Source organism: Paramisgurnus dabryanus, chromosome 20 (assembly GCF_030506205.2).
Source record: "Paramisgurnus dabryanus chromosome 20, PD_genome_1.1, whole genome shotgun sequence".
In the NCBI taxonomy this organism is placed as follows: Eukaryota; Metazoa; Chordata; class Actinopteri; order Cypriniformes; family Cobitidae; genus Paramisgurnus; species Paramisgurnus dabryanus.
The window spans coordinates 32077430-32149518 of NC_133356.1; the positions used below are offsets into that span (position 1 = coordinate 32077430).

The 72089-nt window shown below is 37.0% G+C and overlaps 2 protein-coding genes and 1 long non-coding RNA gene across 3 annotated transcripts; all 3 read left to right on the plus strand.

Annotated features, from left to right (window-relative positions):
• The first annotated feature begins 3474 nt into the window (after window positions 1–3474).
• Window positions 3475–10551, plus strand: LOC141281309 (uncharacterized). Its single transcript, XM_073812833.1, has 5 exons — window positions 3475–3649; window positions 5593–5763; window positions 6166–6269; window positions 8222–9827; window positions 9948–10551. The coding sequence occupies exons 1-4, from the start codon at window positions 3475–3477 to the stop codon at window positions 9380–9382; spliced, it is 1611 nt and encodes a 536-aa protein (XP_073668934.1). The 3' UTR covers window positions 9383–9827; window positions 9948–10551.
• LOC141281310 (serine/threonine-protein kinase pim-2-like) lies at window positions 9384–14529 on the plus strand. Its single transcript, XM_073812834.1, has 7 exons — window positions 9384–9419; window positions 9531–9599; window positions 9777–9827; window positions 9948–10329; window positions 10416–10592; window positions 12181–12310; window positions 14454–14529. The coding sequence occupies exons 1-7, from the start codon at window positions 9384–9386 to the stop codon at window positions 14527–14529; spliced, it is 921 nt and encodes a 306-aa protein (XP_073668935.1).
• Window positions 14530–26631: 12102 nt separating this feature from the next.
• LOC135730434 (uncharacterized) lies at window positions 26632–33148 on the plus strand. Its single transcript, XR_010525970.2, has 4 exons — window positions 26632–26692; window positions 31799–31981; window positions 32090–32285; window positions 32431–33148. It is a non-coding gene; the product is annotated as an uncharacterized lncRNA (long non-coding RNA).
• Window positions 33149–72089: the final 38941 nt, after the last annotated feature.

A 72089-nucleotide genomic window follows, 5' to 3' on the forward strand; every position in this document is an offset into this window, starting at 1 on the left:
AAGAACGCGCTCTCACGCAGGATCATTTGACGAGAGAGAGAGACAGAGAGAGACACAGAGAGAGAGAGAGGTAAGAATGGTGCCCACGTCGAGAAAACTTCATAGAAGACTAGAAACGTGTAAAGGATTAAAGTATGTATGTCACTCATCTAATTACATTATGTTAAGGATAACACTGGATATAACTATTGTATAGTTGAATAAAATAATGTATTTTGATTACACAAGTCAAACCTAACTATATGATTGTTTTAGCTGCTGACCAGCATAGGGAATCTCTATGGCTAATTTCTAAGACATGTTGCTGATACAGTACTGTGTGTTTTACCTCTTCTTGTTAATTGAGTCTTTTGGGGTAGCCTATCTTATGCCTAGAATTATTCAAGGAGGTTGATTCTTTTAACTTCCTTTAAAGTTTGATCAGTTGTGCATAATGACATGTGCAACAAATGGATATAGGGTGTCAAACTCATAGATTTGCATCATTTAAAATTCAGAAGCTCTTTTTAAAATATTTTGGTTCAACCTCTGGCACAGCTTTAAAGCTGAAACTTATCAAATCCTATAGAGGTCCAGAATGTCATTGAAACACACCAGTGGCTTTGCTATCATCAGTATTAAACATGTTACCCCTTGAAGTACCCCTCCCCGCAGAGCCCCCCCACATAACAAATCCCAATTTAACCCCTGGATACGATCAGATTTTCTCCAGAGGTTAGATATAAACATCTCCATTGTGAATCGTTGACTGCAGATTACTTTTTTGTTGTTGAGAGTGTGAGAGCCAGAGATGCATCGACTAGTAAAGGTGCTGTTTAGATACAGTAAGTTGTAAAAGTTTGTTTTGTTATGTTGTTCATGTATTTACAGTTTTTTTTGTTTCATATTGTTTTTGATTATAAAAATAACAGTGAAGATGACTAATGTTAAGGCACGAGTTTTATATGGGTTCACTTTGCTATGACATCATGTTATGTAAATGCATATATATGAATCTGATGCATTAAATATTTAAAAACAAGAAAATAAGATATGCGGGGGAAAATATGAGTATTACCGGCAATGCTGAGCATCATAAGCATAAGTTATCTAGTAGGATAAAGCGTTTGTCTGTCCAATATTCAGGTCCCATTATGGTTTAAAAAAATAACTAGAGTGTAATTTTCAGAGTGTTGGTTTGGTTTTGTCAACTCAATGCTAATGCTGTAACTTTGAGATTGTTTAACTGTCTTATGCCCCAGGTACAGTAAATATACAATAGACATCCATAACCCTGCCGAACAGACTTAAGCTGGCTGGCTGGTTTTAACTGGTCTCCCGGGCGGTTTGAGCTGGTGTAGCAGGCTGGATTTTAAGGGGGTTTGGACACTTTTCTAGCTGGTCAGGGGGGAAGACCAACTGATCCATTAACTTGACCAGTCAGTAAAACCAGATGTATGCAGCTTTGCCAGGCGTGCCGTGGAGCACCAGCGTAAACCAGCTAAGACCACTCTTCTAAGCTTTCAGCCTGGTAAAGCTGGTTTTTCGATCTGAACAGCTAAAAGTGGACTCTAAAAACTCTCTAAAACCAGCCTGCTACACCAGCTAAAACCAAACTGGGAGACCAGGTCAACTTAGGTTGGTTTTAGCTGTTTTTCAGTAGGGAATGTTCATCTCTATACCAAAGTTATCATCATTGTGATATGTCTTTGAATAATCTCTTATTATTATCACACAGGTCCACGTGCTCATCTCTACTCAAACTTTTGCAGAGAAATGAAACAGTGACTGCATGTTTGATCTACAGTCGCCACCTGGTGGTGATAAAAATGAATGGCATTAATAGAAAGTTTGACTTCAACATATTTTTGGTGGTATGGTACAGTGCTTTATATAGATTAATGGTATATGGTACAGTCTTCTTTAGCTTAAAGGTAAATATAACAGTGAATGAAGATAATTCTTTAACTGTGTTTAGATGTAGTTCAATAAAGTTCAGAGTATTAGTGAAGCAAGTTTGAGAGATTTCTACATAAAATCTATAATGTAAAAAATATAATCTTGATATCTTTAATAAGGTAAATTTTTTTAATGAGGTCTATCTATATTTATAGTTGTATTATGCCACATTTAACCTCCAAGACCTGGATGTCACGTATGTGGACATCAATGTTTTTGTTGTTTGCACCATAATACTTAATTCTGTGTAACTGGAACCTCTTATACACAAACATAGACAAATACACTGCTTCATGTTCAAAGAAAAATATTTGGTTATTATATTTATTGGATCCCCAAAATAGCTGGTAGAAATCTGAAAAAAAAGACAAACCAAAGCTCGGTCTTAGGAGGTTAATTTAGGCTTCATTTTATCTAACCAAAAATAGGAGATTGTTGCATAAAATTGGTTTGGGGCAGAAAAAATTATTTTGGTAGTGGAAATTTTTTTTAAGATCTTTTCCTCTCATCTCATTCAGTATTTTGTCCAACACCATGACCCTTTAGTCTCTGTGGTGGTTCTTCATGAGTCAACATGTCAAATGTCCTTTAATGTTTTTGGGAATTATAGTGTTTAGTGAATTTAACCCTGCAGTAAACCCAGCAATATGTAACTCTGTTGATGCTTTAACTGCTGTAAGGGATGAGGGATTATAATCTAACTTAATGTCTGTTTTTGACTGACTGCCAGTGTTAAACTATTTGATATGCGTGAAGGATTTTGAGCAATGAAAAAACCTTTTGTATGTATCATGCATTAAAATATATGACCTCTGATGCTTTTGATGATTTAAATAAAATCTCCATACAATCTGAGCTTGTCTGTGTTTTGCTCGACTAATACTCTTTTTCTTTTAACATTACTGGTAATTAACATAGTGCCATCTAGTGGTTGTAAATGAATAACACAATAGGTCTAAATATATTAATACAAAATAGCATCTATACATACTGTAAAATACATTTTAAAAAAGTAGTAATAAGCATAAAGTAAGACATATTAAAGAGTTTTGATGGGATATTCATATATATGGTAAATGGTGTATAATGTAGTAAAATATATCTACAATAAAAAGTCCAAAAGTTGTAAATTTTTTTATTTAAACAACACAAGGGACATACAAATATATATATATAAAAAACTCATCACAGTTGAACCGTAAACAGAACAGAGTCATTAAACTCCATGACAACCATACTGTAGAACGCGTCGTTGTCATGGAACCATTATGACATCACACTCGGTGCCTATAAAATGCTGAACCAGAAGAAACCGGTATCATTTGACTGATCTGAACGCTACTGTACAGATTACCAAGTGAATTTGCAGACTTTCAAAAAGTTCGCAACTTTAAACTGCTTGACGCACTGTGTACGGAGGACAGTTTACTTAGATTTCAACCCTCTGTGAACCGAGTCTAAGCACAGTTAAGTCTGCAGTTATTTTCTGACATCATGTTTCGTCCTGTAACACCGGAAAGAACAGATGTCGAGAACATGGATTTTTTTTTGCCGAATGCTGTGCCGAACTTTGACTATGTCCTTGATATCGGACTTTCGTCAAAATTCGGGCGCGCTGCCGGTGGTTTAAATCCATGTGGAGGAGAGGAGGATGATGAGGAGGAGATGGTGGATGTTTATCCAACACGTACTGAGGCGAAACGCCAAAGAGGTAAGATGCAAGTTAAATCAAAAAGTCTGTTGATAAGTTTACATACAGTTATTGTGTTGTTAATGCACGTGTACATGTAGACACACCAGGTGGTGCTCGTGAACTTGACATTTCACCCGCCGTTTTTCTTGACCGGCAGAATACGCAGACAAATTCTGACTCCATTAATTAAAAAGCGACCAAAATTAATAATACATCCCCGCAATTTAAGATAAGAATTACGCCGTATGAGGCCTTGTTTTTTAATATCCCTCACGAAAAAAGTGTAGTAACCATGTTTATTGGTGTATTGAGTACTATTAGCAAAAGAAAACCATGGTTATGTTGTGGTAACAATGGTTTTACTACAGTACCGTAAACCATGTTTTGTTAGATGTAACTGTAGTAAAACCATGTTTAATTTTCATAAGTGATGTATAACATAATAAATACTTAGCAGTGCATACGACTGTTGTTATTCAGACTGCAAATGTTTTGTTCATTTACGGAAGCCGAGGTTGTACTATTTTTATTTTGGCTTGCTTGTTTTCTCATGATCACAATTTAATTTCTCGTTATCTCAAGTTAACAAAAGTTTTATTGTTTGTATATATATATATATATATATATATATATATATATATATATATATATATATATATATATATATATATATATATATATGAACGGGTTGTATTGTTTGAAGACAGCAGAGGTATATTTTGGTAAATAAGGGGATGAACAAATTACTTTTTACTTGGATCAGGGATTCGCTTAAGATGAAATTGATTCGTCAGTATGTAGCTGGGAAATTGATAGTGGTGAATTTAGGGACCGTCTGTAAAGTTACTCCTTAATATACACGTTTCTACTTTTTATAGCATTTAAATGAAATGACTTTTAGTCAACAAACAGTTACAAACCCAACTGTGTTCATATGGTTTTCAGCTATAATGTACACTTTTAGTTTTTTTATTAATATAAACTGTCAAATACAATTGAAAATAGAAACGTTAACGTTATTACATTAAAGATGGTCCCTAAGTTCACGCACATTATGGGGTGGTTTCCCGGGAAAAGATTGTCTTAAACTAGGACTAGGCCTTAATTTATTTAGGAAAATAACTAGTTTTAACAAACATGCCTTACTAAAAACATTACTTGTGTGCATTTATAGGCAAAACAAAGGGCACTTATGTATTTTAAGATATGTCAGTGCAAGTTCTTATCAGTTTGGACAGCTTTTAAATTAATTTAAATCTCAGACTAGTCTAATCCCTGTCCAGGAAACCGCCCCAATCGTTATTTATTTATTAGTCTATATGAAATTATTAGCTACACCAGCCCAGTCTCCTGAAGATGCGTATAAATAGCACGAAGTGTAAAACTCGTGCAATACATATGCCAAATTCCACTTTGGCGTGCATATGATAAGCCAGTCCTTCCCATTCACCTAAACGGTGCATCTTTTTTGTCGTTTTATTTATTGGTTTCTAAAATGTTTTGCTATTTTTTACCATTTTCGCTTTATCTTATGTTTAGTATGCTAAAACAGCTTTGTTAATGTTATTGTCTCATCTGATTTACAATAACACAATACACAACATCATGTCATTGTTTGCATCCCTGTATGTTACTGTGTGATGTTTATCGTTTCTGCTGTCGAAGATATTTTCTGTATTTTGAAAATGCAAAAGTACTTAACTAAAAATCAGATTTTAAATACATGTATCTAAAATGCCCTGACAACAGCTTCATAACAAGACATTAACATAAATTGTCCCCAAATTAAAAATAAGAATTGCCACCGTATGAGGTCTTATATATATCAGCATGATTGCAAATGTGGTATTTATTTTCTACAGTTGAATAAATAATACATTTAAATAAGTGACAAGTTTTAGACACATATTGATCACTTCAGTTAAAGCATTCATTTCATAACATTATTTATTGAATTGCAGTGTTGGGATGGAAATGTGATGATGGTGGAATGGATTTTGTGCTTCCGAGTGCCGTCCCTGACAATGTCCCAAACAACGGACATTTGTTAGACAGACATGCCGGGAGTTCACATCCACGAGGAGGAGTAAAGGAGTTTACTCCTGCATTTGAGGAGGCGAACAGCCCCACAGGTCAGATGGAAATTTTGTGTTCTTGACAATCTTTAAATCTGTATCATGTTTGTTCCTCAATAGTTTTGTTGGCCCTTGCAGATACTGATATCTTATTACATTAAACTCAGTAAAATAAAGCATCTTACAATAAGAAATTAAGTTTAGACCATTTTTCTAGTGTGTTTTAAACTCATATTTTAACAGCATTATTAATGCAATAATCATTGCTGTATTTTTAGGAATTTATTATAAAGAATTAGATACTAAATTACATATACATGTTTGATAAAATAGTATCTGGGTGGACAGTTTGTTAAATGTGTTTATTAAGTATTATTACTGACAACGTTTCTTTGTCATTTTCTTTTGTCATAATGAATTTTCTAATAGTTTATCATTTGTTTTTGTTTTTTGGTGTAGAAAAATGCAAGAATACATTCTTTAAATCATTAAAGAAGGCATGGGAGAATGTAAAGCACCCATTCCTGAATAATGATAAAGTTGAAACACTGATTCCTTCAGAGGTTTGTTACATCATTACATTTACTACAACTATCTGTCCATTTATAAACATGTTTCCATCCAGGTTTTGTTATTGACCAAGTGAAAATGCGTAAAAAAGGTTTTCTATTCAAATGGAGCTAAAATGGTGTCTGTGGTGATGTCACGAATGATGAAAGCGAATTGTCACCTAAATTGTATTGCAAAAAATCTCACCATGAGCAAATAATCTACCTAATTTCTCTAATGCTCTTACAATGAAAGCTTAGCCAGGTCGAGTCTGATGTTTGTGGTCTCGGTAATTTAGGTAGGTAGTTTTTTATTGTCTCCCTTGGGAGAAATTTGTCTCAGACAAGAGAACCGCTGCAGCGTACTCACAACACAATAACAAACAGACATCACAATATAACAATAAATTATCTAAAAACAAAATAGGTAAAAGAAAGAAGCCAGTTGTACCAGCAACTGCATAGTTTGGCGTCATAGCAAAAGCTTCCAGTTCACACACAGGTTAACAACCGGCCTGTAGCTATATTCCTGGTAAGAACCCGGTGGTTCACATATTATCAACCAGCATATGTGGCTATACTCATTACATAAACTCATTAATTCCTAAGAACCCATTCTATTGCAGTTGCTTATTAATCAATTTGACTGACAGTGGGACAAATGAATGTTTGTATCGATTATGCCTGCACAATGGGACCCTATATCTCCGGCCAGAGTTCATCAATGTATATTCTGAGTGCAAGACATGTAAAGGGTCCTGTAGAATCCTATTAGCGCACTGGACCGTACAAATCTCAAACATTTCTGGTAATTTAAAATAAATTTGCTTTCACCAAAGGGACCCGATTATGAGGAGAAAAAATTTAATATTTTTATGAAGTGAGAGCGGTTTAAGTTTAAGTTCAGTGCAGCTTGCCTCTGTGTATAGGGAGGATCGACTCTGCAAATCAAAACAGAAAGTCTCAGGCTGCAATAAGAGCGCCTATTGTTTTCTGTCATGCCCTTCAGAGGTTGCGTGTGATGAAGATCTATCATGTGACATCACATTTATTTGCGTTAAAGCTATTATTTGACAAAGGGGCTGTTTACACTTGGTTTTAAGATGTGTTTTCATCGATCGGATCACAAGTGGACGAGAGAGACACATTACGTTTACACCTGGTATTTAAATCCGTCTCTTTTGTCCACTTTCGACCGCATCTGTCTGTGAATATTGTGAGGGGGTGGTCTGTGAGACGGTGGGCGAGTCTCTCTGCTGTCATTCAAACGCGAGCGGGAGTAATGATGAGTTTATATGGACGCAAACTAATATTATGTCGGAGTCCGCTGCTTGCTTAGCAAGTATACATGCTGCACAGTGTTTTGTACGTGTGTATGTTAGAGCTTTCTCTGAATTTTCAGCGCAATTAATGAAATAGGATCGCGCAACTTTCACGCTTTCAAAACAAAACTACAGAGAACACCCGCAGTAGTTTTATCAATGAAAGGCTAAAAATAGCGCTGTTCACCGTATGTTCACGCCAGAAGTCAGAAAAGACGTAAAACTTGTGATTAATACCTCAGATTAGATAAATGAGCGGAGAGAAGGCGGTCGCGTGTGGCTGTTCGAACACATTCAACCACATTTGCGTTCCGCAACTCCAAAGCGATCCGATCGAAAGTGGTTTCGACTACCTCTGGATGTGGTTGAAAGTGGTCGAAAGTGGACGCGTTCAAAACGTTTACCTGGCATTAACGTCGTCCACTTGTGATCCGATCAACGAAAACGCATGTTAATGCCAAGTGTAAACAGCCTCAAAGTGTTTCCAAAAATTTTTTTTTTGAGGTATTGACATTGCGTTTATGCACTAAAGCATTTTTTGCTAAAAAGCCTTGGATGGAAACATGGCTTCTAAACATGGCTGGAAACATTTATCTGTCTGTCTGTCTGTCTGTCTGTCTGACCCACCTCTGGTCTTCCTCACAGCTTAATGCTGATTCAGCAAATCCTAATCTAAAGGATGATGCTGTTCTGGCCAGCTCTGAATTAAACACTAAGATCAAACCGGACAAACGAATGGCATTCTTTGACTGTCTCTGGAGGGGCAAGGTGGAGTCAGTGCCGACTCCACAGCTTAAAGCGGATCCAGCTATCCCTGATGTTAGGGAAGTTGTTGATCTTGCATCACAGTCAAAGACAAATGTTGGTCCGAAGAAACAGAAACAAAAGGCTTCAAAGAGCCGCAAATCTAACCTCCAGGGAGAAAAAGTGACTGTTGTGCCAACTCAACAGCCCAAGGCCATTTCAGATATTCCTGTTGGCATGGATGTTCCTGATCTGGCCTGCCCCCAATCAAAACCAAAGATTCGTCCGGATAAACGCAAGACATTGAAGCAACGCTTCCTTGGATGCTTCCGGAGGGGCAAAGTGGAGTCAATGCCGACTTCACAGATTGAGGCCGATACAGCTATCCCTGATGCCAGGGAAGTTGTTGATCTGGCAGATTGTCAATCGAAGAGTGTTGGCTTAAAGAAACACAAACAAAAGGCATCAAAGAGCCGCTCATTTCACAACCCTTGGAGAAAAAAAGGGAAGAGTAAAGTGAAAAAAGATGCAGATGCAGCTATTCCTGATGCCATGGATGGTGCTGATCTGGCCAGTTTTGGTGGCATCACTGCAGCTAATGGGAGGCTACAGAAGATAGGTGCCATTCCAGAGAATATTGGGTTAAAAGGTGGCGGAAATCCCGACCCAAATAAAGCTAAAAATCCTGGGTCAAAAGATGATGGAAATCCTGAGGCAAAAGGTGGTAAAAATCCCAGGCCAAAAGCTTTTAGAAATCTCAGACTTCCTTGGTTTTTTAAAGCAAAAATAACTAAAATTCCTGGACCAAAAGAAGAAGGAGATCCTGGGGCAAAAGCCCTTGAAATTCCCTTGCCAGAAGATGATAAAGTTGTCAGCCCAAAAGCTTTTGAAAATCCAAGACATCCCTCGCCAGAAGATGATAAAGTTGTCAGGCCAAAAGTTATAAATGTTGTTCAACAAGCTTCTGAACCGTCAAGCGAGAAGAAACCAGCTGATCCCTCAGTGCCTAAAGGTGAGTGTACTGACTTCATTACTCCTATGGTGGGTTGCACCAATATGTGAAATGGTTTCTTCAACATATTCTTCTGTACCTGGAAATGTATGCTGTACCTTTCATCTGTGAGTATATGAGTGTTAACATGTACTGTCACCTCATCATTTTTCTGTGTGTTTTTCAGAGCCTTTATATTGTAAATATCAACTCTTGAAGGATGAAGTGCTTGGGTCCGGTGGCTGGGGCAAAGTGTACAAAGGGATCCGTAAATCGGATGGCAGTGAGGTAATGCACTCGTATTTATATCAAACACAATGTTTGCTGAAATTTGTATGTCCACTTGATCTAAACCATGTTTTAAAGTTTGTAGATTCTCAAACCTTAAAGTTATGTGTGCAGTGTCAGGTGAGCCGCTTCAGTCAGCTCAAGAGAAATTAACTTTTGTTGTTTTTCTCTTTACAGGTTGCCATCAAGCAAATAAGCAAACGAAAGAATGAAAGGACTCTTCAGATTGTAAGTTGTCATAAAATTTGATGAAGTGAACTAAACAGAAAATAGACAGTATAGCGATTACGCACCAATACAAGATATTTGTTTTATCTAATTGTAATTTGTTGACCATTTTTTCTCCAGCCTGGATCCCCCAAACCACTTATTACAGAAGTGGCGCTGATGCTTAAGTTAGGAGATGCGCCCTCATGCACCAATGTCATACAGATGTATGACTGGTACGAGACTAAATACTTTTGCACGCTCGTGTTGGAGTACCCACTGCACAGCGAATCCTTGTTGCATTTTGTTATAAATCATGGAAGACTAAGTGAAAATACAGCAAGACATCTCATGCGTCAGGCGGTACTGGCAGTGCAACACTGTCTGGATTGTGGAGTTTTCCATACTGACATCCATCCCGGAAACTTCTTGGTGCAGCAATCAACAATGAGCCTGAAGTTAATTGACTTTGGGGTTGGACATTATCTGACGCATGAGGCATATGATTCCCGTGACTTTATGGGTGAGCTGAATTTTTTGTCATATAGAGGAGTATTGAAACCTGCTGTTTCTTTTACAAAATGACTCAACATGATGTTTTGTGTACAGGAGCTCGATGTTGCACCCCGCCTGAGATCTACATGGTTGAGAAATTCCACGCCGTGCCAGCAAACGTCTGGGCCTTAGGTTCTGTGCTGTACTTCATGGTGCTTGCATCTTTCCCCAGTGCTTTATACGAATTGAATTCCAGGAATCTGAAGACAATTGAAAAGGATTTATCAAAGGGTGAGTGAAAATGACTGATCAACATGCACACACAAAGCCTCTGATCAAGTCCACAATAAATATTATCAGAGGATACGGTCTGTCTGGCAAGATGTTAGTTTGATTGTGTTTAGCTAAACAGTCATTTAGTGGCTCGCCAATTTATTACATCACTGTGCCATCATCTTAACCTGAGGTACTGTCTGTCTGTGACCAGGGTCCCTTTAGATCAGGGGTGTCAAACTCAATTTCATCCCGGGCCACATCAGCATTACGGTTAATCTCAAAGGGCCGGTTGTATTTGAATGACTATATGAATGTATCAACTCTTTTATTACTGTACATTGCATAGTTTTCTCTGCATTTGCTTACTATTGTTTTTTTTAAATACCTCAATTAATATCTAGCTTAGAAGCCCAGGCAAATAATGACAAAGTGTATAGAGTACAGAATAGATTATTTAAAAAATAATTGTGGTAACAAAAACACATGTAGTATGTATGTGAGTGCACTCAAAATGTTCTGTTATCCTTCATTGTGCAGGTAAGAAAATGAGTGGCATTTTAAGATACTAATAAAGAGTTTTACAATCTCCACCACAATAGGCCTATGCATTTATTAGACACATATACTCTGGCTTGTCATTTCTTGCCCTCTTTACAAAAAAGCTGTGATTTTGTACCTGGCTTTGAGTGTCTGACTGATTGACTGACGTCTCATGAGTTCAGTGTTGTAGGCTACAGATCAATAGTTTCAATCGTTTATTAAACGTAATCGGTTCAGATGAGTCATTAGTTCGCGTATTTAGCGGGAATAGACGCGTTGTAAACTAATCCCAGCTGGACATCGCGAAACATTTCTGTACACGAGACGGAACACATTTTCTCGCTGGATCCGCGTGAGGGTGCGCGAGAGAGGGAGAGAAAGAACGAGCAGATACTGTCCGTTTCCAAAGGCTGCAGCCTGCGGAGGTCGCATATGCAGCGTCATCAAGCCTGGTTTATTCAAGTTAACTCACCATTACATTCGCAAGTCATACGCATATTACAACAATTTACTATAAACAAAGAATAATATTTTACTTTATAATTGTTAATATTCTGAAACAAGACAGTCTTGATGACGTATGCAGCCTGGATATGCGACTTCCGGAGGCTGCAGCGTTCGCATTCAGACACGCCCACTCTAGTAGTGCGTGCGTGCGGGGCACTGCTCATTCTCTATCATGCAATCATCAACATTATCACTATAATTACATTACAAAAAGACTTTGACGGGACAAAAATTAGTTTTGGTGGCTGCTAATAAAATCAATGTAGGAAATAACCTGCAAAAAATAAAACTTATAATAACATTAAAATAATCTGTAAACTCTTGCGGGCCACATAATTAACATAATTTGTAAACTCTCGCGGGCCAGATGAAATGAGGGGGCGGGCCGGATTTGGCCCGCGGGCCTTGAGTTTGACACCCCTGCTTTAGATGATAGACAGACAGACTTTTTTTGCAGTATTATTAAATGACAACAAAAGCGTCTCTTTATGCCATGATCATTATTGCCATTTGTGTGTCATGATGACTAACCAGCTCTCTCCTAAAACTTGTACAGAAATCTGTGATCTGTTAAGTGGTTGCCTGGCCCTGAATCCAAGTGATCGTCCGACGCTCAAGCAGATCTTAGATCATGACTGGTTTAAAACTGAGTCTGACGAAGAAGAGCTACTCGTATACAAAATGAGGTAACAGACCAATTAGGAAACTACATTTTGCAGATTACATGCTTTTTATTTTGTGTAGTTAGTTGTATAGTAAGATTGTTTTAAATGTACATTTTCATCACTACAGGGCACTAACCACAGAAAATAAAAAGGATGAAGCTGAATGACTGAAGGAGAGGGGAATGATTGGAGATGTTGTTTTCATCATCCTGAGACATATGGAGTTTGCTAATTATGTTTACGGATAAATAAGGTAATAAATTAATACTTTATGGCATTATAATGAATAAGTTAACAGCCGTGTGTTAGATGTTGTTTAACCAACACTTCTGCATTTGTCCTCTTGTGTCTCTCTAGTTTCTATAACCATAAAGCGAGAATAGCACAGACATTAAAAGGGCCACAATTTCTCAGGAGTAACACATTTTTGCACACTTTCTGCATAATGTAAGTACACAACTGCATTTATCTTTGTATATTTTATTACAAAAATCATACATATTGTGCACTGGCGGCCGGTGACTTCTTTTTTCCGAAGGCTCTTGATGCATCACATGTATGGTCAAAATAAGTGCCTGCTGCAGACGCGTCTAAAGGGTTTATGATAAAAGAGACACTTGCCTCTGCCAGATACTCGCATAATCTCAAGCGTAATCAAAGTTTACTGTTAAAGGAGTGTCTTGGGTGTATTTTGTGAACGTTAGTTTTGAGGCGTGTGCAGCAGGCACTTATTTTGACAAACACGTGATGCACATGGTTCACATGACGCAACAAACAAATATTTTAAAAACGCAAGCAACACATATGACACTCCGAACACTTACTTTGAATTAGCGCCCCTCGGATGAGCAGTCACGAGCCGCCACTGATATTGTGGCTTTAACCCTAATAAGTCAATCTTAACCCCAAGCCACTTTTATTTAGTTAAAAAACATGGTTCCCTTCATCTCAGTGGAATAAGATTTTGTGACTTTTCCAGAATATCTGTCAAGATTCATATAAAAAAATTGGGCTTGATTCGGTCGTTCTAAAGAGGTGTAAAAAAAATCACCAAAAGACCCCAATTGAAATGAATGGGAAATGCAAAAAAAAAAAAATTTTTCTTGTTATTCATCAAATAAAATCAATGCATCCAGAATAAATCTGAACATTTTGACACAGAAAGGTAGGCCTGGTACTGGAGCACAAATGCAATATAGAAAAGACATGCTCAATCACACACAAACACACAAAGGTATGACTGCCACAGAGAGTATTTTTTACAGAATTTGTCAAAAAACAGCCACAGATGCAAAACAAAGATGTAAAATGCTCACACAGGTGTGTGCATGCCCACACACATACACACACACACACACACACACACACACACACACACACACACACACACACACACACACACACACAAAGACACAGTGAAACTTACACACACAAAAAGACAAAGTCACAAACACGCACGCGAGCACACAGGCACACACACAAACACACACACACGGACACACACACACACAGACAGACACACACACACACACACACAGACAAACACCCTTACATTTAGTCAAATTTCTGTGGCATTTTGTAAAAACACACATTTCAAAATGCATCAAAAACTACAAAAAATTCTACTTTTTGAAATAATATTTATTTTTAATGTCCTTTCTAATGTTTATATGGCCACACACAGTAAAATGAATGGGTCTCTATGGGCATCTGCTGGTTAAAATGATTTATTTCCTAAACTGTATAAAAGTGTTTTTTTCTCACATAACACATAACATCTAGATCAATATCTAAAAACAAACTTAATCAAATTTAGATCATAATTTATGTGAATTTTTCATAAAAATGTTATATTTTACAGGCAAGCTAATGGTATAGTTGAGGAATTGAGTGGTAAACAGGTACAAAAGTACTTCATATCTCCCAAAACACAGCATTAATGTATAGACTGGAAGTAAACATAAAAAATGATATATTATTTGTATCATAAAAAATGTATATATTTTTTGTAATCACGCTTTTAATCTCTGGGGTCATTTTTACCCCCACGGAACTCTAACGTATACAGGAAAATAGGGGCTTATGAGGGTTAAGGTTCTAGATATACTATAAATATGATGACTAAAAATTAAATGTTGACATTTCCTTTCTTTCTCATCTTCAGGTTTTATTTCAGCCTCAGTCGTCATGACCACAGACCGCTGGCTGAATGTCTGATGCAGATCCTGTCTCATCCTTGAACACATAAAAAAATGTTTTAATTCTTAATGTTTTTATATTTTAAAGTTGTATAATAAACTATCTAATATATAGTATGTCCTCTATAGCAGTGATTCCCAACCCCCGGTCCCCGGACCGGTGCCGGTCCGAGGACCCGTTAGGACCGGGCCTTGAAATATTCCCTGAATATTCCCAAAATTATATTTTTATAATAATAATAATTGTCTTTTTTAAATGCTATGACATGTAATGTTATTTAATCCAAAACATTTTGTGAACCGGTCTGAAAGTTTTAAAAGATTGGTATATTCATACAAGTGTTGCCACCTAGATCATTATATGCAATTAAATGATAGGCTGTTACTGTTTTTACGCAGTGATATGTTTCAAACGATGCATCTTAAAATAGAGGCATTCAAATTGACAACTGGTCCCTGGAATTTTTTTATGAATATGCTGGTCCCTGGCACAAAAAAGGTTGGGAACCCCTGCTCTATAGAATCAGCTATGTCTGGCTCATAGGGTTTTTCTCCTAGGGGTTTAGGGAGTCAGGTTTATTAATGTAAAGCTGCTTTGAAATAATTAAACAATTGTGAAAAGTGCTACAGTATATAAATAAAATTGAATTGAATATGGAAGACTTTTCTTTAGCAGATGTTTTAATTTGCTTTTTTTACTTTTTTATTTGATCAAACTGATTAACTTGGGTTACTTATGTACATGTTTTTCATATGCAATATCAAACCCTTGACCTTGGTATAAAATTCTGGGAGTTAACGTAGTAAATCACAATGTTAACAATGTTAAACCTGATGCTGTTTTAACCCAAATAAATACCTAAACCTTAACATATACCCTTCAGTACTCTGTGTTTTAGTTTAATTTGCATGATTTCTCTCAATCATCGAGACATTTTGATTAACTTATTTTATTTAAATCTGTGGATTTGAACATTTCACCAATCATGCATAAATTAAACTGCTACTCTGCAGCTATTTCTGTTATCACTGTTGGCTATTATTTTTGTTGTAAAGTTAAGAGCTGATTAAAAGTACATTACTTTAGGAAATACATGTAATATATACAGTCTTGTTCAAAATAATAGCAGTACAATGTGACTAACCAGAATAATCAAGGTTTTTAGTATATTTTTATTGCTACGTGGCAAACAAGTTACCAGTAGGTTTAGTAGATTCTCAGAAAACAAACAAGACCCAGCATTCATGATATGCACGCTCTTAAGGCTGTGCAAGGTACAGGTAACTCCAGACTGTCTTTGATCATCCTGGAGGTGATCATTGGCTGAGCCTTTGCCATTCTGGTTATTCTTCTATCCATTTTGATGGTTGTCTTCCGTTTTCTTCCACGTCTCTCTGGTTTTGCTCTCCATTTTAAGGCATTCGAGATCATTTTAGCTGAACAGCCTATCATTTTTTGCACCACTTTATAGGTTTTCCCCTCTCCAATCAACTTTTTAATCAAAGTACGCTGTTCTTCTGAACAATGTCTTGAACGACCCATTTTCCTCAGCTTTCAAATGCATGTTCAACAAGTGTTGGCTTCATCCTTAAATAGGGGCCACCTGATTCACACCTGTTTCTTCACAAAATTGATGACCTCAGTGATTGAATGCCACACTGCTATTTTTTTGAACACACCCCTTTCAACTAATTCAACTACTTGCCCAATTGCACAGCCTTAAGAGCGTGCATATCATGAATGCTGGGTCTCATTTGTTTTCTGAGAATCTACTGAACCTACTGGTAACTTGTTTGCCACCTTGATTATTCTGGTTAGTCACATTGTACTGCTATTATTTTGAACAAGACTGTACATTGTTAGCCATGATAATCTTTTATTAGATGAGGTTAAAGGCAACCTTGAAGAAACATTGTTAGAAAATCAGTTCTCTTTAAAAAGTACTAGCTGGTCCATGAAGCATATATTTCGCTTATTTAATTACATTTGCATGCCATAGATATTTTGTAGCAGCCTCTGAAACAGAGTTTAATGAATGCAGAACAGATGAAAATCTTTATTTTAATAAAGGGATGCTCGCTCCAATATTTTTGAATGAATATGATAATGATTTTTCCCAAATGAAGTCCTGTCAGATGGAGAAAAACATCCTGATGTTTGTTTCTACACTGATGACCTTCAGCCAAATCTCTCGCTGGTGTGATTAATTTTTATGATGTATTTAACATGTGAAAATGAATTGTTGCAGATTAGTTTTGCTGCTGATATTTTTACAGTCTCACATGTCTAAACAACTTGTGTTGTACATTGGATGTAAAGTTACAAAAGTACCCGACTGTAGTATTATTATGATCCATCTGTAAAAAAAATGAAAGTATACTTTTATGCTCTGTGTTGGCTTGCATACCAAATGTTTATAAATAAACAGCAATGGAACTGAAACTTGTTATTTATATTAAGATGAAAGTATACGATGTTTATTATTTTCAGTTTAGTTTAATGTAAATGGGTAAAGATGAAACACGTGTTTAAAGCTTTATATAATACATAAAAAAATTTATGATTTATATCCTATTTTCAGAAAGGCACTGAAAGGGATATTACACATCCATGACAATGTGTCGGAGTTTGTTTTTCTCTAAATACATCCACACAAAATTTAAGTTGCAAACACAGAAAGACACCTAGGCATTCAACCTTTTGACCTACCGACTAGAGATGTATTATGAAGCACATGTGACAGACGTTGCACTTGGCCATTGGGAGGAATTTCACCAGTCAAGATTCCTTTCTACAGAAAGTTATATTAAACTATCTAATATTTCTCTGGTATTTTTTAATGTAAGAATCATACTAAAATTATTTGAGGTGACTTTTGTTTTGATATGGCAATGAAAAGTTCTAACATTGACAAAGCATTAATAACATTAAATGTGTTTATTCATTTTTACAAAATAAACATGATAATACAAACAATAATGTCATCAAATAAGTTATAACATCTGTAAAGCAGAATGTTATTTTCTCTGGATATGGTGATGCTGTCCGATTCAACCCTTTATCACATGAAATACGTTCTGAGGAAACTATTTTGCAAATCGCAATTACGTTACATGCCAACATATAAGCAGTGCTATTGCGTTGGTCCTTAACCTAATATAGCCAATTTATTGCAGTGCTATTACGTTTGTCCTGAACATATACATCCAAAGCATAGATTAAATCGTACTATACCATACGATACTGTTCATCGCATTCAAGAAGCGTGACCCGTAGCCAGAAAAAACCTCTGGGTGTGCATCAGAAAATCTGTGTGTGTCACAGGCAGGCAAGATAACCAGCAATGCTGAGGAATTCAGGTGCTGCAAATCCGGTGGACAGGACTCATCTCGTGGGGGGAGAAGCAAGATGGCTCCTTGAACGCACGCGTTTTGATGAGCTCGCAATCCTAATCATTTAACAGACCCTTCGTAACGTTATTGCAAAGAAAATTTTGAAAGATAACTCACATTGATATTACGGTGATTCACCAAGACCACAATGGGTGGCTCAGACAAAAGGAAAAGTGCTGGAAAGAAAGCTGGAAAGTCCGAACCAACTGCACATGCTAACCTGGCTAAAAACAGCAGCTGTTTGCAGGCGACTGATAGTTCTGTGAAGATCTCTTCTAACGACTTAATTGAAGACAACTTGCACGATTATCTTAAACAGGGTAATGATCCAGATGATATTATGCTGGCAGAAGAGGAATTTCCGTGTCTCCCCGAAACTCCCTGTGAATCACCAGCCCCCAAACAACGCAGAATTGTGGATAAAGATACATCTGTCATCCTCTCGCAGATCTCAGACCTTTCTCGGCTGGTCCAAGTCAGATCAGACACTTTAGAGAAGTTGGTGGAAAAAAATTCTCAGGTAATTAATGAAATGAAAGCAGAAGTCAGTGTCAACACCAAACAAATCTCAGAGTTAAAGGAAACGATCGAGTTTATCTGCGCAGACGTCAATGCCATGAAACCTCGACTGAAGCAAGCTGAAAAGTCTGCCGAGGACCATGAAAAACGTCTAACGTTGTTGGAGGGCTATTCCCGTAGATGGAATTTAAGAATTCAGGGGATTCAAGAGAAAAATGGAGAGGATGTTCGTCACGAGGTCATCAAAATATGTCAATGTCTCTTGCCACAGCATAAAGACAAATTTCCCGACGTCGTGGATGTTGCTCATCGCCTCGGTCGTTTCAAAGCTGGAAGCAGCACTCCTAGAGCAATTATATTTCAGTTCACATCACGGTTTTTCAGGGATGCTGTCTGGCGTGCTGCCAAAGACGCAGACTTTCTAAAGAACAACCACCTGAGGATCTCCGAGGACCTGTCTCCCGCCGACAGAGAAACTAGACTGAAACTATGGCCTGCTGTAGAAAAAGCACGCAAGGAAAACAAGAAAGCTTTCTTCGTTGGTGGACGTGCTTTTGTAGACGGAGTTGAGATTCATCCACCCACTTAAACTACGAGGGATGCCCGACTGGTTTTAAGGTGAATAAATGGAAGAAAATATATGTTTATTGCCTCTTTCAGTGCAGAGGTACTCTACCTCATTCTCTCTTTTTTTCGTGAATGAGATGGAGTCCCCAGTTCATACGTTTTTTTTTTATATATATCATAAAAGAGGCAATTTAAAAAATAAAGACAAAGGGGAATAAAAACCTCACCGTTCTATAGGGAGGATATTCCTTATATTGTTTGAAGACTTGAATGAGACTGAGACTCCAGTTCAAATGTTTTTTATTTGTAAATTTATAAAAGAGGTAATAATACGTAAAACGTAGAAGAAAAGAAAAGGTAAAATGTGTGTATATATATATATATATAATTTTTTTTTCTCTTTGCACAAAAAGGGATTGTTCTCATCCTGGTATTTACTTGTTCTAACTGTTTAAGATTTGCTATAATTCTTTATAGGAATCTTCTGGATTAACATTCTATTTTCTATATTTTTTTGGTTTATGTCTTTATCTATTGTTTCTCTTAATGTTAGAGGGTTACGTAACATTGTTAAGAGGAAAGCTATTTTTTTGCATTTGAAGCGCTTTAATACAGATTTTTGTTTTATGCAAGAGTGCCATTCGGATATTCAAGATGTTAATTTCTGGAGGTCACAATGGGGACTAGATTTATGGTTCGCTCACGGCACTACTCACTCTGCTGGAGTCTGTATCTTGAAAAATCGTTTTAAAGGAAAAATATTGAGTTCTGAGTGTGATAAATCTGGTCACTACATTTTACTTGCCCTTGAAACGTTAAACTCAACCTGTATCCTTATTAATGTATATGGTTTCAACTCACAAAGAGAAAATACTGCATTTTTTGATAGATTAGGAGAACGGGTGACTCATATGTTAGCCATATATCCTAACTCTTATCTGATCTTTGGAGGTGATTTTAATGTCGCTCTGGACAACAGCTTAGATAGATGGCCTCCTCAGGCTGGAAAGCTAAGTCCTGATTATGTAATTACGTTTATGGAGAAATTTTCTTTAATTGATACATGGAGAAAATCTCACCCAACACAACAATGTTTTACTTGGAGTAATAATTCTTTATCTAGTCAGTCAAGAATTGATTATTGGATTACATCTAAGGATTTAGTTAATATTGTTACTGATATAATACCATCTCCATTTTCAGATCACAAGGCTATCTCAATAAGTATTCCCTTTAGTTCTTCTGCAAATTTAGTTCAAAAGTCTGGATATTGGAAATTAAATAATTCAGTACTTCAACATAAAGAAGTAATCACTGGCATAGAAAAAATTATATTGACTTTCTGGAATAAAGCAAAGATTGAAGAAAATTATTGTAGCAATTGGGAACTGCTCAAATTTGAAGTAGGTTCTTTTTTTAGGAAATACTGTAGTGAGTTTGCTAAAAAGAGGAAAGCTAATGAGGATGACATTTTACTTAAAATTTCTACTCTAGTTTCCAAAAGGGTAGAAGAATTATCAGAAGTCGATAAAGCAGAACTTACTGCACAGAAACTTAAGTTAGAAGAGATTTATAAACAAAAGGTTGAAGGAGCGTTTGTTAGGTCTCGAAGGAAGTGGCTTGAGGAGGGCGAAAAGAGTTCGGCTTATTTTTTTAGACTTGAACGGCAGCAAGCTAAAAATAATCACATTGAAAAATTGAGGATTAAAGGTAATATTGTAGAGGACCCTAAAATTATTGCTCATTTTTGTTCTGAATTTTATAGTAACTTGTATGCTTCTAACTTTTGTCAACAATCAGCTACTGAGTTTCTGGAGTCATTACATAATGTTAAGCAAATTAATAATGAAGAATTCAATATATGTGAAGCCCCTCTTAGTTTACAAGAAATTACTGATGCAATTAACTCGTTGAAAAATAATAAGTCTCCAGGAACAGACGGGCTAACTGCCGAGTTTTATAAAGCTTTTAGCAAACTTTTATCCCCTTTTTTGCTTGAAGTCTTCAAAGAGAGTATAGAGAGAGCCTTGCTTCCTCCAACTTTGTGTCAAGGACTTATAACGTTAATTTCAAAACCTAATAAAGACCCCTTGTTAATTGATAATTGGAGACCAATTACTTTGCTAAATAACGATTATAAAATTATTGCTTTGGTTTTATCAAAACGATTAAAATGTACTCTAAATAACTTAATTGATGAATGTCAGTCTGGGTTCTTACAAAAAAGGCACATCTTTAATAATATACGGCTGGTCTTAGACTTTCTAGATTATTCCGAATTTTTTTGTAAAGATAATTTTATTCTCTTCTTAGACTATTACAAAGCCTTTGATTCCCTAGAACATAAATTCTTGTTACAGACCCTTCACAAGGTGGGATTTGGTGACTTCTTTTGCAGATCTATTAAAATGCTCTATACTAACTGCAATAGCTCTATCAAACTTAGTAGTGGTACCTCTCCTAGATTTACTTTGAATCGGGGAGTCAGGCAGGGATGCCCAATCTCCCCATACCTATTTCTGATAGTTACTGAACTTCTAAATTTGCATATCAAAGAAAGCCCGGTAAAAGGAATAACTGTTGATGACACTGAAGTGGTAATAAGTCAGTTAGCGGATGACACCGTTTTGTTTTTAAAGGATGCATCCCAGGTTGCGATAGCATTAGAGACTCTTGAGCCCTTTTCTAAAGCCTCAGGCCTTCGCCTTAACATAAACAAATGTGAGTTACTCCCAGTTGGTAATTGTCTGGAATCCTCAATTTGCAATATTCCTGTAAGAGATAGTGTTAATTATTTGGGAATTAAAATAATCAAAGATGATAAAACTAGATGCCCCTCAAATTTTACACCAATTATCGAAAAGACACGTAAGGTATTGAACCATTGGTTGTTAAGAGATCTATCACTCAAAGGCAGAGTTCTGCTTACCAAAGCGGAGGGCATCTCCCGATTATCATATGTCGCTCAGTCAATATCTGTTGACAAACACACTTGTAAACTAATTGACGGTATGTTAACAAAATTCCTGTGGAAAAATAAAATTCATTATATAAAAAAATCAGTAATACTGAATTCATATGATAAAGGAGGATTGAATTTTATTGATTTTAGCTCTCTAAATAGTAACTTTAAAATAAATTGGTTAAGACAATACCTTAAAAACTCTTCATCTATTTGGAATATAATTCCTCGGTTTATCTTTTCTCGTGTAGGTGGCTTAGAATTTCTATTGATGTGTAATTATAAAATTGAAAAACTTCCAATCAAACTTTCTAAATTTCATCAACAAGTTCTTACTTCTTGGAGTCTTATTTATAAACACAACTTCTCCCCTCATAGCTTTCTTATTTGGAATAATGCCAATATTTTGAATAGAAATAAGTCTTTATTTTTTAATAATTGGTTTAGTAATGGGTTGTTATTAGTGAATCAGTTATTTAATAATGAAGGGAATTTATTTACATTTGCAGACTTTATCTCAAGATACAAAATACCTATTACATTGAAAGAATTCAAGATGCTTACTAAGGCAATACCTGCAGGTGTACAGATGCTGTTCAAAAGTAGTGTATATACACCCTCACTTTCTGTCTGTCCTCCTAGCCCTGAACATACCTCTATCGGCACCATATGTTTCTCTGGATTAAAGCCTAACAATTATAAAATTAGATCCTTGTTTTTAAGAGAGATTATTTCTACGCCTTATATTATTTTTTACTGGAACAGCTTTTTTAATGATGTAAATTGGAACCAAGTCTGGAAATTACCTCAAAAATTTTTCCTTACAAATAAGATTAAAGAAATCTCATATAAATTAATTCATAGAGTTTATCCCACAGTAGGTATTTCTACAAAAATTTAAAGTTGATACTGATTTGAAATGTTCTTTCTGTGAATGCCCCACTGAAACAATCTCTCATTTATTCTGGTCTTGTCAATATACCCAAAATTTTTGGAACAATGTGGAGTTTTTTATTGCTGATAATATTTTAAAAACCTTTTCGTTATCCTACAAACATGTGATCTTGGGCTATTTTATTAAGAATCACTCCTTAAAAGATGTTGAGTTCATTATAAATTTTATTTTATTTCTTTGTAAATTTCACATTCATAAATGCAAGTTTACAAAAGGCAAACCTATTTTTATGGTGCTTAAAAAGGAGATTAAATTATTTGTAGATGTGATGTCAACATCAAAAAATAATAAAGCAATCAAATTGTTTAATATATGCTCCTCCTTTAACATTTTCACATAATTTTAAAGGTAAAATTATAATAAATGGTGCTGACCTATAAGGTATATTTTCTGTATTCAATTACATTGTAATATCCTTTGGATTGTTATAATATAATTAATATCTTTCTCTAAAATGTAGGCCTATATCTAACTATGTACCCTCCTGTTGTGTTTTTTCTTTTTTTCTCTTTTTTTTCTCTTCCTTTTTATTCCTTCTTGTTGAGGCATGTGGATTTTTTTCTATTATATGATATATGGCACTGTACATGCTATCTGTTATTGTTAATAAAGCATTAAAAAAAAAAAAAAAACACAAAAAAAAAAAAAGGACTCATCTCGTTATAGATCAAGATAATTTATAAAGATCTTTAAACGAAGGGTCGGAATATCAGATAGTTGACATGTAAGCAAGTTAATATTTTTAATAAAAAAAAAAGTAAAAACGAAATAAGACGAATAGCATACATTATTGTTGTTGCGGTGTGTCACGTGACAATCATGACCCGTCGCCATGGACACAAGGGGTCGGATATTTAAAGTTAAATATTTTTAACTTATGCGTGAAATGGTTGATTTAAAAAATATATATATTCTAAGTAAACAACAGCCCAGGTTTAGTAAACATTTTTTTATTGAAACTATAAATAAATATTCTGCATCCATTTTAGGTGTGCCACTGTGGGTGGCTCCCGCACACCCGTGGCTACGCCCCTGCCGTGACCCAAATCTCGTTCGCACATCATCGCGATGTTTATCATCAATTTACAAACGTCGCCAGTCGCCACATCTTTGTGAGTATATCATTAAATTTCTGTTTGTTCGATATTAAATTCATTATATGTTTTTTATTAATCCAGATCGGCTTCTAAATGTTGTCTGAATTGTATTGGTCATCTATATTACATTCTTTTTGTTCAAAATAGTGATTAGCGCGTGATTAAAAGTCAAGTTATGTTAGTCACCATTAACATAACGTGACAGATCCTCGATCATTTTATTATATTCATATTTTTGGAATTAACTACCAATGTACTTCTACTGTGGTATTTTGTGTTTATAGTACACAAATCGTACCATGTTTCTACCGCAGTTAGTTTACTTCTACTGTGGTATTTTGTAGTACAGTAACAGCAAACCTTATGCTTTTACCACAGTAGTTCAGCCTTTTTATACATAGTAAAAACAGTAACAACAACACCATGCTTTTAATACATTTGATGTACAATTCAGAAATCTTTAGACATTCAGATCCTTCTTTTTTGGTCAGTTTTATTCTATTGCCGTTTTATTTAGCTTATTATATAGTCTTATGATAGTGGGCGGATCTTGGGGTTTGTTGTAAATAGTTATACACACAATGTTTAGTAAATAAAGAATTTAAAAAATATCCAAAGTTTGTAATTCACAATTTTTTTTGTCTTGCAGTTTCTTCACATACATCTCATACTGCTCCATCTACACGCTCCACAACATTTAAACCAACGGCTCTTTTAATAGCCATCACTTGCAAAAGCTCTCCAACTTACTCACTCACTCTCCAACTCACTCACTCACTCACTCACTCACTCACTCACTCACTCACTCACTCACTCACTCACCCACTCACTCACTCACCCACTCACCTTACTGACACACACATGGCACCTGGATCCAGAACACGCCATAGTGTTTGCTACAAAGAAATTGGCAGTGCCTCCAAAACCTACAAATACAGTGGAGTAAAGATTATACAAAAGAAAAAACTTGGAAGCCCCAAAAGTAAAATTTGATGATCACTGGGCAAAATTATGGGCTGGGCATAGATCAATTTAGATTTGAGTATTTAGGTATTGAATGTGATGCTGGAGATTGTATAATTATTTTTCACTTTTCCTCAGTATAAAGTGTTTTATCATTCACATTTTTGTGTTGAAATAGATTAGCCTATCCCCTGTATGTCATCGATGCGCTGCTTCAAAGATGTGAGGAAAAGAACATACACCTGCGAGTAGTCTGTTACATTGCCTGTGTTATTGCCTCACATTTGCAGGTAAGTACCCTTTTTTCTGTGTAAAACTGAATTATTGTTTTTAAGAAAAGACCTTTAACTTATTTATGTCATACTATGTTTAATCAGAAATCAGGGGAGGGCATACCACACAACATTGCCTTGCCCGTACCAGCATTTCATGTTGATGGACACAAATTGCCCTGCCAGGTAATTCATTGACTTTATAGGGATATCAGGACAATATAACACACATCATTCACTCCCTGTTTGGCCTTAATTTTTCCTGTCTATGCACTGCAAAGCTCAAATTAGCCAGAAATGCCTAAAATAATCTTTAATCTAAAATTTTTCCAACCTGACGTTTGTCTAAACTTGTTTCAGAGATGCAATGTGTAAGACAATCCAGTGGAAACCATTTATCTCAAATCTGTCTGGGTCAAACTAATCACTTTAAGCAGAGGATTGTTATAACCAAATTGGTTTCTTTTTATGCAGATTACCTAATTTGTATAATAATTACATTAATATAAAGTAATAAAAAGAATAGCTTTGCTAATTTTACAAATTAAAAGATAAAATAACATAAGATCACTATAAGCAGTAGGGTCATGCTTTGTGTACAGTATGTGATATTTTACCACTTTGCTTTAATCATAGATCAAGTACAGTACCAGATGGCTTGATGGGTTTGGGCTCACAGATGGGGAAGGAATGGAAAGGCTGTGGTCTTTCCTCCAAAGATTTGCCAGAGTCACAAAGGAGATGACTCCATCTCATCGCCTTGACTTACTGACTGATGCCCTTTTGCATTATGGACGGTGGAAATCAACTGACCTAGGTGTGTCTACTGCTGTATAACCTTTCGAAAATTCTGTGCTGGTGGTTCACTGTTTATACATTTTATATTTTCTGGAGTGAAGCCGATCACACACAAAATGGTAAGCATACTATAAGTAGATTAAACTGTCTTTTCAGAGGTGCAGCTCCTGCAAAGAGTAGACAAAGCAGAGAAAATATTGATTCTTGCTCAAGAAGATATCTCATGTCTTCAGAGAGGCACCAGGTAAACAATGCATATAAGAAGAAGGTAACAATTAGTTGTAGATGGGAGAATATTACATTCCATTTATAAGTGCATTTTGCACAAGAGTATTTAGGATTGATGGGTGTCTTGTTTTCTGTTATTGTTGTTGTATAGTGTTGATTTCTGAAGGAGACATGGCGAGATGGAAAAAAGCTAGCCCAACAGAAACCAATAAGTAAGGAACTGAAGTTAAAGTCTTAAATACCGTAAGAATGTCATGAATACTATTAACAAAGAATATTGCCAATGTAATACTTACCTTTCCGTGTACAGTAATAAAATATACTCATGTTAAGAAGTAACATGAAATGAATTACTTTATTAGAGTGGTAGTAATGTCGTCTTTTCTTCAGACACTGTCTGTAGATGGAAAAGGGACTACATCATCAGACTGATTCAGTTCTACAAGTTCAAGTAAGAGTTTAATGTTTTTATGTAAGACTATGGTAATTACAGACGTCTTTAAAGGAAAACACCACCGTTTTTCAATATTTTACTATGTTCTTAGCTCAACTTAGATGAATTAATACATACCTATCTTTATTCAATGCATGCACTTTTAGTCTTTGTTAAGCACTTCGTGAATGTGTTGGCATTTAGCCTACCTAGCCCCATTCATTCCTATGGCTTCAAACAAAAGTTTTATTTTGTGCCACCATACTTAATCGTCTAAATACTTGAAAGTGTTTGGTGACTTCTAAATTCATCCCTGTTTGGAGCCATATGAATGAATGGGGCTAGGCTAAACGCTAATACATTCACAAGGCACTGTACAAAGATTAAAAGTGCACGCATTGAAAAAAGATAGTTATGTATTAATTCTTATAAGTTGAGGTAAGAACATAGTTAAACAGGGCTATTCAAATCTTACACTGGAGAGTTTATGTACCATTAACCACCTGTGATTTTCTAGTGATCATGAAGACCTTGATTAGCTTGCTCAGGTGTGTTTGATCAGGGTTGGAGCTTAACTATGCAGTGCTCTGGCCCTCCAGGGTAAGATCTGAATAGCCCTGTAGTAAAATATTGAAAAACGGTGGTGTTTTCCTTTAAGTGCCTTGCTGATGTGCTTCAACGTGTGATTATAGTAATGGCATAGTTTTGAAGGAAACTGTCACCAGTGGTTATAAATTAAAGTATTGCAGCATTATTGCAAATCTTCATGTGGTGTAATTAGTAATCTATTACCACCAAGGCCTTATGTCACAAGGTGACGATCTTTTGGGCGGAACCAAAAGTCGGGAAACTTTGGTTCCGCCCGGATGTTTCCGCCCAGACCGAAAAACGGAAACACCGGACATCCGGCAGATTCACGGAGGCTGTAATCAGCCGATTGGGCGCAGCTGTGCCTAGTTAAAGAGATCGCCGGGCAATTGGATGACTGAAGTACAGAGAGGAGTATTTAAAGCACAGTTAAATGACAGTTCAGGAGTTCGGGCACGAGAGGGGGATTGACACGGGGAAAGCTCCTCTGCTTAGTGCAGAAGAGGTAACTACGTACCTTTTGAAGAGCCCGCAGGCTCTGTTGATCCGGGCTGCGCTTGAAGCGCGCGGAAAGAAGACAGGAGCTGCCTGGGGTGAAAGAAAGGCGATACGTGAGTGGAGAAAAGGAGCACCCCGAAGAGAGCATTGTGCTGTCAAGCCTGTGCGTAGTGTGTGCCGAGAAACGGAGCTGTGCTCATTGTTGGACGTGGTGGCTGTCTGTGTTTCCCTCTCTCTCTCTCTCTCGTCGTAGCCTTTATTGTGGACCTGCTGGAGTAAACAGGAAAATCCTATGGGTAAGAAGGAACTTTGTTCTAACCAATATTGAAGGAGTAAAGCAGGAAGAAAATTGACCTTCTGGTACAACGTAAACAAAGGCTATTCGCCGTGAGTAAACCCTTTTTGTGTGGAGTAACTTGCAAAAATTAACTTGTGTAACCATTGGAAACCTCCAGGAGAAGGAGGGCGGCCCTACCCCTACAATAGTGTGGTGGGCGAGCCGTTAGAAGTACAAATTCAAACAGCCACCGCAACGAGACTTATTGTGGTCGTATTTCCCATCGCCCTATCTTAGCCCAAGCGCAGTGGAGGACACCGGGCGCTTCCCTTGTTGTGGTGCACTTATAGTGTGGTGAGTGAGACTGTGTAATAAATCTTTTCACATTGGAGTGGTGCTGTGTATTTGCTGTGGGTTGCTGTGTGTCTTGTAGACGAAGCCCCGCATCATCCATTTTCTTCTACTGGGCAGAGGACGGAGAGGCCAACGACCTCAGAAATTACTGTTACTATACGTAGTGTGCTGTTTCGGAGTACGAAGGAACGCAGACCAAGAGCTGTCAGTGACTGAGTAAAATATTGGAAATATTTGTGGTGTAAATTTTACCTGTGTCTGTTTTGTCGCAGAGTCAGAGGCGAAAGGGTCCGCCACCCCCGCGGTCTCTACAAAGGGGCGCCCCCGTCCAGGATTCGATCGGCCTACGGGCAGTGGAGATAGGGCAGCGCTCGACCCGGTGAGGTGGTGTGTGACCTTCGCCCCTCTGCTGACCTACGGAGGAAAACCATACCTACCCAGAAAGCTGTAAACAGCAGAGCCGGTGAGAAATACTCGAAGTCTCAGTAACAGTGTCTTTGTGTCCCAGCGGCCACCTGTGGAGAGAGAGAGGAACGAGAGTGAATAATTGGAGAACAGACCGTGAACGTGATACCTACCCAGAAAGCTGTAAACAGCAGAGCCGGTGAGAAATACTCGAAGTCTCAGTAACAGTGTCTTTGTGTCCCAGCGGCCACCTGTGGAGAGAGAGAGGAACGAGAGTGAATAATTGGAGAGCAGACTGTGAACGTGATACCTACCCAGAGAGCTGTAAGCAGCAGAGCCGGTGAGAAATACTCGAAGTCCAAGGAACAGTGTCTTTGTGTCTTAGTGGCCGCCTGTGGAGAGAGAGGAAAACTAGAATGAACATGAGGAGAATGGGCCGTGCGAAGATACAGTGGTGGTGGAGGAGAGCCTAGAGTGGCCCTTATTTTAAGTTCCCCTTTTTCCCTTCCCTATTTAATATTTTTAAGTAATTTAATAAAGGATATTTTAATTTTATGCTTACCTTGTGTGTCTGGTCATTGGGGTGGCTTTGGGAATCTCCTCGAGGTGGAGAAAGGGGCGTGACCTTATTTACATCTGGGTCCACCCCTACCTGTGACAGATTTGGCGTAGTCGGCAGTCCACCTCGGGTTGAGACCAAAGTCCCCCAATGGCCTACCACGTTTTTTTAAAAAGAAAAGCTCCCATCAACACCCTATCAGTCCCTAAACAACGCGTTCTCGGGACGAGAACGGATTGGCGGGGGAGGATGTCACAAGGTGACGATCTTTTGGGCGGAACCAAAAGTCGGGAAACTTTGGTTCCGCCCGGATGTTTCCGCCCAGACCGAAAAACGGAAACACCGGACATCCGGCAGATTCACGGAGGCTGTAATCAGCCGATTGGGCACAGCTGTGCCTAGTTAAAGAGATCGCCGGGCAATTGGATGACTGAAGTACAGAGAGGAGTATTTAAAGCACAGTTAAATGACAGTTCAGGAGTTCGGGCACGAGAGGGGGATTGACACGGGGAAAGCTCCTCTGCTTAGTGCAGAAGAGGTAACTACGTACCTTTTGAAGAGCCCGCAGGCTCTGTTGATCCGGGCTGCGCTTGAAGCGCGCGGAAAGAAGACAGGAGCTGCCTGGGGTGAAAGAAAGGCGATACGTGAGTGGAGAAAAGGAGCACCCCGAAGAGAGCATTGTGCTGTCAAGCCTGTGCGTAGTGTGTGCCGAGAAACGGAGCTGTGCTCATTGTTGGACGTGGTGGCTGTCTGTGTTTCCCTCTCTCTCTCTCTCTCGTCGTAGCCTTTATTGTGGACCTGCTGGAGTAAACAGGAAAATCCTATGGGTAAGAAGGAACTTTGTTCTAACCAATATTGAAGGAGTAAAGCAGGAAGAAAATTGACCTTCTGGTACAACGTAAACAAAGGCTATTCGCCGTGAGTAAACCCTTTTTGTGTGGAGTAACTTGCAAAAATTAACTTGTGTAACCATTGGAAACCTCCAGGAGAAGGAGGGCGGCCCTACCCCTACAATAGTGTGGTGGGCGAGCCGTTAGAAGTACAAATTCAAACAGCCACCGCAACGAGACTTATTGTGGTCGTATTTCCCATCGCCCTATCTTAGCCCAAGCGCAGTGGAGGACACCGGGCGCTTCCCTTGTTGTGGTGCACTTATAGTGTGGTGAGTGAGACTGTGTAATAAATCTTTTCACATTGGAGTGGTGCTGTGTATTTGCTGTGGGTTGCTGTGTGTCTTGTAGACGAAGCCCCGCATCATCCATTTTCTTCTACTGGGCAGAGGACGGAGAGGCCAACGACCTCAGAAATTACTGTTACTATACGTAGTGTGCTGTTTCGGAGTACGAAGGAACGCAGACCAAGAGCTGTCAGTGACTGAGTAAAATATTGGAAATATTTGTGGTGTAAATTTTACCTGTGTCTGTTTTGTCGCAGAGTCAGAGGCGAAAGGGTCCGCCACCCCCGCGGTCTCTACAAAGGGGCGCCCCCGTCCAGGATTCGATCGGCCTACGGGCAGTGGAGATAGGGCAGCGCTCGACCCGGTGAGGTGGTGTGTGACCTTCGCCCCTCTGCTGACCTACGGAGGAAAACCATACCTACCCAGAAAGCTGTAAACAGCAGAGCCGGTGAGAAATACTCGAAGTCTCAGTAACAGTGTCTTTGTGTCCCAGCGGCCACCTGTGGAGAGAGAGAGGAACGAGAGTGAATAATTGGAGAACAGACCGTGAACGTGATACCTACCCAGAAAGCTGTAAACAGCAGAGCCGGTGAGAAATACTCGAAGTCTCAGTAACAGTGTCTTTGTGTCCCAGCGGCCACCTGTGGAGAGAGAGAGGAACGAGAGTGAATAATTGGAGAGCAGACTGTGAACGTGATACCTACCCAGAGAGCTGTAAGCAGCAGAGCCGGTGAGAAATACTCGAAGTCCAAGGAACAGTGTCTTTGTGTCTTAGTGGCCGCCTGTGGAGAGAGAGGAAAACTAGAATGAACATGAGGAGAATGGGCCGTGCGAAGATACAGTGGTGGTGGAGGAGAGCCTAGAGTGGCCCTTATTTTAAGTTCCCCTTTTTCCCTTCCCTATTTAATATTTTTAAGTAATTTAATAAAGGATATTTTAATTTTATGCTTACCTTGTGTGTCTGGTCATTGGGGTGGCTTTGGGAATCTCCTCGAGGTGGAGAAAGGGGCGTGACCTTATTTACATCTGGGTCCACCCCTACCTGTGACACTTACTGGTAACATATGTTTGGTCAGGTGTACCACGGTAATGCTTTCTGCTTGCTAGCTACTGAACTTCTGTGCTGTACTGGTAGATATGTGTAGATATGGGACTCGTGAGTCACACAAAAAGGGTGAAAGAGAGTAAGCAGTAATCTGTCTGTTACTGTTCTCTGATCAAGTGTGTACACAACGTTTAATACTAATTATTTGCTGACCATTGTAGAATTGAGGACTCTGCTGAACATTAAGGAAGAATACCGTATTGGGAGAAGATGGCAAGAGTCTGATTCAAACTTCCAGTCTACCCTTAAAGATGTGGACCGTGAGCTCAGAGTCCAACTGCAAGGCTAGAACTGAATCAAGGGAGAGAGAGCAGTCCTCCTCCACCTGAGAAGAATATATCCAGGTATAGTGCTATAAGTGGATAAGTAGATACAATATGACATTAGGTTTGAACTTAAAAGGACTATAATACAAACTAATACATTCATTTTTCTGCATGCGTGTTTCCTAGCTTTGCTTCAGATGGGCAGGACATTGCCATTAGACTCTCCAAGCAGGTAGCCAGCTCCAACAATAGACTGAGACAGGCAATATAAGAATACAACAGCATTCAATGGTCACCGCCGATGAGCTTCTTTCTTGCGACAATTGATTTTCAGGAATCATGTGATCCCTCTTGGCATGTCTACTTCTGCTTTGATGACACTGTAAGTATAGTTACTTAACCCTAGTAACCACACAGCAGTCACTCGTGTGTAGACTAGTAACCATCTGACAAACTAACTACCTGCAAATCATATTAGAAACCACCTGGTTACATAACATAGCATTTCGTTTTCTTTTGTCTTCTAGATTGAAGAAGATGATGTTTCGAGAAGTCTAAAAAGGCGAGGGATTGATGCCTTACATATGAAGACTCGGGCAGCTGAGGAAAGCACATGCTTTACCAAGAAATGAAAAGTCTAACTAAACACCCCATCAGGAGCAGGCCTCTAACATCTGTGCTATAACATCAAAGACACTGAGCAGCCTGGTGCAAAAGCTGCTCTCATTCAACACCTCCAACAGCTGGAAAGAAAACTACATCAAGCCATTGGTGATGTTTCACCCACATGTATCAGACTTTGTTCCTGCAGACAACACCCACTTGTGTCAGGCCCTCCCCATGCCAAGCATACAGACACTGGTATACAATGATAAGAGTGATAATTATGACAATGTGGATAAATATGATAACTAGCACTACATATTTTTTTAATTTCTAGTCTGATATTGTATTCTGTAAAAAGAATGATGTAAATGTATAGTATATGTTGCAGCATATCATAGAAACCTTGGTGGTGTAATATAATGTTCGCCTTACTTGTGCAAACATGATGTTTTACTAAATCTGATTTATTTTAAAGCGTAGGTACTGTTTTTAAGCACACATATTCACACTAGTCTGTGTGAGGACAAAATTGTGTGTTTACCATTGTGGTGTTACTTATTTACTGTAATGTACAAATGTGGTCAATGTGTGTAAGGTGTTTTGTTTTTGTGAGCTAAGTTAAAATGACAAAGTATTGAATCTTGAATCCTTTGAAACAAATACTGTTAAAGTTTTCCACAATGAGTTATAGTCATGATTTCAGCTATTGTCACAGCACACTGTAGAAGGTGAATGAATAGTGATTAACTTAATAAATGACTTATACAATGATTTTACAGTCATAATCCACAAGACAGACTGCCACATACTACAGTAGGTTCTTACATAACCATTATATTGGCTTGAAATTCTCCCGAACTAAGTTGATGTGGATTAATACTTTTTTCTTCCCATTATATTACATTTAGTATTATATAGTTCGTTGCTATGGTGGTTGCTATGAGGCTGCTATCACTGAAACCACGTAGCTTGCATGACGTGTTTTCTTTTTAAATTACATGCATTTTCCTACAGAAAACAAAATTTGATAACTCAACAATATGATCATTTTGAACAATTTCTCATTCTCGATTTTGAGAAATTAGTTTTTTGGTAGCAGAAGGTTACGGAAGTGCATTGTGTTGAAGGCGGGGTTTGCGTGTTCTGCTGTTTCGACGTTGTGGCTAGAAGGGATACAGCAACAGCAAAATCTCGCGGATGAGCGCTGTTATTATCCTAATCCTATCCTTTTTTACATTTTCTTAACGTAGATAATCTAGATGCAGCATAATTAATAGTTTGTCTGAACTAGGTGTGTATATATTCAGTAGATATACAGCCCCACTTTGAAAACCAGAAAAACTACAATTTTAGTGCTAATTTGTATCAAGCTGCATTACACACATGTAGGGAATTGTAGTTTTTTTTTTTAAACATTTGTGTTTTTCTTATAATTGGAGGTTGTAAATAGTGAGTTGAGAGTACAGTAAGGTGTTTAGGGGGATTGTTAACACACTTATACAATCAGATTTTTAATATTTAATTGTTAAATAGGTTTAAATTAATTTTAACCATATTTGACAGTGTCCCAAGTTGTTGACTATATTGACATTATAACTGAGGCCAAGAGCTCTCATTAAGAGTTTGTCCCATGTCTATAGCCCCTTTTGTTGCCTAATTATAAGCCTTCAAAAATGCACCAAGGTGATGTTTCAAAGGTCTGTATTTCAAAGCAGGAGCCATGTAGATTCTTTATACTGACATATGTTATTCTGCAGGTCAAGACCTTTCTAACGATGTATTTGGCTTAGCTCTACAACAAATTTTTCATGTTCTCATTTCAAGTACACAAGCCATCTCAGGTATAGTTTCAGAGAGCACTTTGAAGGCTCAATAAGGTTAGGGTTAGATAAAATAAAGCTGTTGGTTTGTTTCTGGCTGTGTAAACAGACCCCACACCTTGATGAATACCTGGTGTTGGCCACACACACAAACTGTGCATTTCTGTTTGGGCTTATATGCATAGACTATCTATTTATGTTAATGCTGCTATGATAATTAAATTAAAAACATACCATTAATAAATAAGACCATAGTCTGATGGGTAGTCATCTCCGATTGTAGGCTAGTAGATGATTATTAGGCCTATTGGTTGTCAAAACCCAGATTAGCAAACATTATACACAATGTTTGCTACATAATGTACATAATGTATGCTCTCTTGCATCTTTTGTAGCCTATTTATTTTTGTTTAAATGTTTTCTTTTGAGCTCAACTAAAAATGGCAAACAGGCCTACTTAGTTTATCCATTAGAGTACCATTCCCCTCCTTTCAAACCTGTCACTTTGAGAAACATTTCAGCTATGTGTGCCAAATACAGTATAGGAAGCCTATGTATTGTTTCATGTTCCTTCTTTCTAAGCAGAAAGACAGGCCTGAGCAGTATGCAAACTATATCGTGAATGTATGTGGATCAGGTGTGTCCAGTCATAAAAATTCTGCACACATAAAAAGTACTAAAGTAATTTATAGTAAATACCAATACTATAGTAAAGTGTAGTATGCAGTATATATTATTTAAAACTTTGTTAATGAATGCTACAGCATACTGTAGAGTAATAAATACAATTTAAAAACAGATGTGTTAAAACAACACAATCAGTTTTATTATTGGAACACCAAATTTTGTAAACTTGTGTTGTCACTTTAATTTAAAACACAAAATGACACATAATGTGAAATTACTTAATCATTCCAAGAAATTCCTTACGACTGAGCATAGCCAGTTTTTTAACTCATGATGGGTTTCTGGTCTCATTTTTTTGTATTACTTTCAATTCATATATAAATATAAATTTCTGTCATGATGGTTCTTTTCATAATATTAAATGTGGTAATAGAGATTTGCTTCAACTTCATCTGTATGATGGAGGAAAATCACTTTGATAAAGCAGATACACATAACATCATCATCCTCATCATTATATTTAAAGTTGTTTAAATTGTACTGTTCAGTTGTATATCAAAGTATCCACAAGTATCACTACTGGTCTGACATAAACCAACTTTTCGATATCAAATTTGCCAAATACCTCTCAGTGACAGCAAGACTGCGAAAAAGAAGTGAAAGTTATGTAAAGAATTTAATCATAACGTGAAATCGATCTTTGACTCACTGTATTGAAAAGTATGGTGAGGTCCTTGCCAACACCCAACCATACCGAAGCATTGATAAAAGATGAAACAATAGGGTACTTATCATTTACAACCTGTGGCCTAAATTCAGTACAATAGATATTAATTGGTCCCCACATGTCCCAGGTAGAGGGACCACACTTATGGTGCCAACAAATGACAACAATTAATACAAATTAAGTGAGTGAATTAAAAATCTGTTTTATTCTTATAAGTGTAATCATTACAATACATTTGCATGAAAAAGATTAAATGGCACCTAATACATAAAAATAAAAAATATGTGTGTGTTTGTAGGGATGGGGTCATGAACAAAGTAAAAACAGCTCAAAGTTAAAACATAAAACATCTTGTGTAACTAGCATGTTTCCTATCACTGATGCAGCGCTACAGGCTGTTTGCATGGTGTCTTGACATGCAGTGTGTGAACATGATTGGCACACTGTGCACTGTGACGATTAACGCCACTTCTCTGAAGCATTCTTCTTCCTGTCATCGAAAAGGATGCGGCAGACACAGCACAAATGGCCTCCATCTATCAAAACAAATATATTTAAGTCAAGCCAGTTAGTTGAAATTAATACTCATGAGCATATTTTAAGTAACATTTCAAAGGCAGTTTATTCATTTGTAAGTATTGTCAAATTAAAATGTGGGTATTGCTGACACTCAATCATAAGATACAAACAGGTCAACAAAGAAGAATTCCTGGGGCACATTTCAGAAAGCGGAAACAAGGAAAACTCTGGGTTCTCCATTTCAGAAATGTATGTAAATCAAACATGATTCAGAAGTGTAACTCAATTCTAAAAAATCTCACCACCACTTTTTAGCATTACTAACTGTAATGCCATAACTCATACAGTCGTAGGTTGGCCTGTTGTACATGGGAACATTATCATTTTAAAAGCAATTGTTGGTGTGCTCACCTTCTATCTCTGTTTGTAATTTAAGACAATGTCCTGGACAACACCCTTTAAGATGTTTTTATACATTAGGTCCCAAATGTATGTACAGAACTCTGTTTATGTATTCTGCACGTTCTGCCTGGAAACTGCCCGTTGAAAGACTTACAAAGTGAATCTAGTTTAATGCTGTCAGATCCTAAATGAAACAATTGGAGGCTGATTTGTCACAATGTGTCACTGTGTAGTGGATTGGTCTATGGTTCTGTTCCAATATCTGTTCTTGTTAAAGTATTGTAATCTGTTGAAACTACCAAACCAGGTCTACTTGGCCTGGTCTACTATGAGGAAGAGCTTATTATTCTCAATGGGACATAAAAATCAGCACAATTTATAATCTGCCGTCATCACGATAGTAGTGGCTGTTTCTTAGGACTGTTCTTCCAGCTCTGTAGAACATAAAACATAATAACAACTTTCTTAATACAACGTTTGAATCTAAATTACAAATTCATAATGTAGATTGTAGGTTAAATACAGATACAGTACCATTCATTATTTGCATCTAAATATCAACAGCCAATTCAAAGTGTAAAATGATCAGAATACCAACCATATAGACCATTTAGCAAGATGTAAACAACACTGGTCCAGAAACACTTCCTGTTTCAGTTTGTAACTGTTTTTTTTATTTCACACATACATCTTAAAAATGTTTCTTTAACTTTTTGATTAAGTTTTATATGTCCTGTTGGTTGTTTTTTATCCCAACGTTTATGTTGTGTTAAAAAACTGATACGGGAAGTGCTTCTGGACCAGTGTTGTTTACATCTTGCAAAATGGTCTATAAAAGATGTTAAATTTCACCTGAATAAATATTGTATATATAAATTGTAATTTTCATACAAGTGAGCTTTTCTCTTTGTGTCCAATGTCAGTGGCAGACTTTTCAGAAGAGTAGTTTTAATTAAGCTTGAACTTAAGCAATACCATTCAAAATGTATTACAATGAAAAGAACTAACATTTTCACACATGGCCTCTAAACTTTCTGGGCAACATCTGCTGTGTCTGTTGATTTGAAGATGTTAAACTATCACACACAGATTTCATCTTCTGATTTGATTATTGTTTTAATAATGTGTACAGTGGTGAAATGTACAGTGTAATGACCACAGTTACATATCTAGTAAACTATGCTTCTTAAGTTTAATGTTATACATTTGTTTAAAGATAAAATAAAAACAACTCAGCGTACCTTCTGCGTCCATCACCTCTGACATTCCTTCTGCTTTGTCAGTGGAGTTGCATTGTGCTGCATCTAATTAATGTATAGGGAAAAAAATCACTAAGAAGCATAACAAATAACTGGTCTTTCTGCATCACACAGCAGTATTAATGAAGAAATATAATTTTATAGATAAAATTCAACTGTTGCCAAGGGCTATCACAATCACTAGTCAAATTCAACTAAACAGCTATAGGATATTCTGGAGAGGTGCCTTTTTAGAAAATGTGTCCACTGTAATGAGGAAACTGCAACTGAGAAATAGTGTTACATCCCTTACAAACTGTCATAGACACATACAGAATCTATAACATGAATCTGTTTCAATTGAATTACATTGAATTTTTAAAGTGCCAATTTATAACAAAGTTACCTCACAGCACTTTTCAAACAGAGTAGGTCTAGACCATACTGTACTCTTTATATTATTAGGCTACAAACTCTCAGAAAAAGGTACATGAAGATACAAAAGTTGACATTGGGGCAGTACCTTTTCAAAAAGTACACTTTTGTACCTAAAAGGTTTACATTGGTACCTCATAGGTACATATCTGTACCTTAATGGTACATTTAAGGACCTTTTTAAAAGATAGTGTACCAGTGACAAAAAGGTACAACTTTTATACCTTTTTTTTCTGAGAGTGCAGTGGCAACTTCCTTTTAATATGCAGCAACCTCGAGCAGAACCATGGTTCAGAATGGGCAGCCATTTGCCTCGACTGGTTGGGGTGAGGGGACATGGAGAAATATAGTGGCCCACACTCTAAAAATGGCTGGGTTCTTTTTTTACGCATGTTGTGTAAATATTGGACAGAACACACCACTGGGTTAACATTGACCCAATGCTGGGTTGTTTTAACCCAACTGCTGGGTTATTATACCCCATGGTTGCATAAAAACAATCCAGTATTTGATCTATCCAATATTTACTCGTTATGGGTCAAAAATTAACCCAACCAGTGCTTCATTATACAAAGACTCACATGTAGGCCCGTATTATTGTTTAGTTAACTTATTTTTCCCACTTTGCATAGAGCCAAATGATCGGCCGAAACTCAGCTGGAGAAACAAAACCACTGTTAATCTCACTTACTGATTTCAAATGAAATCTCCTCAGCAGCTTGCAAAATCCCCTCCAACTGCTTCCTTCCACAATAGGATGGCTTTTTGAGGCTGTTAGGCAGTCCTGCAACTTTAACTGTCATGCCTTGATTTACCAGGGGAGCGTTCCAGTACCTCCGGCATCCTCTGAAAGACACGGGCAAACACATGCATGTACATGTTACACATTGTAACACAGTTGGACAATTGTGACGCTCCCATCTGAAAAAAAAAATTCTGTTTGAACTGCCTCCAGGAGAAGGGGAGCGCGCCACGGGCTCAAGAGGGAGAAACCTGAAGACTTGGCTCCCCTGCCCCCGTGAAGCCCCGCCTGGAGGCGAAGAGATTCTTGTTTTAAATTGCCCTTCCCCTTTTCCCCTATCATTATTTTAAGTAACTTAATAAAGATTATTTTTAATTATAACTTTTCTCTCGTGTGTCTGGTCATTGGGGTGGCTTTGGGACCTCCTCGAGGTGGGAACTTGGAAGGGGTTCGCCCCGACCTGTGACATTTGATCTAATATATCTAATATAATTTATATTAGATCCTTGCATTACAGATATTAAAGCTGTCTGTGTCGATGTCAATCAAACAATAAAAGAAAGCAAAAAGTTGAACACACATTAATATTTTTATAATATCATAAAAATATATTTATAATATTTTACCAGTGATTTTAAGGTATTTATAGAGTAATTTTGTTTTCAAACCTTCAATCTTTAACTCAACTTTGACTTTGGTGACTCTATCAACTTCATTTTGCCAGCATGGGTCACAAAAGATTACAGTGTATTTTATACTGTATACTGTAAATATAAAAGACCGCCTATTATTAAATATTCATGATTTAAATGCACAATGTCATTATAGTCATCACTGAACTGCAATGAATTATTTTTCACAGATTAACTTTTTCTTGTATTTGCCAGATGCATCTTTTTAAGTAAAATCAGCAACATTTATCATAGAGATAAAAAATTACGACTTTTGAATACTTCAGCTCAATGCAGGCATAGGCGGAGCTTGCGGTGGAGCAGGCCCCCTTTGGCTAAAAGGATTTTTATAAAATAAATTATATTCCACATAAATATATAAAATATACATATTAATTTTGCTTCTTATACATTTTAAAATGTTAATTTTTAAGATGCTTGTAAAAAATAATGTGTATTTATCAAAAGTGACCCTCTGTAATTCGCTTTTACAGGCACATCCTTCCTATACTACTAAAAAACATAAAAGTTAATATATCTTTGTCGATAACAACATATAACAGCCCGTGCTACCACAATATGGGCACGCATTGATTAATTATCTGGAAAATCTGATACTTATAAACATGGGCGTCGGAAGCAAATGAAAAGTGGGTGGGTCCCCACATAAATCCCCCCCCCCCGAAAAATACATTTACTGCAATAGATGACATTTTCATGTTTCCTTTTAATTAGCCTGAACATTTGCGTTTATTAAATTAAAGACAGTAGCCTATTACGGTCGAAATTCTGGTAATAGCCCTTTAAATATTTTGCAAATAATGACAGATGTCATGTTTCATTTATCTTTCTCTGTGTCATTTTTTTTCTCTACTCTGCTGACAGTGGGCTACAATGTTTATTTTTTATTTTGAGGAAATAAAAGGTAAGAAAAACGAATGAAGGTAAACTGATACAACTTTTGTATACCTTTTTTATTTGTTATACCCAATTTCTCTTTCTCTCTCTTAGAGAAATATAAATGTGAGATTCTGGAAATGAGATCACGTTATTTTATGGTATCCGTCGGGAAACAATGCTGTCATAAGAGTTTGAGCATGTGTATTTCTAAAACACAATCGATTAAACAGAGGTATGACTTTATGAATTCTGCAAATGTACCTCGCAAATAATAACAACACGTGAGGACGTTCATGTCGCAAATGAAAAGTAATTGCAGGCTTCTGTAAAAAAAAAACTTGAAAATTATCCAGCGATCGTGGGACCATAATAAAAATAAACTATTTTACAGCAGTAATAATATTTTAACGATTAGCCTACACTTTTAACGTTTGAAAGGAACCACTTAGTGCTGTGTTAATTATCATAAAAAGCAAAACGGGAGTCTCTGTGCCTCCGCGACAGACGCAATTCTTCTGGCATCTCTCCTCATCATCTCCTCTTTTTTTCTTCTGTGTCTTGAACTTGGGGCTCGAGTCCGACCTAAGGTTTGAGCTGCCTTTAAGAACACCAAGCTAAGTTCGTTTACCGTTAATTATTAAGACTAAATGGGCAGGCAAACTTGTGAAACAATGAAAGTAAAATAATCCGCTATAATATGGTTTTACACGTCTATAGAAAATATACTATAAATAAAGCAGTTATTAATTTTCCTAATGCATGGTTGTTTGACATTTACTTCTGTTTAAAACATTTGGCAAAGGAGGTTTTTCAGCACTATGTTCGAACAGCAACTCAGCGTCCACTCACCCCCGCGAATTATGTTTAAAAGCTGAAATGGGTCCGCGGTGTAAAAAAAGCAAAGGTTAGGGATCCCTGCTCTAGTGGAATGGATTTGGACTAACAGCGCTTTGATAAGTGAACAGACAAATGCGCTAAATTAGAGAAAAAGTGGGTGGGTCCATTATCATTGGTCTTAAAAAGTGGGTGGGTCCTGTCCCACCCAGGTATAATGGTTCCGACGCCCATGCTTATAAAACAGTACTTCCGCGGAGGTTTGAATAATAGCAACCAACGCACATAAGCGCCTCCAAAGCGCCCTCAAGCGGTCATTTTTTAGAACTGCGCCTGGCGAATGAAGTTTCGGTGGAGTTTATTCATCTTCAAAAATTATAGAAATTAATGGGCTAATGTACTGTTCACTGTATATACATTTCCGTTTAGTTTTTACTTGTATTTTAAATTAGGCATTGCATTTTGATATGTTTGAGATTTGGGTAAGATCTTAACTTTAATGTTATTGTTTATAAACTGTAATTCATTATGATCAAGGATGATTCAAGTTTCTAAATACAGTTGGAGTCATGATTAGAGTATTCATATTATAAATAAAAACATATAATTGTCCTCATTCTTTACTTTAACTGTGTTACAGTTAACCTCTTTTCTACCAGCATTTTTTAAAAAAAAGTTGCCTGTCAGCCCCGCATTTTTTAGTATTTTTACAAAGTTAGTGTTTTATAAGTGTGGTAAGATCGCCACTTAGTGGATAATAGCGGAAATATATATTGCTCTAAAAACTAGTCATTTTCCCCTTTTTTTTTAGCATTTTTTGACGAGATAACTCATCAGTGGCGGGGAAAGAGTAGCAGTAGCCTGACTACGTCAGACTTTGTACTTCCGCTAAATTTCATTACGCTTCTGTACTCAGTCTGAGATACCTCCAATTCTAACCGTTTTCCCCCGGCTTTAAAGGAACATTTCACCCATAGAAACATTAATCTTTATTAAAAGTGGATCATATTTGTTGTCGAAATGTAACATTAATTTAGAATTTGGTGCCTATTTGACCGAGAAATGGAGTGTTTGTAGTCTCACCCACTCTACAAAGATAGGACTTCCTTCTTTCATGCAAAATGATGATTTTGCATCATTGAAAGAAGGAAGTGCAACATTGAAATCCATATTCCTCCCGTCTCAGGGGAAACAGAGGGAATGATGCATGACCATTCAAAAAGATGACTGGGTTTCTAACTATACAAAGCTTAATGCAAATAGGTGAAGTGTCCCTTTAAGACCGACGGCCCAATCAACGAACAGAGGGCGGGCTGAGAGCCGTGACGTAGACGCTAAGCGCCGAATGTACGGTTAGTTTGTAGTGGACATGGAGGCACAGAAAGCTATTTGCTCTGTTGTGAAGCCCGAACCAGAAAAGTGTTTGTTAAACATTTTGAATGGAGATTATGTTGTTGCCCTACTCCTGACAGGTTTTGGGAAAAGTTTAATTTATCAACTATTACCGATCGTCAGCGAGAAACTGTGTGCAGCACAGCTTGATGTGCACTACGATCGAGAAATCATGGAAGGGAATTTCATTGTTCACAGTTAATGGTGGGGGAAGGCGTGGGCAAACATTCTTTGGTGACGTTCCTGATTAACCAGAAAATAAGGCAGGAAGATTTAATTGACATGTGGTTATGGCTGTCTGGTGGAAGAGTTTGAGAGGAGAGAGGGGCGTTCCTCCACTTAGACGTGAGTGGAAAGACACCGTAAGGATAGTGTTCAACTAGCTCTGGCCCGATTTACTTTACATAATCTGCAAAAGTCGTTCATAGCCATGTTACCGGTATTTCGCTCGATGGGTTTGTTTTTTACATCATAAGTGTGTTTTACAGAAGAAATTCGATGCGGCTGAGCCGGCGCAGAACGCACATCATATCCAAACGTTATGTGATTGGCTTACGTTTAGAACCAATCATTTTAAACTTCAGACAAGCCCCTCCCACGAGAAGGAAAATGATTGTCAATTATGCCCAGCCAGATTCTGTCTATGAAGTGAAGCAAAATAGCAGAGGATGGTATTACCAGGCTACCGGAAAAGAATGAACGCGCTAGAATCCTAAGACCATGCCGTTGGTTGCCGCCATTGGGCCAACGGATGGATGGGGACATATTTTTACCCCCTTACATTCACTTCCTTCAGGTTCAAAATGTGGTGGGCGGGGCTAAGATCGGCTGGCACCCAGGCTAACCAAAACCCTGACACTGCTAGAAATCTTATTATGGGTTTTGGTTCAATCTTTCATCAAGACAAACATCAAAATCAACAAAAAATGGGTGACTATAAAATCAAGGTTCTGCCACAGCCATCCCAGTTCCCTGACCTGAACCATGCAGAAGATAACTAAAGTCAACTGAAGAGTGGAGAGCAACAACATATGAAACGTCTGGATAAATTCTGTATGGAGGAATAATCTAAGATCACTTGACATGAAATCTTCAACCTCATCAGACATAACAAAAGTACGGTTTAATCTTAGCCGCTGTACTCTGCTACTTTTGTCTCCTGTTTTTTCCTGCTTTAATAAATGTAAAGCTGCTTTAAAACAATTAAACAATTGTTAAACGTGCCATATAAATAAAATTGGATTGAATAATACAACACTCAGAGCTGTTATCCATGCAAATGGAGGTAGCAAAGAGAATGAAACTTTATAAAAATAATAATTAATTAATACTTAATAATATTACACTTAGAGCTTCATTAATTTAATGAATCTGAGATGGAAAACTACACTTTTATGAAAGTGCAAAAAACTAAATATTAATTTATTATGCAACTTAGTCAAATAGCTTTTCAATGTAAATAATGTAACATTTTAGAAAAATATTAATTCCAAAACAGGAAAGTAATGCAGCAACTCATCAGTATCAGTTTAACCCCTTAAAAGATCCTATAGGGACATTTTGTGCCATTCTGATTTTTACTTTTAAACCATCTTGACTGTGATGATTGAATAGAAAATGTCTGCGATGCTCATCTAAAATTGGCAGAGGTTAATCATTTTTGATACGTTTTTGATTTCAGTTTTTCAAATTAGCTTAAAATGGCCAAAACACATGTGATCCTAGGGCCAAAAAATGCCCCATTGAAAACCATTATAATTACCATTTTGACCCCCCATTTATTTTAACATAAACTAATGCATATCTTTATGTCAAGATAAATATTTTGAACTACTGGCCTTTTTATACTTGTCCACCAGGTGGCGCTACTTTTTACCATTCCATCCATGCATCACATTTAAAAAAATTCTGCGGGTGCATTGCTACTGAAAAGATAAGCATTTGATGTGAAAAATGGCGTGTGTGTAAAAAAAAATGTGTCTGAGGGGTAAGGGGGAATAAAATCTGCCCTCCTCAAAAAATAACAATGCATCAAAATCTATATGTTGCTACCAATCTTTGACCTATCATAATAATAATCAAATGGTAGTTCAAAATTATATATTTTTTTGAAAATATTTAGTGTTTTGTTTTTTATGTTAAGAAAAATGGGTTAATGTAAACAAACTGGCATATAAAGGGTTAACATTAATATTTGATGTGTATGGTGCAGGCAGAAGTAGTCTTAAAAGATTGTCTTGTTTAAAGTGGAAAAAATATTGATGCATAATTTTTTAAATTTAAGCAGAATTCATAAATGCCCAAGGGAATAAAACACAAGTAGCAAATAGTTAAATCAGTTAACCTAGAGTATCTATTAATTAAATGAAAACAAAGAAATTATTAAAATAACTTGTGTTTTAAGGTATTAAATACAGTTATGATCACAAACTGATACTGTATGCATCATGTTACATATATAGGAACATTGTTAATATTTAGTCGTCTAAAAGTAAAATCCTACCATGATAAGGAGAGAGACGCTCTTGAATTCTGCTGTAGTTTTCCATCAGTTCTCTGTCAGGATCTGACACTAAAAATAAGAGGAAATTAAAAGATTTGAATCTTAAAACCCACACACAAAATGTGCCAAATAACTTGGAGAAAATATCAAATGAAATAACTTGGAGAAAATATCAAATGAAAGGTCATGCTCTCTGTTTTTAATAAACACGTCACTTCTCATTTACATGCATATCAGTCTTGTAAAATAAAACGCATTTCTCTCGAGGTGCTCAAACCACTTTTGGTGTCCATGCATGTACACAGACTACACAGGTCTGTTTGTTAGTATTGTAATTCAGGATGTTGTTCATGAGTAACAGTACTTACAATTCATCCTAAGAGTGCTCAGATTTCCAAGAAGAAATCAAACCGAGGCGGACAAAACCAGCAGGAAAAGTTTAGTCCTATCAGACAGATTGACTCCATTATGACCTGAAGATGACTTCATGATTTTAGTGATATTTTGTTAAATATCTATATGATGATATAACAGCACTTATGTTAAAATGTAATTAGAAATTATGCAAAACCACATGTGTTAAACATTTTAAGGCAGGTACAATTTGTTGTTGTTAAATATCTATAGATAGAAAATGAGCTCAATGCAGGCATAGGCGGAGCTTGCAGTGAAGCAGGCCCCTCATTGGCTAAAATTATTTTTATAAAATAAATGATATTCCACAACAAATATACATATTAATTTTACATTATACATTTTAAAACGTTTTTTAAGATGCTTCGTAAAACAATTGTTATTCTGCTAATAGTGTGTATTTATCAAAAGTGGCGCGCTGTAAATCGATTTTGTCCAATCACAATGGAAGAGAGGCGGGACAAATAGTACATCGACCAATCGGAAACATCCTTCCTCTACTACTGAAAAACATAAAAGTTAATATATCTTGTCGATTACAACATATAACAGTCCGTGCTACACTTAATATAGGTAGGCATTGATTAAACAAATTATCTGCAAAATCTGATACTCATAAAACAGTACTTCCGCGGAGGTTTGAATAATAGCAACCAACGCACATAAGCGCCTCCAAAGCGCCCTCAAGCGGTCATTTTTAGAACAGCGCCTGGCGTGTGAGGCTTCGGTGGAGTTTATTTATCCTCACAAGATTATAGAAATTAATGGGCTAATGTACTGTTCACTGCATATACATTTTCATTTTAGTTTTAACTTGTATATTAAATTAGGCATTGAATTTTGTTGTGTTTTAGAAGTGAAGAAAATGTCCTAAAATTAACTAAACCTGTGATTTTTTTAAAAAATAAAGAATTTCAAAATCTAAATAACAAAAATTTTAATTTGCTTATTCCAACTCATTTTGCCAGCATCACAAATGATTAACAGATTAAAGGGTCTTTTATACCGTATACTGTAAATGCAAAACCACACTGTGAATGGTATAAAATCAGAGTAAAGACCGCCTTTTATTAAATATCCATGATTTAAATTCACAGAGACATGCAAAGATATTAGATCGAGACTCATTATAGTCATCACTGAAGTGCAATTAATTATTTTCACAGATTAACTTTTTCTTGTATTCGCAAGATGCATTTTTTTTTTTTAAAGTAAAACCAGCAACATTTATCATAGAGATACGGTGGCCTCGGTACCGTGGCCTGGAAAGGCAAAAATAAATTACAATGGTAAATTACTTATTTACAATATTAAAAACAAATTTACAAGTTTTTTTAACAAATTTACAAGTTTTTTTTAACAAATTTACAAGTTTTTTTAACACATTTACAATGAGTGAATAAATGTACAAGTTTTCTAAACAAATTTACAATGATTGAACAAATTTACAAGTTTTTTAAACAAATTTACATGTTTTTTAACATATTTACAATGAGTGAACAAATGTACATGTTTTTTAACAAATTTACAATGAGTGAACAAATTTACACGTTTTTTTTTTTTATTTACAAGTGTTCAAACAAATTTACATGTAAATTTGTTTAAAAAACTTGTAAATTTGTTCAATCATTGTAAATTTGTTAAGAAAACTTGTACATTTATTCACTCATTGTAAATGTGTTAAAAAAACTTGTAAATTTGTTAAAAAAAACTTGTAAATTTGTTAAAAAAATTATAAATTTGTTTAAAAAGTTGTAAATTTGTTTTTAATCTTGTAAATAAGTAATTTACCATTGTAATTTATTTTTGCACCCCGAGGTACAGTGGCCCTGAGGTGCAATTTTATTTACAAGATTTAAAACAAATGTACAAGTTTTTTAACAAATTTACAAGTTTTTTAACAAATGTACAAGTTTTTTTTAACAAATGTACAAGTTTTTTTTTAACAAATTTACAATTTTTTAAAAAAATGTACAAGTTTTTCAACAAATTTACATGTGTTTAAACAAATTTACAATGAGCGAACAAAATTACATGTTGTAAAACAAATTTACGTTTATTACGGAAAGGGTAGGTACAATACGCTGACGTCACGCATCCGGGACTCCGGTCACGTGGGAAGAAACCCGGAAGTATCGCCGTGAATCACATGAGAGTTGCAAATGCGATGTTGTGTATTAGGCTGTACATCATATTAACGTAAAGAGAGTGATAATATATATCCTTTCATCTATTCCCGAGTGACTCAAAGGGATATTGGACCTTATTTTCAGGTAAGTGAAATAGCTTTAGTTAGCTAACGCTAGCTTTCCAAGTTGCACACGTTTCGGATGGCAGTTATCAAAATAATTCACTGACTTTCTCATTAGATTACAGACAACACGAGAGGGTGCTCCAAACTTTTTAATCAGGACTGCATTGTTTGTTCGCTCCCGGGGTTACATAGACTGAAACGGGGAAGCGTGACGAGTTTGTTTACATGGTGCTGTAAACTCCAACTACAGGAGGACACTTCAGAGGAATCACAGGGATTGCCAAGTAGAGGTAGCTGCAGGCTGGAGCAATGGGCGTGGTAAGAGGTCGGAAAGAAATGGGGCGTGCCACGAGGAATGGGGCGTGCCGTAAGGTCTTTTCAATTGGACGCGAAAAGCTTCCTGATCCGCATAAAAGCGAGCCATAAACTTAATCACTATATATTATGTTGCTTGCTGATGTATGTATATAAACAATTTTATCGTAACACATAGAGCAACACTCACACGCTGTTTGCTGATTCACTCACTTCTTTTACTGCTTTATTCAGTACAGAACTTACTCTAATATAGAACACTGTTGCCCCCTAATGGCAACTCTTCATATAGCACAACATTTAGCTGCGTATAACACTATACAAAATACATTTCTTTCACTGTAAAAATAACAATAATGATATTGAGAATACATTCAAAAGTACGTTACCTTCGACACCTTCTGTATGGCGCGGGTTACATGACATTACCACCGCAACTTTTTCAGGATCAATCATTAAAAACATTCATAATGTTTGTGATAAATTCACTTTTTGTAAAACATCACTTAAAGATATTAAACATTTATTTTTGTATTGCCCTTTTTCTATTTCATTTTGGACTAACTTCAAAATAGATATTCTTAAAATAGAAATTCCCAGTATTAAAATTTAGAACCTCATGACATTTAACTTTGTTTCCAAAACCCATATTTTTCTGGAAAAAAATATATAATTAAATTATTTTGTCGACGTTTTATATGCATAATAGACATATAAAAGAAACCCTCCTATATTACCTTTTATAAGACCTCGCAGTATACTTTGAAACCCTTTCAAACATGATATCACAAAACAAAAAGTTTTTGAAAATATCTATAACTACTTTGATTCATAAACTTTTATTTTTGTATTCGTTTGTATTTTTCATTTTATACTTGTTATTCTCCGATTATCACATTTTGAGGTGTATTTACAATGCTTTGTATTCATCGTTTTTTATTGCATTATACTTGAAATGTCTGTATTTGAACTAAATAATAAAATAAAAAAAATCATTAAAAAACAAATTATTATTTTAAAGATAAAAATGTCTCTAAAAGTACTGTTATTTTTATAAAAATGGTACAGCAAATGTTTTGGCTGTATAAAGGCATATACGTGTTTGATCAAATTCTCACCATATAATTATTAAATGAAGCAAAACCGGTTTAATAAACTTATTTTAAGTGATATTAATCAATTAAGCAAAACAAACACCATTTTATCCAAAAAACATTTATTCAGTCATTTTTACAATAGTTTTTTGAAACGTCAATTGAAGTTGTCATCAAAGGCTTGTGTTCTTGTGTTCAAAACTCATTCCTTCGAACAGAAGCCATCAAACTCTCTATCTAAATAGAACGCACAGTGACCCCCTTCATGGCGAACCGCGCGAAGTCTGTGGCTTTGCAAATGGCTTTGTATCTTGCGATATTCACATGGTCTAACAACACTGCGAGCACAGAACGGACATCGACATAAATGCAGTCATTAATGCAGTCAAATAATTCTCACTGTAACATGTATCTGTCAACAACAATTAAATAATCCCCGAAGCTGAACAGACGTCAAGCAAAGAGACCATCAAATTATATCGCGCATGTATTATATCCATCTTCTTCTTTCCTTCAAAAGAAAATTACGATTTCTTTTTAGCTAAAGGAAATGACGTATAACTATGGTTACGGCTGATTGGCCAATGCAGTTGCCAGGAGGAAGCTCCTTTGACCAATGAGAAACCTCTTACCACGCCCCTACCTCCTGCCACGCCCCTACCTCTTGCAACGCCCATTGCTCCAAGCTGCAGCTACCCCTGTCTCTAATTAGACGCCAAATCCTTTCCAGTCTGAAGATAGTTCACCAGTAGGGGGAGTTGATCACAGATGAGCAGTGTCTAATATGATTTAGGTGAACTTTGGTCGGTTTTTACTATTATAAGTTCATAAAACATTTATCCTTCTGACTGATTACGCTACCATTTTGTCTAGTTTTTATTTATAGACAGATTTAATGACAAACATGTGCATAATTAAAAGAGGGGTAAAAGTCTTAATAATCTGTTTGCCTTAAAAAAAAAACAGAATACACTTTGACTTAATGGCTTTAAGTTAAGTTAAATCAGTTATTTTTCCCAAAAACTTGTATTTTAACAAAATCTTGCAATTGTGTAAAAAGTGCAAAATGTTTGGAGTGAGATCTTGATGCTTTTATGTTTTCCCCAGCAGATGTTTCGAGCACTTCAATCATTTCAAGTTTATTCTAGATTCATTTAAGGCCAATTGCAATTATATTATCATAAACATATATAACATGTATTTCGTAAAGTAATGTACTTTTAATCAGCTCTTAACTTTACAACAAAAATAATAGCCAACAGTGATAACAGAAATAGCTGCAGAGTAGCAGTTTAATTTATGCATGATTGGTGAAATGTTCAATTCACACATTAAAATAAAATAAGTTAATCAAAATGTCTTGATGATTGAAAGAAATCATGCAAATTAAACTAAAACACAGAGTAATGAAGGGTATATTTTAAGGTTTAGGTCAAGTGTTTATTATTATTTATTTGGGTTAAAACAGCATCAGGTTTAACATTGTGTCTGATTGGATTTACTACGTTAACTCCCAGTATTTTATACCAAGGTCAAGAGTTTGATATTGCATATGAAAAACATGTACATAAGTAACCCAAGTTAATCAGTTTGATCAAATAAAAAAGTAAAAAAGCAAATTAAAACATCTGCTAAAGAAAAGTCTTCCATATTCAATTCAATTTTATTTATATACTGTAGCACTTTTCACAATTGTTTATTATGTCAAAGCAGCTTTACATTAATAAACCTGACTCCCTAAACCCCTAGGAGAAAAACCCTAGAGAGAGAGCCAGACATAGATGATTCTATAGAGGACATACTATATATTAGATACTTTATTATAAAACTTTAAAATATAAAAACATTAAGAATTAAAATATTTTTTTTTAATGTGTTCAAGGATGAGACAGGATCTGCATCAGACATTCAGCCAGCGGTCTGTGGTCATGACGACTGAGGCTGAAACAAAACCAGAAGATGAGAAAGAAAGGAAATGTCAACATTTAATTTTTAGTCATCATATTTATAGTATATCAAGAACCTTAAAGGAACACGCCCAGATTTTGGGAATTTAGCTTATTCACCGTATCCGCCAGAGTTAGATAAGTCCATACATACCTTTCTCATCTCCGTGCGTGCCGTAACTCTGTCTGACGCAGCCCCCGCTAGCTTAGCTTAGCACAAAGTCTGAAAGTGAATGGCTCCAGCTAGCAAACTGCTCCCAATAAGTGACAAAATAACGCAAACTATATTCTCTGAAGACGAAGCACTGCTACGTGGGCGGAGTGATTTGCTCGCAGCACCCGAGAAGCCCTGGTGAGGAGCAGAGATTTCGGTCAGAGTTGTGCAAATCACTCCGCCCATGTAGCAGTGCTTCGTCTTCAGAGAATATAGTTCCCAGTAGGTATTCTGTTAAAAGATCGCTGTCTCTCATATCACCTTGTTATTTGTACACGCTGTGACTATCCAAGTCACAACACACAAATAGGGAAATGTTTGCGTTATTTTGTCACTTATTGGGAGCAGTTTGCTAGCTGGAGCCATTTACTTCCAGACTTTGTGCTAAGCTAAGCTAGTGGGGGCTGCGTCAGACAGAGTTACGGCACGCACGGAGATGAGAAAGGTATGTATGGACTTATCTGTGTATCTCTGGGGGATACAGTGAATAAGCTAAATTCCCAAAATCTGGGCGTGTTCCTTTAAAGCCACAATATCAGTGGCGGCTCGTAACTGCTCATCCGAGGGGCGCTAATTGAAAATAAGTGTTCGGAGTGTCATATGTGTTGCTTGCGTTTGTAAAATATTTGTTTGTTGCGTCATGTGAACCATGTGCATCACGTGTTTGTCAAAATAAGTGCCTGCTGCACACGCCTCAAAACCATTTATGATAAAAGAGACGCTTACTTTCACAAAATACAAGCAAGACCTTAACAGTAAACTTTAATTATGCATGAGATTATGCGAGAATAAATTTAAAAAAGCATTTATTCATACCTCCTTCAAACTGCATAAGTCTCAGGATGATGAAAACAGCATCTCCAATAATTCCCCTCTCCTTCAGTCATTCAGCTTCAACCTTTTTATATTTGTGTGGATAGTGCCCTGTAGTGATGAAAATGTACATTTAAAACAATCTTACTATACAACTAACTACAGAAAATAAAAAGCATGTAATTGGCAAAATGCAGTTTCCTACTTGAAAAGGTCTGTTACCTCATTTTGTATACGAGTAGCTCTTCTTCATCAGACTCAGTTTTAAACCAGTCATGATCTAAGATCTGCTTGAGCGTCGGACGATCACTTGGATTCAGGGCCAGGCAACCACTTAACAGATCACAGATTTCTGTACAAGATTTAGGAGAGAGCTGGTTAGTCATCATGACACACAAATGGCAATAATGATCATGGCATAAAGAGACGCTTTTGTTGTCATTTAATAATACTGCAAAAAAAGTCTGTCTGTCTATCATCTAAAGGGACCCTGGTCACAGACAGACAGTACCTCAGGTTAAGATGATGGCACAGTGATGTAATAAATTGGCGAGCCACTAAATGACTGTTTAGCTAAACACAATAAAATCTAACATCTTGCCAGACAGACCGTATCCTCTGATAATATTTATTGTGGATTTGATCAGAGGCTTTGTGTGTGCATGTTGATCAGTCATTTTCACTCACCCTTTGATAAATCCTTCTCAATTGTCTTCAGATTCCTGGAATTAAACTCGTTTAAAGGACTGGGGAAAGATCCAAGCACCATGAAGTACAGCACAGAACCTAAGGCCCAGACGTTTGCTGGCACGGCGTGGAATTTCTTAGCCGTTTCGATCTCAATAGGGGTGCAACATGGAGCTCCTGTACACAAAACATCATGTTGAGTCATTTTGTAAAAGAAACAACAGGTTCCAATACTCCTCTATATTAAAAAAAATTCAGCTCACCCATAAAGTAATAGGAATCATATGCCTCATGCGTCAGATGATATCCAACCCCAAAGTCAATTAACTTCAGGGTCATTGTTGACTTTTGTACCAAGAAGTTTCCGGGATGGATGTCGGTGTGGAAAACTCCACAATCCAGACAGTGTTGCACAGCCAGTACCGCCTGACGCATGAGATGTCTTGCTGTATTTTCACTTAGTTTTACTTCACGAAGAACAAATAGCAACAAGGATTCGCTGTGCAGTGGGTACTCCAACACGAGCGTGTAAAAGTGTTTAGTCTCGTACCAGTCATACATCTGTATGACATTGGTGCATGAGGGCGCATCTCCTAATTTAAGCAACAGCGCCACTTCTGTAATAAGTGGTTTGGGGTATCCAGGCTGGAGAAAAAATGGTCAACAAATTTCAATTAGATAAAACAAATATCTTGTATTGGTGCGTAATTGCTATACTGTCTATTTTCTGTTTAGTTCACTTCATCAAATTTTATGACAACTTACAATCTGAAGAGTGCTTTCATTCTTTCGTTTGCTTATTTGCTTGATGGCAACCTGTAAAGAGAAAAACAACAAAAGTTAATTTCTCTTGAGCTGACTGAAGCGGCTCACCTGACACTGCACACATAACTTTAAGGTTTGAGAATCTACAAATTTTAAAACATGGTTTAGATCAAGTGGACATACAAATTTCAGCAAACATTGTGTTTGATATAAATATGAGTGCATTACCAGAGTGCCATCCGATTTCCGGATCCCTTTGTACACTTTTCCACCGCCACCGCACCCAAGCACTTCATCCTCCAAGAATTGATATTTACAATATAAAGGCTCTGAAAAACACACAGAAAAATGATGAGGTAACAGAACATGTTAACACTCATATACTCACAGATGAAAGGTACAGCATACATTTCCAGGTACAGAAGAATATGTTGAAGAAACCATTTCACTTATTGGTGCAACCCACCGTAGGAGTAATGAAGTCAGTACACTCACCTTTAGGCACTGACGGATCAGCTGGTTTCTTCTTGCTTGGCGGTTCAGAAGCTTGTTGAACAACATTTATAACTTTTGGCCTGACAACTTTATCATCTTCTGGCGAGGGATTTCTGGGATTTTCAAAAGCTTTTGGCCTGACAACTTTATCATCTTCTGGCAAGGGATTTCTGGGATTTTCAAGGGCTTTTGCCTCAGGATTTCCATCTTCTTTTGACCCAGGATTTTTTGCTTTATTTGGGTCAGGATTTCCACCACCTTTTAACCCAATATTCTCTGGAATGGCACCTATCTTCTGTAGCCTGGCATTAGCTGCAGCGATGCCACCAAAACTGGCCAGATCCGCACCATCCATGGCATCAGGAATAGCTGCATCTGCATCTTTTTTCACTTTACTCTTCCCTTTTTTTCTCCAAGGGTTGTGAAATGAGCGGCTCTTTGATGCCTTTTGTTTGTGTTTCTTTAAGCCAACACTCTTCGATTGACAATCTGCCAGATCAACAACTTCCCTGGCATCAGGGATAGCTGTATCGGCCTCAATCTGTGAAGTCGGCATTGACTCCACTTTGCCCCTCCGGAAGCATCCAAGGATGCGTTGCTTCAATGTCTTGCGTTTATCCGAACGAATCTTTGGTTTTGATTGGGGGCAGGCCAGATCAGGAACATCCATGCCAACAGGAATATCTGAAACGGCCTTGGGCTGTTGAGTTGGCACAACAGTCACTTTTTCTCCCTGGAGGTTAGATTTGCGGCTCTTTGAAGCCTTTTGTTTCTGTGTCTTCGGACCAACGTAGGTCTTTGACTGTGATGTCAGATCAACAACTTCCCTAACATCAGGGATAGCTGGATCCGCTTTAAGCTGTGGAGTCGGCACTGACTCCACCTTGCCCCTCCAGAGACAGTCAAAGAATGCCATTCGTTGTTTTTCCGGTTTGATCTTATTGTTTAATTCAGAGCTTGCCAGACCAGCATCATCCTTTAGATTAGGATTTGCTGAATCCGCATTAAGCTGTGGAGAAGAACAGAGGTGGGTCAGACAGACAGACAGACAGACAGATAAATGTTTCCAGCCATGTTTAGAAGCCATGTTTCCATCCAAGGCTTTTTAGCAAAAAAATGCTTTAGCGCATAAACGCAATGTCAATACCTCAAAAAAAATTAAATAGCTTTAACGCAAATTAATGTGATGTCACATGATAGATCTTCATCACGCACAACCTCTGAAGGGCATAACAGAAAACAATAGGCGCTCTTATTGCAGCCTGAGACTTTCTGTTTTGATTTGCAGAGTCGATCCTCCCTATACACAGAGGGTACGCAAGCTGCACTGAACTTACTTCATGAAGTGCTGAAATATCAATCACTTATCCATAAAATGATTCATGTTTATTCTCCTAAATATTCAATTTCTCCGCATAATCGGGTCCCTTTGGTGAAAGCACATTTATTTTAAATTACCGAGACCACAAACATCAGACTCGACCTGGCTAAGCTTTCATTGTAGGAGCATTAGAGAAATTAGGTAGATTATTTGCTCATGGTCAGTTTTTTTGCGATACACCAAAACGAATATGACAATTCACTTTCATCATTCGTGACATCACCACGGACACCGTTTTAGCACCATTTGAATGGAAAACTTCTTTTACGCATATTCACTTGGTCGATAACAAAACCTGGATGGAAACATGTTTATAAATGGACAGATAGTTGTAGTAAATGTAATGATGTAACAAACCTCTGAAGGAATCAGTGTTTCAACTTTATCATTATTCAGGAATGGGTGCTTTACATTCTCCCATGCCTTCTTTAATGAATTAAAGAATTTATTCTTGCATTTTTCTACACCAAAAAACAAAAACAAATGATAAACTATTAGAAAATTCATTATGACAAAAGAAAATGACAAAGAAACGTTGTCAGTAATAATACTTAATAAACACATTTAACAAACTGTCCACCCAGATACTATTTTATCAAATATGTATATGTAATTGAGTATCTAATTCTTATTCTTTAAAACACACTAGAAAAACGGTCTAAACTTAATTTCTTATTGTAAGATGCTTTATTTTACTGAGTTTAATGTAATAAGATATCAGTATCTGCAAGGGCCAACAAAACTATTGAGGAACAAACATGATACAGATTTAAAGATTGTCAAGAACACAAAATTTCCATCTGACCTGTGGGGCTGTTCGCCTCCTCAAATGCAGGATTAAACTCCTTTACTCCTCCTCGTGGATGTGAACTCCCGGCATGTCTGTCTAACAAATGTCCGTTGGTCGGGACATTGTCAGGGACGGCACTCGGAAGCACAAAATCCATTCCACCATCATCACATCTCCATCCCAACACTGCAATTCAATAAATAATGTTATGAAATGAATGCTTTAACTGAAGTGATCAATATGTGTCTAAAACTTGTCACTTATTTTAATGTATTGTTTATTCAACTGTATAAAATAAATATCATATTTGCAATCATGCTGATATATATATATCAGCATGATTGCAAATGTGATATCTTGTACCTACATTTTAACAAGGAAATGTAGTGATTTGACATGAAACATTCATGGAGCAGTGAATAGGTTCAGTTCACAGCCAAATGACATGACAAACTAATTTTTTAAAATGGCATTTATCGCGTTTTGGAAAAGAGCTCTTTTTTGTCTAAATTGTAAGGAAGCCGAGAGAGTTAGCACGATTATTATTTTTGCTTGCTAGTTTTCTCATCATCATGACTTCATTTCTGGTGATCTCGAGATAACAAAAAGTTGTTTCCTGACGATCCAAATGTCATAATGTAATTTCCTGTCCATAATATTTAGTGTATTTTAAAGTGAACTGCTGATGCATACGTGTAGCTAATAATTACATAAAGACTAATAAATAAATAACGATTGGGGGCGGTTTCCTGGACAGGGATTAGACTAGTCTGAGATTTAAATAAATTTAAGAGCTGTCCAAACTGATAAGAACTTGCACTGACATATCTTAAAATACATCAGTGCCCTTTGTTTTGCCTCAAAATGCACACAAGTAATGTTTTTAGTAAGGCATGTTTGTTAAAACTAGTTATATTTCCTAAATAAATTAAGGCCTAGTCCTGGTTTAAGATAAACTTTTCCCGGGAAACCACCCCATAATGTGCGTGAATTTAGGGACCATCTTTAAAGTAATAACGTACACGTTTCTATTTTAAATTGTATTTGACAGTTTATATTAATAAATAAAAAAATAAAAGTGTATAGCTGACAAACATATGAACACAGTTGGGTTTGCAGTGTTTCCCCTACCATTATATAAGGGGGGCGCCCCGCCCTCCTTACGGCTCGACCCGCCCCCCTTGAAGGCCAAGTAAATTTGATTTGATTTTTTTTTGAAGCGCCAGAGAACAATTTGTTATTTTACTAAACAAAATAAACAGCCCTCAAGTACAGTTTTTCTGAATTGCTAAAACACTAAACACCAATCTCTGAACCAAATTCATAGTGGCCTAAACCCATTTTTCAAATCATGCACTCTTTTTGCAAAATTCTAAACACAAACTTCTCACTAAAACACACATTTCACACTGCAATGCACTTGTTTTATAAATGCTAAACACAGGCAGGCAAAAGTAGAACACAACTAAAACACCGTTATCATCGAGTAAACACAACAACTCAAAATTCTACACACTTTTATCTAATGGTATTTTTTACCAGTTGTGTGGATTGGAAACAGTCTGAGAGGCAGATGAAGAGTATGAGGAAGAAAAGGACACCAGAGACGATGCAGTTGGCAAAATTTGCAGTTGGATTGCTATCTTTTTACAAAATACAACTGCTGCTTACAGTAATATTGAAAACTGATTATTACTTGCAGTACTTACAGTAAAGTATTCACTATATTCACTGAACTAAACTTGTGATTACAGTAATAGAGATTTTTAACAGTATTTGTCAAGTGTGTTGTTATGTACAATAAACATGTATTTTTCTGTAAGAAGATCTCCTGGATGTTGTGTTTTCCATTTTTTAAGGTAGTGTCTAATGGATGCTCTGTAGTGTTTTATATTATAGACTTTTGTGTGTATGATTTGAAAGCTTAGTTTGATTTTGAGTACAAGTGAAATGGTTTTGAAGCAATTGTTTGATTTTGCTAGAAGAGTCAGGGGTTCTGTGAATTTTGTTTAAAATTGGGATTTGTGTTTAAGGTTTTGAGAAAATGAGTGATGGTTTCAAAAAATGTGTTTTAGCAATTCAGAAAAACTGTAATATGTTATTTATCTTATTTCCACGATGGCATGTATTTTCTGTTTGCGCGTTTGCAATTATACAATTGAGTGGGCACATTTATATTTTACTGTTTGGCTTAATTTACTGCGCACGCTCTCTCTAATGTTGTGTGCAGCGTGCGCCTCTCTCTCCCATAACTGAAAAGGTGACGGGTGTTTTCAAAGTCTGAGAGAGAGAGAGAGAGAGAAAGAGAGAGAGAGAGAGAGAGAGAGAGAGAGAGAGAGAGAGAGAGAGAGAGAGAGAGAGAGAGAGAGCTGCTGACCAGCATAGGGAATCTCTATGGCTAATTTCTAAGACATGTTGCTGATGCAGTACTGTGTGTTGTACCTTTTCTTGATAATTAAGTATTTTGGGGTAGCATCTTATGCCTAGAATTATTCAAGGAGGTTGATTCTTTTAACTTCCTTCAAAGTTTGATCAATTGTGACATGTGCAACAAATGGATATAGGGTGTCAAACTCATAGACATGCATCATTTAAGACGCTCTTTTTAAAATATTTAAAGCTGAAACTTATCTAACTTTAGAGACGGTCCCTAAATTCACCACTATCAACTTGCCAGCTACATACTGATGAATCGATCATCTTAAGCGAATCCCTAATCTAAGTAAAACGTAATTTGTTCATCCCCTTATTTACCAAAATTGCTGTCTTCAAACAATACAACCCGTTCATGTATATACATATTAAGTACACATAGCTTTCATCACATCACAAAAAATACAAATTTTGTTAACTTGAGATAACGAGAAATTAAGTTGTGATCATGAGAAAACAAGCAAGCCAAAATAAAAGTAGTACACAACCGGCTTCCGTAAATGAACAAAACATTTGCAGTCTGAATAACTGTCGTATGCACTGCTATTATAACTATTTATTATGTTATACAACACTTATGAAAATTAAACATGGTTTTACTACAGTTACATCTAACAAAACATGGTTTACGGTACTGTAGTAAAACCATTGTTACCACAACATAACCATGGTTTTGCTAATAGTAATCAATACACCAATAAACATGGTTACTACACTTTTACCACATAAAAACCATAGTTCATTTACGTGAGGGATATTAAAAAACAAGGCCTCATACGGCGTAATTCTTATCTTAAATTGCGGGGATGTTTTATTAATTTTGGTCGTTTTTTTAATTAATGGAGTCAGAATTTGTCTGCGTATTCTGCCGGTCAAGAAAAACGCCGGGTGAAATGTCAAGTTCACGAGCACCACCTGGTGTGTCTACATGTACACGTGCATTAACAACACAATAACTGTATGTAAACTTATCAACAGACTTTTTGATTTAACTTGCATCTTACCTCTTTGGCGTTTCGCCTCAGTACGTGTTGGATAAACATCCACCATCTCCTCCTCATCATCCTCCTCTCCTCCACATGGATTTAAACCACCGGCAGCGCGCCCGAATTTTGACGAAAGTCCGATATCAAGGACATAGTCAAAGTTCGGCACAGCATTCGGCAAAAAAAAATCCATGTTCTCGACATCTGTTCTTTCCGTGTCCTTGTCGGACAATGGTGTTACAGGACGAAACATGATGTCAGAAAATAACTGCAGACTTAACTGTGCTTAGACTCGGTTCACAGAGGGTTGAAATCTAAGTAAACTGTCCTCCGTACACAGTGCGTCAAGCAGTTTAAAGTTGCGAACTTTTTGAAAGTCTGCAAATTCACTTGGTAATCTGTACAGTAGCGTTCAGATCAGTCAAATGATAGCGGTTTCTTCTGGTTCAGCTTTTTATAGGCACCGAGTGTGATGTCATAATGGTTCCATGACAACGACGCGTTCTACAGTATGGTTGTCATGGAGTTTAATGACTCTGTTCTGTTTACGGTTCAACTGTGATGAGTTTTTTTTATATATATATTTATGTCCCTTGTGTTGTTTAATTAAAACAAATTACCACTTTTGGACTTTTTATTGTAGATATATATGAATATCCCATCAAAACTCTTTAATATGTCTTACTTAATGCTTATTACTACTTTTTAAAATGTATTTTACAGTATGTATAGATGCTATTTTGTATTAATATATTTAGACCTATTGTATTATTCATTTACAACCACTAGATGGCACTATGTTATTTACCAGTAATGTTAAAAGAAAAAGAGTATTAGTCGAGAGTAAAACACAGACAAGCTCAGATTGTATGGAGATTTTATTTAAATCATCAAAAAGCATCAAAGGTCATATATTTTAATGCATGATACATACAAAAGGTTTTTTAATTGCTCAAAATCCTTCACGCATATCAAATAGTTTAACACTGGCAGTCAGTCAAAAACAGACATTAAGTTAGATTATAATCCCTCATCCCTTACAGCAGTTAAAGCATCAACAGAGTTACATATTGCTGGGTTTACTGCAGGGTTAAATTCACTAAACACTATATTACTTCCCAAAAACATTAAAGGACATTTGACATGTTGACTCATGAAGAACCACCACAGAGACTAAAAAGGTTCATTGTGGTAGACAAAATACTGAATGAGATGAGAGGAAAAGATCTTAAAAAATGTTTCCACTACCAAAATATTTTTTTCTGCCCCAAACCAATTTTATGCAACAATCTCCTATCTTTGGTCAGATAACATGAAGCCTAAATTAACCTCCTAAGACCGAGCTTTGGTTTGTCTTTTTTTTTTCAGATTTCTACCAGCTATTTTGGGGATCCAATAAATATAATAATCAAATATTTTTCTTTGAACATGAAGCAGTGTATTTGTCCATGTTTGTGTATAACAGGTTCCAGTTACACAGAATTAAGTATTATGGTGCAAACAACAAAAACATTGATGTCCACATACGTGACATCCAGGTCTTAGGAGGTTAAATGTGGCATAATACAACTATAAATAGAGATATACCATTAATCTATATAAAGCACTGTACCATACCACCAAAAATATGTTGAAGTCATACTTTCTATTAATGTTATTCATTTTTATCACCAGCAGGTGGCGACTGTAGATCAATCATGCAGTTATTGTTTCATTTCTCTGCAAAAGTTTGAGTGGAGATGAGCACGTGGACCTGTGTGATAATAATAAGAGATTATTCAAAGACATATCACAATGATGATAACTTAAGTATATGGATGAATATCCCTACTGAAAAACAACTAAAACAAACCTAACCTAGTTGACCTGGTCTCCCAGTTTGGTTTTAGCTGGTGTAGCAGGCTGGTTTTAGAGAGTTTTTAGAGTCCACTTATAGCTGTTCAGATCGAAAAACCAGCTTTACCAGGCTGAAAGCTTAGAAGAGTGGTCTTAGCTGGTTTACGCTGGTGCTGCACGCCTGGCAAAGCTGCATACATCTGGTTTTAGTTTCTGTGAGCTTTTATCCAAACAAAAAATGTGCACCTGGAGAATCCAAATAGACACATGATAAAATAAGAAAGAGCACTACATACTACATGACTATCAATTCAAAACGTATCTGCACACAAAAGCACAAAACTATTTCAGAAAAAAAAAACATTTGTACATTATAACAATATACTTGTTATGTTGAATGTGCTCGCTCGGGATTGGACTCCAGACTCCAGTCATTATCTGTGTCAGTTGAAGGCCTATAAAAAGAATACTAACATACCCATGGCTATGTATATTGTGTTGGACTTGATGAGACAATTTCCAGTGCACTTATGTATTGCTGTTCTTGTTAGGGCTGCACGATAAATCGCATGCGATACCACGCGCATCACCTCCGTAATGCTGGTTCCTTGATTAGTATTAAATCTCCAACAGCTGCTTTCAGATGGCGCGACATTAACTGCACAGACCCGTAGTTCCCTGAGCTGGGCCATATCGCATACATATCGCAGGCGATACGTCAGCGATAATAAATGCGAAATTGCCCCGACTGTCAGTGAACTACGGCTCTGTGTAGTTAAAGCTGCTCCATCTGAAAACAGCTGATGCCGATTTACTACTACTCAAGGAACCGGCATTACTGAGGTGATGCGCGTGACAAACACATGCGATTTATCGTGCAGCCCTAGTTCTTGTGTTGCCAACCCTGCTGAAAAAAACAGCATCAAACCAGCATGGGAATTATGCTGGTTTATGCTGGTTTAGCTGGTGGTCACAGCATACCAGCACCAAAACACAACATATGCTGGTATGACCAGCATGGGATGCTGGTGCTAATGCTGGTTTAGCTGGTGCTAATTCTGGTTTGTTGCTGGTTTAGCTGGTGCTAATGCTGGTGCTGATGCTGGTTTGATGCTGGTTTAGCTGGTGTTCACTAGCAAAACAGCAGCAAAACACAACATATGCTGGTCTTGCTGGTATGCTGTTTTTTTCAGCAGGGAAAATTGCTTCTATTGTTTACCTCACTTGTAAGTCGCTTTGGACAAAAGCGTCTGCTAAATGACAAAATGTAAATGTAATGTAAATGTATTTTACATCGCAATGAGAAAACACACACACGCACGCGCGCGCAAACGCTTTATAATTACAAATGCCTTATGTTTGCCAAATAACTTATGCTTATAATGCTCAACATTGCTGGTAATTACACCCCATTGCTGGTAATATCTTACTTTCTTGTGTTTATATATATTTTATGCATCAGATTCATAAATATGCATTTACATAACATGATGTCATAGAAAAATGAACCCATATAAAACTCGTGCCTTAACGTTAGTCATCTCCACTGTTAATTTTATGATCAAAAACAATATGAAACAAAAAACTGTAAATACATGAACAACATAACAAGACAAACTTACTGTATCTAAACAGCACCTTTACTAGTCGATGCATCTCTGGCTCTTACACTCTCAACAACAAAAAAGTAATCTGCAGTCGACGATCCACAATGGAGATGTTTATATCTAACCTCTGGAGAAATCTTTATCGTATCTTTAGGCTCTGAGCTAACGTTAGCCACAGCACGCACGCCTTCGTATATGCGCAGATGTCGCATTTTACAGACGCAAATTGAATCCCTGTAATCGTTTCATGATTGGTTACTACCCCATCAATCAAAACGTTGCTGAATAGACATTGGCTGGCTTCATTTTGACTTCATCCAGTCAAAAACTAAGGTGTGAAAAATGACACCTCGCTTAGCCGATGTACGCTTCCTGTACTTTTAAGTTCTCAAACCTTATCTGATTGGACAATACAGAAACATAAGGCGTAGTTTTGCTCGGAAGATTCTAATGCAGAGCAGGAAGACGTGACTTTTCAGTGATAAGAATCAATATATTTTTTTAAATAAACATGATCGATCATACTAACCGGAAGCGCGGATCTTTCAGGATTTTTTCTTATTTTTTTTTCCGTTGTTTTGGATTAAAATGTGGGATGCGTTTTAAAGAGTGGACTTTTATACGTTGCAATGTATTGTGGTGTTTCTTTGATTCGTCCGAAATGATCAGAACCATATGACGTGATATGTAAGTAAGTTAGCACTTACTGACATTCATATTATGCCTTCCGTCTGCGTTACATTTAATTCTTCCCACTCCAGTGTACTGATCGCAAAAACAAGCTCAGAACATGAATCTTGAGTTTTAGCTTAAATGATGCAAAGTTTATGATTGTTGATTGAATACTGATGTAAAACAAAGTGCAGAATCCCGTAGATACGCCCCTAGGGCACGCCCACGGGCCGGTGTAGGTTAATAGTAATGTAATATGATGCTCTTCTTACAATCCCTTTATGAAAACAAGTTTATCAGGCAGGTCCGACAGTCATGTAATTGAATCACGAATTTCCCTTTTTTTCTTGTCACTCAGAACGATTTTCAACATGATGTATTTCAATAAGATGTATTTTTCGTGCTTGCACCACGTTTTTTTAATCATATTTTTCACCTTTTTCTACTTAGCTAAGTGCAAAAGTCTACGTTCAACGTAGACAATTACGGCCCGTCATTGGCCCACAGTCAGAGTGTACGTTCACTGTAGACTCTAGGCCAATCAGAGAGCCGAACCGTCTACGTTCACCTGACGACTAACTGGTTGGAAATAGAATTGATAATTTAAAGGTAAGTAAGAAATGATATACTATCATGTAAAAACAGAGAAATACGATAATATTATGTCAAAGTACAAGCTTAACTTTACGTGATTTAACTATTTATTCGATGATGCGTGACAACGAAGCGTCCGGTATCAAGATCGTTACACATTGACCGTTTCACTGACTGTCCCTATGAAACTTAACCATGGTTTTACTACATATGAAATAAAATAAAAACGTGGTGGATATAGTTAAACCATGGTAACCGCAAATTAACCATGCTTTCCCCCTACGAAAAGTATCCATGGTTTTATTGTGGTAAAAGTGTAGTAACCATGTTATTTAGGTGTATTGATTACTATCAACAAAACCATGGTTTTACTATATTATTATTACTACAATACCGTGGTGTAACTATATTTTTTCAAAAACATGGTTGTCAAACCTATGGTTATTTTGTGGTATCCATGGTTTTACTACAGTAACCATGTTTTTTTTTTGTTTTAATTGTAGTAAAACCATGGTTAATTTTCGTGGTATTTGTAGTAACACAGTCTGGTCATTCAAATGGCATTCATTTCACCAAAAAACTTGGTTATAACACTTTTACTATAATAACATTTGGTTAATTTTCATAAGGATGGGCTAAAATAATAGCTTGATCTGTGGTAATGCCCAAATCAAGTTCTTTTCAATATAACTTTTTATTTTTAATTGCCACTATGACCAAAGCCTATAAATCTCTATATCACCTCATGTAAAATACTGTACAGTGGGCAGTGGCGGTTCTAGACAAATTTCACTAGGGGGGCCAAGGAGGGGCCAGTGTTTTACCAGAGGGGCACATAAAAAAATGGCAAGAAATTATATTAAAAGATTATAGGGGTGGTTACAGGAATTAGTTTAATACAGGACTAGGTCTTAGTGTAATTAGGAAATATAACTAGTTTTAACAAACATGCCTTACTAAATACATTACTTAAATGTGCATTTTGAAGCAAAAAAAAGGGCACTGATGTATTTTAAGATATGTCAGTGCAAGTTGTTTTCAGTTTGGACAGCTCTTACATTTATTTTAGTCTAGGACTAGTCTAATCCCTTTCCGGGAAACTGCCCCATAAACTTTATTTTACTTTACAATCAGATAAATATTTATTTAATACAAGAGTGAGTGCAGGTGCAAAAGGGGAGCTTGGCTCTTTTTTTAAAGACCCCCACCGAAAATCATGCGAGCCTACTCAATAAACTATATGAAATGTAAACTTTTATAAAGACAAACGTTTGTTTTAGTTTACATTTAAACACACATTGCTAGACAGTTAGGGACCACAATCTAATCAGTATTTAAAATAATATTTATTTTAAAATATAAACATTAGTATATGTAACATTTAATTATACTCCTCCAATTTATGCACGTATATGTAAGAGCATAATTACAGTGCTTTTTACAATGTGTAAACGTTAAAAAGTTAGCGAGATGTTGGTTTTGCCGGTTGTTGATGAGTAATGGTACATTCACACAGGGTGTAAGCGTTAATGCTTGACGGAAGGCTTATCTGAAGCGTGGCCAACAGCCAATCACAGTGGCCGCTACACATGCTCCGTTCTTCCATAAACGTAATTGGCTGGCTCTGCCTAGGTTATTTGCATAAGGCGATCTGATTGGCTGACGCACGCGTTGCCGCTTGAAAAGTTGAGAAATGTTCAACTCGGTCAGTATCTCGGTCAGCTTCATTTGACCTTTGGAAAATACAATGGCGAAAGCTTTAAATGGCTGGTCGAGAATAATGTTGGCTACATTAAGTAGTGAGTATGTTGCATAAAACAGAATCAACATTTTTCATAATTCCTTTTTCCATAAATTAATTATATTATGTGACATTTCAGTATCATTGATCTGCATGTAAAAGAATGCCGGCATCCCGAAAAAAAAAAAACCCATTAATGACCGGAGGAGGAGGACATCACCACCAAGTCCCTGAAGTGCTTCAGGCGCTACATTCTCGATAGAAAGGTAGGCCACGGTGACTTTAAACAGCCGTGATTGTTACTAAACACATGCTATGTTAAGACAAACCTCAAAGCTAAAACTTCCCTGTAATTCACAGAAGCCTCCACCGGATTCCAATCTTCCTGCCGCCACTTCCAGCTCTTCAAGAAGAGAACCAGGATCAGTCAGAGCTTTATTGCCAGGTATGTTTGCACATACAAGGCATTTGTTTTGGTGAGCTTCTACAGCACAGAATAAGTGTGACAGGATACAGACAATAAAAATAATACAATTAGAATTATTAAAATATAGCTGCAAAGCAGCGATGCCGGGGTCAAGCCAAAAAGGGCACAGAATGAAGTATCAATAATGACTGTCTTGATTTTAAATCTAAGTTTTCAGTAGATTAAGGCAAAAATTGCAATTTTTCAAATCTTCTTTATCTTGGTGGTGCTGCACCGAAACAATAGATGGTGCCGCAGGTCATGATTGTGATGACACCCACCAAATTTTATATACATATGATTAAGCAATGTTGAGATATAGCCTCAAATGACTTGACCACTGGGGGCACTGCACCAAAACAATTGATGGTGCCTCAGGTCATAATTGTGATGACACCCACCAAATATGGTGTACACACAATAAAGCGATCTGGAGATAAAGCCTCAAAACTCTTAACCACTAGGGGGCACTGAAAAGTTTACAAGGGGTTTCAAAAAAATGCTGATGAAATAGGTGGCTCTGTGACAAAACATTTCATGCACCCTCAGTACATGACATTTACCTACATGACACCTATTCATACACTGTCAGCCATGCGAGAGCCATCCAGCTCATCAGGAGCAGTTGGGGTTCTCAATGATACCTCAACACTTGGTCAGGTGGAGCTGGGGTTTGAACCACCAACCTTCCGATTTGTAGACAACCTACACTAACCACTGAACCACTGGAAATACGCGCATTAATATGCAAAACTTTTGCAAAGATATAGCCTCAAATCCATTCCGGCGTGCTTGCCATAATATTTGTTGATGCGCTATACAATAACTGATTGGTCTATCAAAATCTTTTTATGACTTTTTGTCTAGAGTCTAGATTGTGTGTACCAAATCCAAGCCAATCAAATGAACGCTGTAGGAGGAGTTTGAAAAAGTTGGTATGCTTTGTAATTGAAAATGGCCATCCGAAAACATTTTGGTATCGTTTGACTCGGCATGCCTCAAGGAATCTAACAATAGCAATTTCATGATTTTAGACTCAATTTTGCAGTTTAAAAACAAAAACAGTAACTTTTCAAATCTCGTGACCACTAGGTGGCCTTGTGACAAACCGTTCCATGCACCCTCAGTTCATGACATATAACAGTTGGGGTTAGATGTCTCACTCATGGACACCTCAACACTTGGTCAGGTGGAGCTGGGGTTTGAACCACTAACCTTCCGATTTGTAGACAACCTACACTAACCACAGAACCACTGGCAATGCACACATTAATGTGCAAAACTTTTGCGAAGATATAGCCACAAATCCATAATTTTAATATCAAGCTAGCATTAGATATAAGCAAAAATAGCAATTTTTCAAATCTCGTGAACACTATGTGGCACTGTGACGAAACTGTGCACGCACCCTCATGTCATGACTGCCATCAAAACTACTTTGGCAAAGATACAGCCTCAAATCCGTTTGTTCGCGCTCTACGTAAAATGTTATGACGCGGTATACGGAAACGGATCGGCGAATAGACACGAATTCCATAACTTTTTGCCATGAGTGTCTCTAGATGCTAAACACCCATTCTTTACGCAAATTGGACAAAAGCTCTAGGACGAGTTCGAAAAAGTAGGTTTTACAAACAATTCAAAATATCAAAATAATTAGCATAACCGAAATGACGTCATATGGTGAAATCGAATTGGCATGAGCCAAGGAATCAGATGAAACAAGAATTGCGTTTCTATGACGTATGGGTCAGCAGTTATAACCAAAAATGCAAGTGAAAATTTGGACTGTTGGTGGCGCTATAGGGTTTGACAAAGACACTCCAAATTTGGTGTGGGGACTATTTGGAATGTCCTCTTTGAGTGTGCCAAAATTCATAACTTTCCGACAAAAAAAGTTAAAAATCAAAATGGCCGACCCCCAAAATGGCCGACTGAAAACCATTTGGTATCGTTTGACTCGGCATGCCTCAAGGAATCTAACAATAGCACTTGTATAATTTTAGACTCAAGTTTGCAGTAGTTATAAGCAAAAATAGCCATTTTTCAAATCTTGTGAACACTAGGTGGCGCTGTGACGAAACTGGGCACGAACCCTCAGGTCATGACTGCCATCAAAACAACCAAGTGTCGTGTGAATACGTTTAACTTTGGCGAAGATACAGCCTCAAATCCGTTTTTACGCAATCTACGTAAAATTCGTTGACGCGGTATACGGAAACGGATTGGCGAATCGACACAAATTCCATAACTTTTTGCCATGAGTGTCTCTAGATGCTACACACCCATTCTTTACGCAAATTGGACAAAAGCTCTAGGACTAGTTCGAAAAAGTAGGTTGTATAAACAATTCAAAATATCAAAATAAATAGCATAACCGAAATGACGTCATATGGTGCAATCGAATTGGCATGAGCCAAGGAATCAGATGAAACAAGAATTGCGTTTCTATGACGTACGGGTCAGCAGTTATAACCAAAAATGTAAGTGAAAATTTGGACTGTTGGTGGCGCTATTGGGTTTGACATAGACACTCCAAATTTTGTGTCTTGACTATTTGGAATGTCCTCTTTGAGTGTGCCAAATTTCATAACTTTCCTACGTACGGGTCTATGGGCTGCCATAGACGCAATGGCGGAAGAAGAAGAATAATAGATAATAAATATAGCTGCAAGCAGCAATCACCGGGGTCAAGCCGAAAAGGGCACAGAAGGATGTAAAGTTGCGTTTGGATAAGCAGACTGAAGAACTTAGGTAAACCTAATGATTTCAGATGAAAAAATGCAAAGTAATCAACAAAAATAATCTATGTTCTTGTCTACTGCAACTGTCCTTCGGTTATTGACAATCATGGGACATTAGAGCACTGAAGGACATGTATGTGATGCTTACAGTGGGCAAACATGGGTCACAACATGTTACAACAAGTTAAAAGAGTCAAAAGAGACCATCCCCATGTCTCTGCGATGTTCTGATGCAGAGAAAAAACTCTTGCAAAAACAGTTGATAAGGTATTCTCATTGGTTGCTAGAGAGTAAATGGACATCCACTAGTGATTATAGTCAAAGCCATGAAAGGAATAATCCATGATGACTCATGGTTTTAGATGTGTTGTTGCAGTAGTTTTAGGCCAAAAAAATGCCATATTCTGTCTCAAAACCAGTAGGTGGCGCAATGACAAAATTCGTGCATGCAACCTCAGGTCATAACTGTGTTACATCTTGCTAGTTTTATGACTATACACTTTAGTTTAGTGAAGAAACAGTTGTATGACCATAGGGTGGCTTGATTTCAAAGGTTTTATTCAATTATAAGGCCAACTAGTGGTGCAAGCATACAATTTTTTTTGTGTAGCCTCAGACTGTGGTCGTACATCAGCGTATCAAATATGGTGAAAAAATCTCTTTGCGTTACGAAGTTATAACCATTTATGTGTAAAAACAGAAAATTTAAAGGTAATTTTTCGTTTTTTGCAATTTTCGGCCATTTCTGATGAAAATTTTAATACAACGCCAATAGAACTTTTTGTTCAGAAGGTAATGCGATATTCTTCCTATGATGTTTTCGAGTCGATCAGAATTACGCTCGCGGAGATATTCGCGCGTGTTTTTTAAGTGCTGTTTTGCTGCGCAGGGCTAACCGTAAGGCGAAATCTGGCATGTTTGGTAAGGTTGGACTCGGCAACTATTCTGGACTTCAGCGAAACAAGTCCCGTGAAAAAACACAGATCAGAGCCAAAGTTATAAGCATGCACAACATTCGTATGACCACTAGGTGGTGCTGTGACGAAACTCTGCATGCCCCCTCAGATCCTCACTGGCATCACAACTACCAAGTGTGGCGTCAATAGACATAAGATTGGCGAAGATACACACTAAAACCTGTTTTTTGGGCTCTACGTAAAATTTGTTGACGCGCTATACGAAAACGGAATGGTTTATCAAAATTCTTTTAATAACTTTTTGCCCTGAGTGTCTCTAGATGCTACATACCATTTTTCGTGGCAATTGGGCAAAAGCTCTAGGACAAGTTCGCAAAAGTAGGTTTTATGAATAAATCAAAATGGCGGAAAATTTTTCATGACGGAAAATGACGTCATAGGGTCCAATCGAATCGTCTTGAGCCAAGGAATCAGAGGATACAAGAATTTAGTGTCTAGGACTTACGGGTCAGAAGTTATAGGCAAATACATAAGTGCAAATTTGGACTGTTGGTGGCGCTAGCGGGTTAGAGATACAGACTTCAAATTTGCTGTGGAGACTTTTTGGACAGTCCTCTATCAGTGTGCCAAATTTCATAACTTTCCTACGTACGGTTCTATAGGCTGCCATAGACCGCAATGGCGGAGGAAGAAAAAGAAAAAGAAAACTAACAGAAACAATAGGGGTCTTCGCCCATTCTGGGCTTGACCCCTAATAATAATAAGAAAACTAACAATCCCAATAGGGGTCTCGCCCATTCTGGGCTTGACCCCTAAATACACAATATGCAAAAAATAGATTAAAAAAAGAAAATATATATTTTTAAAAGACAAAATACAAGATGGTATGTAGAGGTATGTATGTACAAATGCAAGGAAATGTAAATAAAGTAGGTAAGAAGTGTTGTGTGTTAAATAAATAATGGTTAAATAAATCAAGCTTCCCTGCAGCCGCTGCCACCTCCCAGTTGTCATGGTCCAATGATGCTCTGGACGACACAGTCTTCTTGCCCATCTCCACCAGCCAGCCTGTGTTCGTCAGGAGTCCCGAACAGCTGCCGCTCTCCACCAGCGTGCCAGCAACTGCAGAGCATCCTGAACAGACTCCTTTGCATAACGAGCAAGAAGGCAAAGCGCAGGAAGCACAAGAAGCCCCTGCTGTCCTCCACCAGCAAGGCTGGTGAGTCTCCCCCTGATGCTCGCCCAGAGGAGCCATCATCGACCGCCAACAGCCAGACTGCGTCTGCCACCACCTTGCCACAGAGTGACTATTCTGTAAGTGTAAAATCACAACATACACAAGCAATGTTAAAGCATCCCTTGGTTACTAACCCCCACCATATTATGGAAAATAAATAACTAAATGTGATGTGTTGCAGGTGGAGCTGGAAGGCTGGGTGTGGCTGTGGGAAGAATCCAATGGCATCCCGTCTGCAGACATCCCCTGGCTGAAGGAGGACAGCGAGAGTCCAAATTTACAAGGACATCAAGGGCGTCATTCCAAGGCAGGGCATCCTTAAGTCAGACCGGATGTGGTTTTACCCCCCGAGCCAACCGGCTTCATTAG

Excerpts from the sequence above, each read along its gene's own strand:
- LOC141281309 (XM_073812833.1), top strand. The coding sequence starts at position 3,475 with ATGGATTTTTTTTTGCCGAATGCTGTGCCGAACTTTGACTATGTCCTT. Across the intron at positions 3,650-5,592 it reads TGAGGCGAAACGCCAAAGAG|TGTTGGGATGGAAATGTGAT; the intron begins GTAAGATGCAAG and ends ATTGAATTGCAG. Across the intron at positions 5,764-6,165 it reads GGAGGCGAACAGCCCCACAG|AAAAATGCAAGAATACATTC; the intron begins GTCAGATGGAAA and ends TTTTTGGTGTAG.
- LOC141281310 (XM_073812834.1), top strand. The coding sequence starts at position 9,384 with ATGGTTTCTTCAACATATTCTTCTGTACCTGGAAAT. Across the intron at positions 10,330-10,415 it reads TGATTCCCGTGACTTTATGG|GAGCTCGATGTTGCACCCCG; the intron begins GTGAGCTGAATT and ends TTTTGTGTACAG. Across the intron at positions 10,593-12,180 it reads TGAAAAGGATTTATCAAAGG|AAATCTGTGATCTGTTAAGT; the intron begins GTGAGTGAAAAT and ends AAACTTGTACAG.